The sequence below is a fragment of the Oculina patagonica genome, chromosome 3, assembly GCF_052425735.1.
Source record: "Oculina patagonica isolate OP01 chromosome 3, crgOcupat, whole genome shotgun sequence".
Classification (NCBI taxonomy): Eukaryota; Metazoa; Cnidaria; class Anthozoa; order Scleractinia; family Oculinidae; genus Oculina; species Oculina patagonica.
In genome coordinates, this window is record NC_135760.1 from 10,017,294 (window position 1) to 10,087,803 (window position 70,510).

Consider the following 70,510-nt stretch of genomic DNA (forward strand, 5'->3'; position numbering starts at 1 on the left):
AGCCGACAAAGGAGAGTCGGCTTATTTGAGGAACACAGAAAATTGAAAAAAAATAATGCCATACTTGAAGAGTCTTGTATTTGAAAACCACAGTGACACGGCGTTTCCAAGTAGCTCGTTCAGAATACCTTATTACTACCGCGAATAAACCGATCCTTAGTTGCACGAAAGATAAAAAAATACAAAACCGTAACAATTTGAGCGTCTGTGTCGAAACTCCTAAGGTGGCGCTGTGTGCTGTGGAAGAAATACTTTATTGTAAAAAGCGCAGATTCAATCAGATTGTACAAAAAACTGTGTTTGTTACTATTACCAGCTGCCTGCTCCTTTAACAACAAACGCTACTTGCCCGACGGTTAATTCTGAATCAGTAAATTGAGCAAGACGCCATTAAAACTGATTAAATTAATTGCTGTTTTTCATTGGACGCTATGGAGGCTCCAGTAATATTTGGAAAGATTTCTTGTCACGAACTCTAAAATTCCTGGGCAAACACAGATGGTTTGGTTTTTTCTTTTTTTAGTAAACTATCCATCAATACAAAGGATTAAAACCTGGCATGGACCCGGAAGAAGTTATATATCACGTAATTTCTACTCAAAGCGGGGAACGACTGCTTGTTCTTTCGCTGTTTTGGATTTTTTTTCCTGTAGGCACGAAAGCTTCCGCTATCACGAATGTAACATACGAACGTAGAAATGAAATAAATACTTAACCTAGAAAGTACCGGCTTAAAATAATAAAGGAAGGATAAAAGCGCAATCGCTTGAAAGACAATGTACATATGCATTGCAGTTGTGAAAAATGGGGCGGTCACCTGACGTTAAACGGAGAATTAAATGAGCGATGACAAGAACTTATCGCCGCTCAGTTGGCGGTAATTACAAATTCAAAATCGTTTTTTACCTCTATATCGGAGACCGAAAAAAGGCTTTTCTTTTGATTTTTTTTTTTTTTTTCAAAAGAAAGACCACACAATTTCCAGGCAAGAGATTTAAAAAAGAGAATTGGCATTTTGAGGGGGAAATTCAGGTATACTGATACCTTAAATGCAAGTGAGCTAACAATTGCAACAAGCGGTAAACGATGACATAACAGGTGGTCACCACGGTAATTATTTATCTCTCTCCACCTACAGTCTCCCTTCAAAGGTTTATGTATTTATTAACATTCGTCATAAATAGTTAAAATCATGTTGTTTTTTTATTCGCATCGACGGACTAAGTTCAGTTCGTAAAAACTTAAGTTGGTCCAATAATTAGAAAATATCGGACCGCTACGAATAAAACTCTCTGATTGGCTGATTTTGGGGTTTGGTCATCTCAGCTCTCTTAGCCGTGTAATAAACGAGAGTATTCCGTAAATATTATAATTTGGCACGAATAAATATGTCATGTGGCTTACTTTGGCTATACGCGTGAAAGACTATTGCCAAAAAGTTATGTCACCAAATTATTTTTCTGGCCAATTTTGCGCGGCTGGTTGCATCGCGCAAGGAAATTGCTTTAAGAAAACAGGGAAAACTGCGTATTATGCAAAGGTAAGTAAGTTTTTTGAATACATATTCACATTTTATGTTATTTCATTGACAATTCCAGTTTAGGATTATTTGAAGGTTTTGATGCATTTCGTTCTGTTGTAAATTATTGCCGGATGGCACAAAGCTGATGTAATGGGAAAACTTTTATTCTCTGCCTATTTTTTTGTTCGGTCTTTCATGAAAGTACGTCTTTTAGAGAAGGAAACATAAGCTGTGTTTCGATTTTTGTTTTAATTGCTCCATCTCTCACATGCTTCGTATTTGAGTGTCGGACGAGACCACTTCTATCTGCCATTTTGTCGTTGTACTAAACAGTTAATGAGTTAAGTCACTTTCTCACTTGAGCTCATTCTGCTGCTTAGCCGAGAAAGAAGAGTCGGCTCATTTGAAGAACATAAAATATTGGATACGATTAATGCCACTTTGAAAAAGAACAGTTTTTCCATTTAGTTCGTTCAGAATGCTTAATTACACCGATCGCTAGCTTTGCAAAAGTTAAAAATACAAACTGATTAGACCAATTCTAATGATCTGTGTCGAACTCCTAAACTGACGCTATGTGCTGAGGAAGGAATATGTTAATTGTTGTAAGAAGCGCAGCTTCAATCAGATTTACAAAAAAGGAAGTGTGTTTGTTATTTTTTCTAGTAAAATGGCCCAGCTCACAACGAGTCTCTCCTTGCTCAGTTGGTTAGAGCGCCCAACCGGTATCTGGGAGGCCATGGGTTCGATTCCCGTCGGGGACTCAGAATTTTTCTTTGTCCCACGCTCGTGTCATGCAGAACATCTCATCTTTATTTATTGTGCTTGTTATTGTTACCAGCTGCCCGCTCCTTTACGAGCTGGGCCGGGTAAAACCTGTTAGTAGTGCTGTTGTTCCCGCTTTGTAGCTAGAAAAATCTGTAAAATCTACGCCAAAACAAAATGCATTATTAAATTGCGAGTAGACTCCCTTTTTACTTAAAAATCCGTGGAACGAACGCAAAAATAGCTCGATCGCTTACTATTTTTGCGTTCGTTCCACGATTTTTAAAGCAAAAAGAGAGAGTGCTCGCGGTCCAAATGCATATCGCCAAGAGCAAGTATCTTGTGTAACCTCAAACCCTGCAGTTAACCCACGTAAGTATACCATTATGGTCGTTGGCGTAAATTTTGTTTCCATTTTCATGCATGGATAAAAAATTTTCTTTTAAGTTTCTCGATCACGCTTGAAAGCTGAATGTTTTCTGTATTGGAAAACAAGAAAATTAGACAATATAATTGCACTGTCGCCTTGACATACAAATATTACATCGAATAAACAACACAGCATGTCACCGACTATCATGACATAACCTGCCAAAATGCAAAATTTTGTTACGCTCCTCACCGTCTCCCACGAATGTGTTATAATGTCAGCTGTGAGAAGTTTCGGGCACATCATCTGCCTAGCTAATTGCTATAATAATCTTTATTTCCATTCTCACTCTCAATGTACTTATACGTGAAAAAAAATCATGCAAAAGGCGTTAAACGTTTTAACCACATAGTTTGGACATCTTGGGGGGAGGGGGGGGGGGTTTCCAGTCCATGTTCCCTTGTTACGTTCCCAACAAAATGGTCCTTGTGTTCCCATGCTCCCTAAAATAGTTTCTACAATATGCTTTTGTTCCCGTGTTCCTAGTTTTATTTTCGTTTTGTTCCCATATACCCAAAAAATTAATGGCCATGTTCCATAGTTCCTTAAAATCTCCGGTTTAGCCTCACCTTGGATTTTCAAGTTCGTTAACGAAACTGAAAAAAGGGGACTGATTTAATTATCAAATTATCACGGAATGGCACGTTCTTATTTTGCTGCCGCCATCGATCGCAGTTGATTCGATTCAGTTCGATATAAAAATCAGGACCATTTAAACTTAATACGAATAGTCTGGATAAAAGCAGACAAACTACTATTTTTAAAAAATGTACAACAACTTTTAGTTTGCAAGACATGTTTCGATCGTTCCAACGATCATCTTCAGTTGTGGGATCGTTTACAGTTGAAGTTGAATTTTTTACAAGCAATGGCGTAACATGCGTGATACATTTTAAATTTAACGTGCAGCATTTAAATGCGCGAGACATGAAACAATGCGCGCGAGTATAAATACAAGAAATTAAACAGTAAAAATAACTTAGTAAATTACAATTATTACACAAAATGATGCAAAAAAATTAAATTAAATTAAACGACACTTATTTATAAGAAAATAACATAATACTAAAATGAAAGAGTTAAGTCAGCATGTTTGAGCTGCTTATTTAACGTGGGGTTTTCCCAGCGGATGTGGACAGCCTCTTTTAAAATTAGCTGTAGTCTATTGGGTGCGGAATCTACAATAGAAAAGCAGTTCTTAGATGCAAGGTTAAGGTTAAGGTTTAGATGCAAGGTTAAGGTTCTTGGGCTTTCATGATGATATTAAGAACCTCACTCGTATCCTACATGTACGTAAAAACCTTTTCCCTGTTCATATTATAGATAAGGTTGTCAACCAATACGTAAGCAGAGCTCAAGTCCGCCCATCAGATAGCTCTCGGGTTCAACAACCCGTTTCATCTTATTATTTTAAGTTACCTTATGTAGGATCCTTTTCTGCAGAAGCTCAGAAGAGATTGCGTAAACTTGTCCACCGTTATTGTACTAACATTGAAATTAAGTTAGTTTTTTCGTCTTTTAAAGTGAGTAGTCTGTTCAGTGTGAAGGATCCTGTTCCTCTCGATCTCCGTTCGCGCGTTGTCTACAAATTTTCTTGTGCAGGATGTAATGCCTGTTACATCGGCGAAACTAGCCGTCATCTTTCAACGCGCATTCGTGAGCATCTGAGTAGGGACAGGAACTCACACATTTACCAACATCTGAAGCAGTCTGAGGCATGCCGTAGGCTTGCATCTAAGAACTGCTTTTCTATTGTAGATTCCGCACCCAATAGACTACAGCTAATTTTAAAAGAGGCTGTCCACATCCGCTGGGAAAACCCCACGTTAAATAAGCAGCTCAAACATGCTGACTTAACTCTTTCATTTTAGTATTATGTTATTTTCTTATAAATAAGTGTCGTTTAATTTAATTTAATTTTTTTTGCATCATTTTGTGTAATAATTGTAATTTACTAAGTTATTTTTACTGTTTAATTTCTTGTATTTATACTCGCGCGCATTGTTCCATGTCTCGCGCATTTAAATGCTGCACGTTAAATTTAAAATGTATCACGCATGTTACGCCATTGCTTGTAAAAAATTCAACTTCAACTGTAAACGATCCCACAACTGAAGATGATCGTTGGAACGATCGAAACATGTCTTGCAAACTAAAAGTTGTTGTACATTTTTTAAAATTAACACGAATACCAATTGATTAAAGAAATGCGTCAACGAGATGTATTAATGATGTCAACAGAACACGCAACTTGCCCAAGAGTTAACTGAGCAAGACGCCTAAAGGACTGATTGAATTAATTGTGGTTTTCAGTGGACGCCACGGAGTCATCAGTAATATCTGAGAAGTTTTCTTGTCTTGTCTTGTTTTGGCTTTTTTTTTTCACCGGGCAAGACACCTTCCGACGTCAAGAATATAACACGTAGAAACGCGGAAGAAAATATTAAAGAGAACCGGAGAATTCAAGCGCAATCGCGTGAAAGATAATGTACATATGCATTGCAGTTGTGAGGTGGAGCTGTCACGTGACGTTTAACGGTGATTACAAATTCAAATTCTTTTTTTTTACCTCTATATTGCAAACCGGAAAAAGCTTTTCTTTTCTATTTTTGGCAAAGGAAAGACCACAAATTTTACAGAAAAGATATTCAAAAAGAGAATTCGCATTTTTAGGTGAAATTGAGGTATACTGGTACCTTAATTGCATGTGAGTTAACAACAAACGTCAAATGGTGACATAACAGATGGGTACCACGGTTATTATTTATAAGACTCTCTCTCCACCAATAGTTTTCCTTGAAAGGTTTTTGCATTTATTAACCTTCGCCATATCCTGTTATTCCGCATCCACAAACTAAACTCAGAATCTCGAGCCTATGCCGTTGTTAGAGATCTTCTTTTTGTTTGCCTGTGATGTTCTTTAACTTCACTATACGGAACTGAACAGACTGCATGGTAAGTAAATATCTCAAAGAAGATATTTTTAATATCCGGCTACCAACGAGGTTTTATTTATAAATGTAAACATGGTAAACACGTTGTTGACTCGGGTAATCATTCTTTGAGGCATTGTCTTCCACCTTGTGTTTCTTGTTTTTGTTTGTACTATTTTATTCTAACGAAAAAGGAGAAACCTGAATTTTATTCTTTTAAGAATGTAAGCATCTCCGAAGCACAAACAACGGTCATGATGTACGTCGCTTTGTACAGACCACATCCACAGACTGGACTTCCTTTGAGCGCATGTATTATAGAACCTCATTCATTTTGTTACTGTCTTGTCAACATCTTTGAATGTGAGTGACAACTGTACACAAAGTACCTGTGCAACTGCCAAAACATTTAAGGTTTTTTCAAATAAAGGGAAAATACTGTATACATAGTTAAGTGGTGCTCAACCATGTTGACGCATCTGCAATGTTGGTTTAAATTTCGTGGGTCACTCGTCAGAGCAAATCATTCCGGGAGATTGAGTAAAATATAAATAAAAAGGTGTTCATTTTTTTTAGAAAAGTCTAGACTATACAGTTTTGAGTCAGATGACCCAGATCGAATAAACTCTTTCTGAAATGCTGAATTCGTAATGTATCTCTGCCAACGAGCCATTACATTAAAAAATTCATTTCCTTTCTTGCTTCTCAAATGTATACAGAAGGACAGCTACATGACATAACAGTCAGTTGAACTGTCCCAGTTTACTTTACTGATGCTAAACTCGTTCATTCTGCTTCAATAACAGTAAGAAGGTTCATTTCCGTTAAATTTATTTTAGCTCGTGGACCTTAGTTTTGCACACTGATCGTGTTAGGGAAACACATAAAAGCGTTAGGAAGAGTTTTTTAAAAGTTCGAGATAAAAGCGTTGCATTTCACCTGCTGTAAAAACAAAAGGTATGTTAAATTTAGGGTTTCAAAAAGCTAATATCGATATTTGCTTCGCATAATGACCTAACGAGGGAACGTTGGCGGACTTGTTAATGCTAGTAGTGCAATCACTCTATGTTAAAATAATTTCTAAACCCGCACTTAATTTTATAGGCAGACCTAATATCACCGCAGCTGTAATTAATCTCGGCCAGGACCCTCGGGCAGAAAAACAACTATATTTTAGACAATGTTTACAGTGTTTATATGAAACGTCCGTTAGTTTTCGGCTTCTCGGAATTAAGACCAAAGTTCTGACTAATTGCGCAGCGATAGCAATGGCAGGGTAAAAATTTAGATATTTCACCTTACCGGGGCTTAAGTTTACAAATCGATTTTAAGCAAGTGTTAAAAACAACCTGGCGGGATAACATCACGCCATGCAAATAAATACTCTTAAAAGCTCCTTTGAGGGCATAAATAAGTGGGTGTATTATAAGAAACCAACAGTACCAAACAATTAAATTAGTTCATCTATTTGTTTCAAAACCTATACTTGCATCCCTGAATTCAATGAATGGTTAGCAGAAGCGTAGCGGACAGCGGTCCTATCCATTTAGCCGATCTGATCTCCCATTTTTTTTGTTAATGTTCTCTGTAGGGAACTCTAGGGAAACGTTTTGCTATTTTATTTCAGTTCAAATAAAACTCATCGGAAATTGAATTTGCTATTTGACCAATACTAATAACAAACACCTACAAAGCAGTTGATTACGATACAAAGTATTACTCAAACTCAAATTCAACCAGTGATTGTATTTTTAAGTTAAAATTATATATATTTCCTTATACTGCACCACGTTCAAATTTACCAAGTCAATTCCCTAAATAACTAACACAACCGTATAACATAATCATTCATTTTACGAATTGTCTTTTAGAACTTTAATGCTTTCTTTCATCATTCATTTAAGAACTTTCATGTGCCTTAGGCCATAGGAGAAAATACGTCATGTTTGATAAGTAGACAATGATTCAAACCAATTATGAAAAGGTAAAAAATATTCGATAAAGTAACTTGAGCTAAGTTGCCATTAGTAAACTTTTTATAGTAACAGAGTGTGGCCCTGCTGACGCAATCAAAGAGAAGACAATAAAACGAGCTGACGTGAGTTAAGCCTGCCGGTTTGCAAGGACAAGCTAAAAATAGCCTGACGGACCCACATACCTACTTTGGGTCTTCATCAAGAAATTATCGAAACTTTCCAGCCAAAATTAATGATACTCAATAACAGTGGTATCATTAACCGACTTATTGACGAGTTGGGTCGGGTCATGATAACCGATAACGACAAGGTTAATGGTGTCCCTGTGGGTACATAAACAAAAACATTATTCCTTTTATGTTGGAACTGATATGAACTTGTTACCGAAATAATGATACTAGCCAATCTTAGGATAAGGCCCAGGGGCGTATCTAGCCTATAGGCCCGTAGGCCCGGGCCTACAAACTCTTTAGCCCACCCTTTTTTTTTTAAATGTGCTGTCAAAAGATTAATTGTGGCTGAAGCACTTTCAAGATGAAATAGAAAGAAATATGCATTATAAATATCGCAACTACTTTTCCTAGATTGATCAAGTCTCTAGCAAGGTTAAAACCTTGGCTGCGTGACACTTGTACTTTAAAGCATAAAGAGATAAAATAAAGTTCTCGTGTTCGAGTATAAAAGTGCCAATTTAACAAAATAGCTTTCCAGACGTTTCGGGCTTTTTTAATAGTACGACGTCTTCCTTCACACCACCGACAGTAGACAGCCTGTTCTTCACGTGGGAACTTTTCCATGCACGCACGTTCGCTTTGTTGCTGCCCTACGTGCCAATGGGCATAATGGGCAGTGAGTGAGTAAGTGAGTGACGCTCGCTGCCGCACCTGTGATAACATTCTCTAACCCCGCCATGCAGGATCTCAAATGCTTTATCGTTATCAAGTATACTTTCACCTGCAAAACAACTGACTCAGTGTATGGCATCTCTTGCCGCCGTTGTTCTGCGATCTACATTGCTGAAACTGGCCGCACACTACGGCAACGCTTCGTTGAGCACCTCGGCGATGAAATGCCAAAATTTAGATGCTGCCGAATTGCACTTTTGTGGGCCTTTATCTGGTACTTGCCGAAAACAGCTTTTAATTTTTTTTTGGAAATACAAGTACGCGCACAATTTTATAAGAATAAGGCAAAACGCTAAAAGCATGCCCAAATGAAAGTCTTAACTTCATATTGACTATTTTTACACTTGATTTATGTGATTGAAAATAAGAAACGCTCTAGGAACATTTACCGTTTCATGATCTGAAACTTATTAGTAGAAACTCAACCGTGTTCTATTGTAAATCCACGAATCTAATTGGTTCTCCCACTGTTTTCTATTTTAACAATAGAGTGTCTCTGTCGAGGAACTATCGGCTGATAGTTGCCCCGCGGAAATTTGATGTTCTTAAAACAAATATTAGCCCGAGAAGCGAAGCTTCGAGGGCTTATATGCTAGTTTTAAGAACATCAAATTTCCAAGGGGCAACTATCAGACCGATAGTTCCGAGACAGAAACACTCTATTGTCTTTATTGTTCACCACTAAATTTTCCTTCGCGCCCACATACAAAAACGAGCATCGTGAATTATTTTTACTTTGCAGGATAAAAAACTCAACTGAAAGCCGAAATTTAACAAACGAAACAAAACCAGACAAGAAACCCACTAAATGCAGTGAATTTGGCTGGGTTTTTTTTGTCTGCAGGCACGCTTGTTTACAAAAAAAGTCACGGGCGGGCACTATCGATCCGGGCATTTTTCTTCGGCGGGCACTATGGGCTGATAGTGCCCTCCGGCGGACGGGCACTATCGCGTCACGTGTTCAATTTAAACCAATCAGAATCGGAGAAAATTTAGTGGTGAACTATAATATTGCTGATAGAAAACGATCGCGCGCTCGTTTCAACGCTCGTTGCTCATTTAAAGATTAATTTTATTTTTATTTTTGGCTTAAATATAAGAACGTAAGTTTTTGGACTGCGGTCCTTTAAGAGTTTCTACTAGACTTATGTGATTGAAAATAAGAAACGCTCTAGGAACATTTACCGTTTCATAATCTAATACTCAATATAATAAGCATTGTGATAGGATAATTTTAGATATTGGCCTTCCCAGTCGACACCTGCATTACTTGAGCCCTGAAAACAGAATGTTCCTAATCTTCCTTAGTATCTTATGACTGTGCAGTACATTAACTATGTCACTCCAAGTCAAGTCCCGTAATAAGTTCAGTTATAGTTCTATTATATTACAAGAAGAAGAAGGAAAAGAAGCTTCACGTACAATTTAAGTTTCAAATAAACAACAGGTAAATATTCATGAAATTAAAAAAAGGAAAACAAAGAAGAAAGTGAAAGTGATAGATGATCATCGCAATGAATTTCCAATTTAAGCGATTGGAATAAAGAAGCCTAAAAAAAATCCAGGGCTTCGACGGCAATTTTTTTTTCAGGCTTCTTTATTCCAATTGCTTAAATTGGAACTTCACTGCGATGATCATTTATCACTTTCATACACATCTGCAATTCATATGTGAATCATTTCATATACATTACATCAAAGAAGAAAGTACTCATTTACTTTTCTTTTTCTGTATTATCATATCACCTTTTTTTAATTACGATCACGTTAATATTCTTTGATTGTATTATATCACCCTTTCACTGCGTTGTGATACCCTAAAAAAGCATTATTCATAATTAGGATTAGGCCATCAAGGCATATCAATGGATATTTTATTGTTTTAGTTGTGATTAGGTGTTACCAATAAGCATTGGGTTTCCCATACGCTAGATGATTCGACACCTAAATAAAGTTATTCATTTTCAAGTTATTCAAGAACGAAAACAAGATGAATATGAGCCATGTAACAAAAATACTCAGATACAAATTTTCAAAACAAGGTAAAAAGGAATCAGTTTAGTATGTTGTTACGTACGATTTAAGAACTAAAGCCTCTGTTTATAGCTTATCTTTGTTATTACATATATCAAGAAATACAGTTTAACTTATACCGTAGTAAATTGTTATTTTGTGTTTTTTTTTTATGTTTGAAGAAGTATTTCTCGTGTTTTGTTTCGAGGAGTCGTCAACAGGACACAGGTTTTTTCGTATAAGGGATTGGCCTCAAGTAATAAGCAACAAGAACCGTAAGGTTGTGAATGTCTTCTAAATTAAGCAGCGTTATTCAGTCGTTAATTAATGTTGGAGCGGGGACCGACATTTTTTTAAGTAGTTAAATACAAAAGAAAACAAGATAAATGAGTAATGTTTTGTTAAGAAGAAGTTAACATCACAATGGTGTAGTGTATTGTCCTTAGGCTAAGGATCATCAACAGTAAACATCAAGGATTTTGATATACAGTTTGTTTCATCTCTTTTAATTCGCTGCTTTCAAAAGTTCTCAACATCCGAGGTACTCATCAAACCACTTATCATCCTTTGTCATTTCAGTTGATGGCAACGGTATCCCAGCACTGAAACAGGATGTTTTCAATCTTCCTTGGTATCTTTTGGCTGGCTACTACATTCACTACGTCAATCCAAGCAAACTCAAAAGGTAAGTAAACTTAGAACGATTTCGATTTAGTCTCGTAAAACCAAAAACAAAGTTATCACTCTGGCCAATTACAATTACAAGACGTAGACAATCCGGTAAATTAATCGAAACTTGAAGCAATACGCTTACGAACGAATCTTATTGTTTGGGTTTTACTCATGATGTGGTTGAGATGTGGCGCGAGGTTTCTCAAACCGAACAGGCGACTTATTTATTTATTTGTTTATTTATTTATTTACTTATTGGTTTGTTTGTTGATGTATTGTTTTACATATTGATTGATTGATTGATTGATTGATTGATTGATTGATTGATTGATTGATTGATTGATTGACTGACTGACGGACTGACTGAATAAATAGTAACAGTAACAGTAACAGTAAATCTTTATTGTGCCTTACACTCCAAAGGGAGGTATTGGTCTAGTTACAATAAAGGTGTTATAGCAACTATGCTAACAAATTACTTAATAACAAACAATGAAATTACAATGCAAACGTTTACGGTAATTATTGGACTATTAATTATACAACTATTTATTGATATAACTTTCAATTTAAAATTTCTTTTCTTTTTTGAAACATTAGGAAGATATATTTAGCTATGATTCTAGAGGTAGCATAATTATCTAGTTTAAGAAGGTACTTTATTTTTTCATGATCAGTTAAATCTACAAAGCGAGGATCAGTTTGTGACACGATTGAATGAAGCTCTTTTCTAATATCATTATACCCTTTGCAATACATTAAAAAATGCTGTTCGTCCTCTATGTGGTTTTCCTTACATACCATTCACTTTCTTTCTTCAACTGGTATGGATGCTCCCGCATTTTCATATTTTCCAGTCTGTATGCGTAGGGAATGTACCCCTAATCTTAGTTAGTTAGTTGACTGATTCACTAACTGACTGATTAATTGATTGATTGATTTTAATTGATTGATTGATTGATTGATTTTAGAATGGGCTGGCATTTTAACCGGTGACGATAACCTCGCTGTTTACGCAGATGGGAATTTTGTCGGTAACAACGGCGGCGTTTGGAACGCTGCGAGGTGGTTTTCTTTCTCTAGCAATACTAAAATCATTGCTGTGTCCGTTATCAATGGACCAGGGTGGATCGGTGGATTCCTTGGCGTATTCAGTAACGGAGTGGTCACTGACAGCAGCTGGAAATGCAAAGAGACCAGTAGTCCAGAAAATGGATGGGAGCAAGCCAATTTCGACGACGATGGATGGCGATATGCTTACATTAGACAAAACAACAGTGGTCTGAGTGTTTCAATTCGAGTAGATGGAATTCCTCCAAATGTTCACTGGATTAGTCCGGCAAACAATTACGCAACCAGAATCATATGTAGACGTCGTTTTAGTACGGAAGAGAGAAAAAGTAACAGAAGTAAGTAACTTTGTTGTTTGATAACTTGGTTTGTCACGCCGCCTTACGGCTGTAACATGTTTTTCATATATATATAAATCTACATTCTCTGACTCTTAAACTAAGTCATAAAAGGTCAACGTGTATAGGTAGTCTGCTTCCACAAGCCTCATTGTAGGCTTTTGCATGTCTTCAGGATTTCCATAACCAACTTCACCTACGAGGTCAATGAAACTTACACTTTCTTTGAACGTTTATGCTACGCGTCCACGCACTGCAATTTTTCCTAATCTCTTCCTTCTCCAAGACTAAAAACGAAGAAAGGGGGATATCGAGCGTCTACTCTACCTTGTGCGTCAAAAAGAGCTCACAAGACTAGAGCAAGTTTCATTTCTTTGTCCTCCATTTTATCATGAAACTAAGGCATGTGTATACAAGATATCTAAAAGTTAAATAAAGAATTCTTTTCCTAGCTTTGATAGCCATCCTCGGCGATCGCACAACCCACACTATCAGGCTTTACCTTGATGGAGTTCTCACAGGGAAAGCAAACGGCAGCTTGACGGTTGTCAAAGAGAAGCACGCACTTCAAGCAATTCAGGTGGAGGACAGTTCTGTTAACGATGTTTCTTTTCTGGCCTCGTCCAGCAATGGCGGTAGGACCAACAAATTGTGGAGATGTACAAACGTTTACCACGATGGCTGGTTTCTTCCTAGTTACAACGACACTTCTTGGCCAAGTCCCTATCTTTTTAGCAGTAACCATGCCAATTATTTCATAGCGCCAGAAGCCAGGTGGATAGGACACGTAACCGAAAGTAATAAAGTCTACTGCCGGCGAAACATCACTACAGGTTAGAAAAAGTTTGTACACCCCCTCAAAATAGACGAATTATATCGAAAGAAACAACATAAAAGATGAGTCGTAACTCTCAGACACTAAATAATGCGACCTCCCGCACAGCAGTCCGGCGCTCTACCAACTGAGCTAACCAGGCGGATGTATGATGAATGTAGAGAAGGCGTTATAAATTGCTTAGCTGGAGTGGGCCAGACAGAAGAGTAGTAGAAGTAGCTATATTTTTATATTGAAAGAAAGAGCACGCGAATGACGTTAATTAATTGCTAGCCAAAGGGAAAGACGTGGTTACAGCAATCACAGAAATACTTTTAAAGGCCGGGTTGTCACGCTTCACTTTTAAAGTACGTGTTAATAAATTCGAATGCCCTTTCAATAATAAGGCAAACGATTGGACCAGATAAAGGCCCGTTTTGTCAAGATCGTTCTCTTTTGCTAATTGCTAAGTCAAAGACTTTAAATAGAATTACATTCAGAGAATGTAAATAACAACATTTACAACTGGTGGGCAGACACAAGGAGACGGTTGTGATAGCACTTTTTCACTTTTTTGGATACTTTTAATGATGTAGGATATTTTCAGCGGCATAATTAGACTTTCATTAAATACAAATTTTTTTTTATTTTACTCAGAGCCTTTCCCGGATAATCCCCACGACACGTCAAGTGCACAGCTTCAAACACCCGTTTCTTCTTCGGTACCACGAATGGCAACGTTTTCTGTGAACTTCATCGATTCGACGACAGTGGCAATCAAGGCCTCATCAGCAACTACCCACCCAAGAACAACATTAGCTTCTACAACAAGGTCACAAAATCTCACGAGTCCATCAAGAGTTCCCGGGACCGTTGATCGTATCAGTAAGGAAACGAATGGGTTGTCCACGTTAGTGATCGTAGTGATAGCTGTAAGCGGTGGTGTGACGGCTGTGATCGTTGGAGTAGCTGTTACTCGTTATATTTGGAGGTAATGCAGAAATACAAGGTTGACTACCTAAAAAAGCGCAATCTGGGCAACACTTGTTTCGCAGACTAAATATATAATGGGATATATGCCCTCTTGGTTACGGTCTCCTTCCTTAAGGTCGCGGGGGATATATACAGCATGAATAAATTCATGAAGCGAAATTTTGCTTGACCTGCATCTTTTAAAACGCTTATTCCTCGGCTGTTATGAATGCGATTAAGCTCAAATTTTAAAGAGACATAAAGAAATGATAAAAGATTATGTTTGTCATCTTTTATTTGGTAGATTGTACCTACGGCGATGTTATAGCCACGATACTGCCAAATTGGGAAGAACATGATTTCGTGGCAGAGTTTGTAGAACGAGTAGGAGACAGCACACTGTGATCTTGTCAAAAACTAATCAGTCAATATCTCTAGAGTGTCATAACAGAAGCGGATTTTTTTTAATTTAAAGTTTTCCAGCAAGTTATGGCGGTTTAAATGCGCAAATTTTAATTGAATGCCTTCTACCTCTTTCTAAAAGCGCTCTTTTAAAATTCCGCCTCTGTTATGACACACTACAGTATTCCTACTTTACCTCTTTGCAGTGGCAGCTCATGAAGTTCTATATCCGCGCTGAATTCTCTGCCACAAAATTGTCGGAAAAGTCCAAACTTTGAGATTTCCGAAGGTGTCCCGATCAAAAAACGGTTTCAAAATGGTAATTATGGTAATTATATTCCACGCTTTTATGATGAGAACAATGCGTTTTCAAAGAGATAAACAATTCCAGACGCAAACACATGAAATCACGCGCGCGTGCTCATATTTTTTATGCAAATATCTCGTCGTAAAGTTCTCGATGTAAATGCATAAATGCATAAATGCATAAATGCATAATGATGAGCCTAAGGTGTCCCCTGCGACCTTAACACACTATGCAAAACCGGCTAAAACTTACCTCAAACTCTCAAACACCCAACCCGAATAAAATTATATTGTACTTTATTAAAATCTAGCAATGGTAGATTGCAATTCCTGCATTTTGATTGGTTAAGAGGCAATGGTATATGAGCTCATAAACCATTGACCACAAATATGGTAGCCAAATATGGTAGTATTGCAATTCTTTGGGTGTTTTTAATAAAACAATTATTACACTCGCGCTTGTTGGATATGAGATCGTTAAAGCCAACTCGGCGCTACGCGCCTCATTGGCTATCTACCATCTCATATCCAACGCGCGCTTCTGGAATAAGAAGAAGCCGTCATACTTTCCTTAAGTGTGCTGTAGCTGTCTTTAATCATTTCGTGTTGACAAGTTTTCATACAGAACCTATCACGTCGTATTTGCAAAGACATTCCTCTTGCAGCTCTTTGGATAATAGCAAATTCGTTAGAGCCCGAATTGATTCGTTCAAAAATCAATTTTTCAGGAAAAAGAACAACGCATTTAAAAGGAAAAATCGGACGAATGATGGATGGGAATTGAGGAGGGATGACGTCGCTATAGGTGAAGAGCTCGGACATGGAGCCTTTGGTAAAGTGTTTAAAGGAAACATGGAAGACCCTTCATGTGTGACGCAAAGTTCATCTGTTCATAAAAAATCAAAGAAGATAGCAAAATCGACAACTATAAGTGTAGCAGTGAAGATGCTTCAAGGTGTGTTTCCGAAGTCTGTACGATATGACAAAAATTATACCATCAATTTGAATGTGTTCTTTGATCATTTGTGTTAAATATACGCCCTTACAGGCTATGCAAAGTTCTTCTTCTTTGATCAGTTAACCGTTAACCTAACATCAGAGGGTATGCTCGAAATTAGAAAAGTATTAATTTGTCAGATAAAAATAACAACTTCCCACTAAGGAAGGACACTACAAAATAACAATAGAATACTTTTTTAAACTATATACTTTGATTTCCACCTCCTCCGGTTCAACACTTTAGACTAGAAGTCTATACAAAAATTGACACAGTGGTAAAAGTTGTAACCATTTTCAAAATACTAAACAGATTTAAAAAAAATAAAATAATATATATAATTAAAAGGTACGTCCTTTTCCAACCTTTCCAGACAATGCTACTGCTGATCAGAAGAATGATTTCTTAGATGAGATTAATCTGATGAAAGCGGTTGGCTCACACAAGAACATCGTGAGTTTGATAGGCTGTTGTATCGAGTCCTCTCCAAATTTCCTCATAGTGGAGTTTGCATCGAAAGGGGACCTGCTCTCTTATCTGAGAGAGCGAAGAAAAAAGGTAATAGTTGCAGCAAGCATTGACTAGTCCAAGAGATAGGAATCTTTCGCAGTTAAAAATCATGCTTTACTAGGAATTTTAAATTGATATGGCTAGGCTTTCCTCTGAGAAATTATCGCATTGTAAGTAACGTAACTAATTTCCCTGTAAGTAATTGCTGTTTTTTGTGTGTTTCAATTAAAAAAAAAGAAAAAAAAAAAAAAGAAGTAGCTTTTCGTATGATGCCGAGGAATTACCAAAACCCATAGTATACTGTGAATCCAAGTTAAAGACGCGGCTTATTTTTTAAAATACCCAACAGCTAAAAACAAGTTTCACAAAAAATGGTTTTCTTTGGCTGCAGGTAGACATTCACTAGCCGGTCCCAGGCGCTTAGATTGTGGAGAACTGGCTATTTGGTTATATTAGCTGGTTACATATGCATTGATTGAACATTTAGTCGGGCCCGGCAAAGAAAATGCCGCCGCTGTAACGAGGCGGTCGCGTGGACGGGGCGGTAGTAAGGCAGGGCTCTTCTGTACGTACCCCCTTTTAAGTTTATCTTGCCCGGTTAAACTAGGTCTATGAATCAAGAAAGTGATACATAAAAGACATTGTATACATACATATATTTATTTTATAAGAGTATTGTTTTTCCGAACCCAGGCTGAATTTTCTCATTTTTCTGCCGATTTTAGGATGAAAATATTTTTATGAACATTCTTAGAAAATGCCGTTTGACAATTTCGTTTAAGCATGTATTGGGATATTAATTAATGTACCGTTCATCGATCTGTCATAAGCATCGAACATTTGGCTAGTGTAGGTTTTAATCGTTTAGAGAAATAAAGGATTTTATACGGTTCAGTTAATTAAAAAAATATTAATTGTATTGCATTGCATTTACAAATTTTCAACTCAAAACTATATTCTTTTCAAAATCTCAGCCTCGGGTTTATTTTTAAAAAATTCTTAAAAATTCGCAAATTTCAGCCTCGATATTCTTATAAACTATATTCTAAATAATAAAAAGAGTGTATGTGAATTAACCAATACTTAATAGGACTTATAATGTCTGGTCTCGTATTTCTAGGTGAAAGACACCAATATGGCATACGTGCGGGTGCGAGAAAGCCTGTATAACACACTTAAATCAGTGAAACAGAAAAGCTCTGGCACTGTAAGTTTTGTTTCACGCGGTACTACTCTTAAAGTACTGACTAAATTTAAGCAATTTATAATCGTAGCGATGAATTAATAAATTTTCTCGACAGGGTATGATTTGCTACTATTTAATATACCTCTCTGCCGAATAAGTCTTTTTAAGGTGGCTCTGTAGTTATTCCGGGCGTATTCGTCAGTGACATACTTTGCGTCAGAACGTTTTCGGCTTTAACGCGATGGCTTTGAAACTTTGGGAAAACGTTTATGTATCATTTAGCAATAACATGATAAAGTTTGATTGCAATCGAGAAATATATTTTGGATGCTATTGGCCTTTAAGTGGACCCATGTTTTTGAACAAAATTGAATCCAAAACAAAATTTTGCCGATATATTTTTGCTAAATTTCTGAAATAAGCTAATATTGACTTAACACATGAGACAGCCAAGTTTCAAGAAAATCGTTGGAGTAGAAATGGAGAAATACTGGGAAATATTAAACTCATCTAAATATAACTCTGAAAATTTACTGTAATTTTATACACTTGCCGCTTCTTCACGAAATAATCTACAAACCCAAGGTTGCGTTCTGCATTTATTTTCGAAAATTACAACGCATTTTTTTCTTAAACTCCTGTCACGTAAACTTCAGGGCACTACAAAACTTTTGCTGCTGTGCCGTGCTGTAATTTGGAGAATTGGCGTTGGGACTGTTAGCTACTCTGCAACTGTTCTCTGGCGAAGCGAACGAGCAGTTTTGTTTATAACATTATGAATACGAAATGAGCACGTGTGACATTCATGACAAGAATTTGCACCTTTAAAAGGGGGTGTCATTTATATGCACGCCGACCATCCTAGAAGGGGTGGGAAGATCAGATTTGTCGCATTGGAGTAACATGAGGTGCGTTGGTATTAAACATGGGGACTAGTCAATTCTGTGATTCCAGCTTTTTTATATTAATAATCGAAGTGGATTTACAATTTCTCAAACGTTCAAATTTACATTTTTTCTAACAGATTTTACAACTGTTGCACCGTTATAATCTGCTCAAACAAAAAATCGAAGACCTAAAATACTTTCTTTACAATGTCACACTGCTCCTCGATATCATCAGATACGCGGACACCCCCTCGGCCTGAATGTCACACGTGCTCATTTCGTATTCAAAATGTTATAAACAAAACTGCTCGTTCGCTTCGCCAGAGAACAGTTGCAGAGTAGCTTACAGTCCCAACGTCAATTCTCCAAATTACATCACGGCACAGCAGCAAAAGTCGATGCAAAAATTTTTGTAGTGCCCTGAAGTTTACGTGACAGGAGTTTGAGAAAAAATGCGGTGTAATTTTCGAAAATAAATGCAGAACGCAATCTTGGAGGTCCGCGAGGATTTTCGATCATTTTATAATGTTTACAGAGACCTACAGAACTGGCGAATACTTTTTAACGGTTAGCTCGATCGACAATCGGTTAGGCACTTCTATTTAGCAAGTATTGGGAAGGCTTTTCGCAAAAAGTTGGGTTTGTAGATTATTTCGTGAAGAAGCGGCAAGTGTATAAAATTACAGTAAATTTTCAGAGTTTTATTTAGATGAGTTTAATATTTCCCAGTATTTCTCCATTTCTACTCCAACGATTTTCTTGAAACTTGGCTGTCTCATGTGTTAAGTCAATATTAGCTTATTCCAGAAATTTAGCAAAAATATATCGGCCAATTTTTGTTTTGGATTCAATTTTGTTCAAAAACATGGGTCCACTTAAAGGCCAATAGCATTTAAAATATATTTCTCCATTGCAATCAAACTTTATCATGTTCTTGCTTAATGATACATAAAAGTTTTCCCAAAGTTTCAAAGCCATCGCGTTAAAGCTGAAAAAGTTCTGACGCAAAGTATGTCACTGACGAATACGCCCGGAATAACTACGGAGCCACCTTAAGTTATTGTTGTCCATAATACCTGCAGCATTATGAGAACCATGGTATCAATGACATTGGTGAAGTCAACGTCGCTTTCTCGAAGACGGACAGCAGCATTGACATAAGAATTAACAGCGCTCAGGCCTTGTATGACGAAGGCGAAGATCAAGAACAAGAAGATTCTTTGACGCCGCAGGATATGATGTCCTTCTCCTGGCAAATAGCACAAGGAATGGTTAGTGAAGAAAGTTTTGTCCGTTTTATTATAAATTGACCAAAGGTCGTAATGTAGTAAAGCTTAAGCGTCAAGTATCAATACCATAAGATCACTCATCTATTTCCTTCATTGTTTCCAGAGTTTTTGTTGAATTTTAAGCCGAAACTTTACGTTTCACATAAATGTTGTCCTCTTCCAGCCCTCTTAGAAGACAACAGCAAAGTTTTTGTTAGACTTGCTCCAAGTCGCTCGTTTGACTCGCAGTAGACAGCTGATTGCGGAGGGCAAATCGCGGAACTATTCGTGGATTAAGTGCGCTTCGCGCGCTAACACGCACAAATTAATTTCGGGCAGTCTTCAACGCGCGATTCTATATTACGTTTTTGTAAGCCATCTATCGAAAAAACTCTATCGTCACAATGAAAGAACGAGCGACTTGGAGTTAGTCTAAGTTAGTGTTTAAAACTTTAGTAGAAAAGGCATCATTCCTTTACCGTTGGTCCACAGTGATTAAGGTGATTCCCTTAAAATAGAACTGCTCATAGACTTCTAACCAAACTATGCCAGTTGGTTGTTTACTTTAAGGGAAGTTAAATTTTGAAATAAAAAAGGGGGGTCACCGTACTCGTTTAGGAGCAGGAAGACCTTGTATTTACCATATAATTCCATATATTTCCTTTGCGAGTACTGTCAAAGTACACGTTTTCGAAGATAATGTATTATTCTGCCATAGAAATTGATCTGTATTCATTTCATAGAAAGAATTTGATCGCTACTTTTGAACTCAGAGAAAAAAATGATAGGTCACCGAACTCATTTACGAGAAAACGATGATTTATCTTTCTCGCGAGCCAAGCCGCATAGGAAAAAGCCGCCATTTTGTTTATGTGCACTCGCTAATTACGTGTAAAATTCTGCGCAGTAAGGATGCGCAATACAACACTAGGGAATCACCTTAACATCATTTCTTTTGTTAGGAATACTTATCAGGAAAGGGTTTCGTTCATCGGGATCTTGCCGCCCGCAATGTGTTAGTCTGTGACAACAAACTTGTCAAAGTCGCTGATTTTGGTTTGGCGCGCAGCACACTGGGAGAGAATGTGTACCACGTGACAGGTCAGCACAATAAACTTCCGGTGAAGTGGATGTCACCTGAGGCCATAAATGATGGGGTTTTCACTACAAAAAGTGACGTGTAAGTAAGACAAGTTTTATATTGAGATACGTTTTATGATGAAATAATGATTTACTCAGATAGTCATTATCAGCATCCTTACAACGATGAATAAAGGTCGGTTAGCAGATTTGATACGTGTGTCTTTACATTGGCAGCTAATGTTTGTGAGAGGACGCGGAAGAGAGCTAAGTTGCGCTTGTGCACATTGTAATGACATGTGTTTGTCTGCAAAACGAAAACTTAACGTACTTTGAACGACCACCTTACGTAACACGTAAACATTGCCTTAGTACTTGGATAGTCCAGACAAAATATCAATAAGTGTTCAGTGAAGCTAAGAGATTTCCTTGATAGGAAATGCTTTTATTTTGTATTTAGGTGGGCATATGGCGTCCTACTCTGGGAGATTGCTACTCTCGGTAGGTTTTTTAAATTTACTTTTCAAAAATATTTCGTTACGATATTTCTGAATATTAATTATCTCAAAAAAATATTATCACTACGAGTGAAGTTGTTTGTCTTGTTTGGTACTGCACAATCAATTTTTAAACATTTAACTGGAGCCTTATTATAAGTTGAATGGAGATTAATGCCAATTGAAAGGATTATTTTCCAATAAAACAAGGAAAGGTAAAAAGATGGATGAAAGGTGATAACAAATTGTATAAATTTCACTTTTAGGAGGCTTCCCTTATCCCGGCGTCAAAAACAGAGAACTTATAAGATTGTTGAGAAGAGGATATAGAATGGAGAAACCAGATGTCTGCTCAGAGGAGTTGTAAGTAACATTTCTCCGGTGATAGCTGCAGAGTATTATTTACTTAGATAATTGCTCAAGGAAAAGATTAAGGTGATTAAAGTAGATGAAGTTTCTAATCTAGGAAATAAGCCTTAATTAATTATTTTATGTAGCTTATGAAATAATTATCTCGAGCACCCAGCTTCAATTAGGGAATTTCCTGACATCCGGGATATTGCTCCATAAGTTCTTACATGCATGTGAAGCAAGCGTGATTTCAATCTTCTTTCACTGATCATGAAGTCCTCAAAGTATTCAGATACATAAAATATCTCTTCTCTTCTCTTCTCCCTTAATGATAAATGTAAATAGAAAACTGTGAATCAATCAGCTTGGAATGGAATGTGTCGTAATTTATTGGAGCCTATTTCAGGGTTTCAAAGTATGTTACGAAGGTGCTCTTTACTATTTTTTCCATTACAAAGCTATCAATTGATGACGCGTTGCTGGGCAGACAATCCTGATGCGCGGCCAACATTCACCGAGCTGTGTCAAAATCTGGAGGACTGGATGCAAAGAGACACTCCTTATTTGGACATGGAGCAGCTTGATGAAGATCAACCTTACTATGATGCATCTGCAGTATCAGCATCCAGCGGTTCTCTTTGCGAGGAACCTGCTGCAGAGCGTTATGACTTAAACAACTCCGCAGAGAACCTGGCCTGCGATGACAACCTTGTTAAATCAGAATTTACGAGCTTTTAAACAAAATTCACAAACAAGAAAAGAAATACAGGCAAAATGAGGTCTTCTTTAAAAGCATGTTGTAACCTAGATTCATCTGGTTTTAGTAGCTCGACTAGGCCTCCGCCATTTCGATCAATGCCACCGAAATTGTAAAAATTGTATGGTGAGGGGAAATCTTATTACATTGCTGTAACAGTTTAACAGTGAACTCTTTCGTTTAGACACGCTCCGCATAAAATTCTATACCAAAACGCTCCTTTAACTTAAGCATTAGCGAGTTTAGGTAAACAACGACTGCGCTCATGGCAAAGTAAAAGTAAAAAAAAAACTAGAGACATGAAAAGACTAAAACATATATATTTATCATAAGAAAAATGTTTTTTATAAATACTTAGAGTTTTACAAGAAATAGAAGAAATAGAAAAATAAACGTAACAAAATAAAAATAAAAATCTCCAAGCTGCTCTTTTAATTAGATAATAAATAAATAATAACAACAACAGTAATAATCAGTTTTTATAGAGCAATTATTATATTCATATTTAAAAGCGCTTTACATGAAATAAAAAACTACCAAGCCTTATTTATGAAGATGCATAAGAACGTGAATAGAAAAATGGTAAATTAGAAATTAAAGGCAAGTAAAGCAAAGATCGAGTTACTATAGAAGTATATTTCCGAAGCAGTGAAGTGGGAATTGATTCTTGTATCATAATTAACAATTATTCCAAGAGCGCGCGTTGGATATGAGATGGTAGATAGCCAACGAGGCACGTAGCGCCAAGTTGGCTATAACGATCTTGTATCCAACAAACGCGAGTGGAATAACTGTTTTATTAAAAACGCCCGAAGAATTGCAATATTTGAGCTCCCCAGCTGTTTTCGTTGACGCGTATCGGCTATCATATTAATTTTTGTGGTTAATGGTATATGAGCTCATATACCATTGCCTGTTAACCAATCAAACCATTGCTAGTTTTTAATACTGTAAATTATTGCAGGTTTCCTAATTTATTACGGAAAAAAATGTTTTGCTTTCTTCTTGTTTAGCTTTTTTTTATAATCTGTGCAGTGCTCCTCTGTAGCTCATTCAAAATTTAGACTAAACGTAAAGTATTAAACCATGCGAAATTTATAAGCACAAAGCAGGATCGGTTAAATTCGACAGCGCTTCTTGTAGCCGTTCATAATAATCATGCAATAATAATAATAATAATAATAATAACAATGAGAAATATACTGAGAGATGGACTAAATATATACAACCTGAGAATCAAACTCATTCTTTGTCTAATTGTCAAAAAGAAGACAGTTCATATCCGGCTAATAACAAAATTTTACTTAATAAATTGTAAACACGAGAAACCTTGTTGACACACAATGAGCCACTGAAGGGACAAACGTAACCATCGTTGTAGACATCCAAGTGTTTCCTAGTCTTCTCTTTCCTTTATTTTACTCTACCTCAAACAGGAGAACCCATAAGCTAAGCAGAAGAAACGGTCATGATATGTGTACCTTAACAAAAACCAGTTCTGCAAAACCTGGACTTCCTCTGAGTGCTAGTAATAAAGAAATTGGTTTAGTTTGACACGTTAACTTCTTTCAATAAAAGTAAACATCTGCACATAAAGTAAACTTTACAGAAAGTGTGCAACTGTCACAATCTTAATGGCTTTAATTTATTTGTCAAGCAAAGGAAAGAAACTTCGGTTATAAAGCAACGCCTAACCTTTTATATGTGCAGCTGCCGTGTTGTTGTTGTCTTTTTTTTTTTTTCAATTTTCGTGACTCACACGGCAAAGCGAAACATTCAGTGAAAGTAAAACCAAAATAAAAATGTGTTCCTTATTTTTAAAAAAATCTAGACAGTACAGTTGTAAGACAGAAGATTTCCCAGACCGGCTAAAACGTACTCCGTAATACTCTCCAGCCAGCTACCTCAGTTTCACTCACCGAGTTGTTACACTGGAAAGATATTTCATTTCACTTTGTTTGTTTTCAAATGTACACAGAGCGGAGAGTTATATGACATTACGGTCAGTTAACTTGTCCCTTAGCCAACTTCACTTTTTATTAAACCTCCTTAACTCCTTTTCGGATTTCATTTCGATTTATTTTGCTGCGTGTATCTCAGTGCAATGATCTTGTAAAAACAACACAAAGAAATAAATCTGAAAGAATAAAAGAGTGAAAACGTTCGCGAGGATAAAAGTTCAGGAAAAACACATAGCAGTACCCATGGTGTAATCAGAACTTTTTTAAAAGGTATGTAAAATTTTGGAGCCCTAAAAACCAATTTTGACATGTAATTGGGCATTGCATAATTTACTGTATTTGCGTGGGGACGTTGGCGGACTAATTGAAAGACAGGATATATATATGTATTATCTAAAGCTGTTCAGGGTACGAAAAACTTGAAGGTGTATTCTTGCTTATGGATTAGGTACTGTTGCCCGGCTGTGGTTTTCTCTTTACATGATCTCGAAACCTGCTATTTTCCTGATGAAATTTGATTGACCGGAAAATATCGGGCAGCCATATTTTAGCTCGACCAATCACAAAAAAGTAAAACCTATTGTCAAATCTGTAAAGTCACCCTCGTACAGAAAAAAAAAAGATTTGACAAAAAGAAACAACAGCGTGTTAGAGCGCAGTAACAATGGACATTTCGAATGAAACTGTACGCCAGTTTTCAGTTTATCTTGAATATGGTCACCGTTAACGTTCTGACTTCTTCGACACTTGTACGCACTTCTTAGTTCCACGACCTTAAATAACCCTGAAGGAATAACATCAGTTTATGTCAATGAATATTTTTAAAAGCCCCTTTGGACACATGTTTTTTTGGAAATCAACAATGCCAAACAAATAAGATTAGTTGCCCTATTTGTTCCGAAACTGAAACTTTTCAAAACGCTAAAAACAGACGTAGATCTAAACACTTTTGAAAATGTTAAGCAAAAGAGATAAACAGCTTTCCAGAATCTACCTACTCAATCTTTTTATTCATGTCCCATCGATGAACATAATTAAAACAGAATGTTATTCTGTTTCTCTTCAGATATAACTCATCCGAAATTGACCATGTCCTAAACGAGCAGGGGACTGGATACGTACATATTTTTTCTTGGTACGAATATTCAGTATCGATTGAATTGAAAATTGGGCACGTCATCTGAAAGAGCATCCAAAAATTAGTAAATTTACTGAATTTGATGGTTATTGGTTTTAACGCAAAGGCATGGTACACTTTTAAAATAAGAGTGCTTAGTATGGATTGGAGGACGCCTGTCCCTCCAATCCAAACTAAGTATACCATGCCTTTGGGTTTGAACCAATAACCGTCAAATTTGGTAAATTTACTATTTTGTAGATGCACCTTCAGATGACGTGCCCCATTTTTCAATTCAATCGATATTGAATGTTTGTAACGAAGAGAAAATATGTTCGTGCCCAGTTCCCCGCTCGTTTTGAACATGGCTAATTGGTTTGCTAGTTTTCCACAACTTATTCATAACAACCACTTATAAATTCCTTGTTCCAGTGTTGAATAGAATATAAATTATAAGTACCGCAAAGTTAACCAATCCGTCCGTTTTTAATTATAACCGTTTTTCTCAGTGCATTTGCTGTACCATGCTGAACCATGCATAAAGTATTTTAAATAATCTTCTCTTACATTACTGAAATGACTGTGTAAATTATTCATCTTAAGTTTACAAAATGTTCTTATTATATTCACTGCTTTTCATCAAAATATAAAGTGTCCCCAGGCTAGGGGGAAATGTACCTTGTTAGAGCAGATGATAATGATACAAACTAATATTATGAAAAAGTGAAAAATAAAATATTCGATAACCTTGGCACTACCCACCTACTGCTTTTAAAACCGGAATACCGTAAATTGCTGACGCAATCCCATGAAACATTACTAGAACTGACGTAGGTAAGGGAAGGGCTATTTCAAAAATAGCCCTCCAGACCAACGCAGACTTAAAGCATACTAGTCAGCCTCCGCCATTTTCTCTGCCATCTAAATTCGGACATTTCGCATGTTGAAAAGAAACCCCCGTCCATCCTTGTGCGTTTGCTTTACTGAGGTCTTAAACTGACACAAGTTCTTTTTAAAATTATCGGTGCTTATTTTTGACTAGTTATTCTATCATTCTTTTTGTTTGTTTAGAGTGAAATTTATCAGTTAACCTTAAATGATCCTATTCAGCCCCGCCATTTTCGATGTCAACGAAATTATGAAAACTGTATGGTGAAGCGAAATCTTATTGCACCAGAAGTCTGTTTAATTACTTTCAGCAGTTTCACGGTGATTTCTTTCCTTTAGACACGCTCCGCGAAAAAATATTATACCGAAATTCTCGCATGTAAACAAAAACAAAGGCGTGGCTGACTAGGGTCCTTTAATTTGCTTTCATGATGATATTTTCAGAACTCTCCTACCAAACAATGATCAAGATATGTGGCATGATAAAGTACTTATTTAGTAGTTCGGTTGGGCCGGTGCAGGGATGCTCTAAGGCATGTTTCCCCTGCGGTTGTAAAGAAATGACAATATTTACGCTTTTGTTGAGCTGTAATTAACCAATAAAGTAAGGGAAAATTTAGATTACGTGGCACGAACAGCGTCGCCATTAGTAACAGTAATTACAACATTGAGTGAATATGACCCTGCTGACTCTATTCGACAGAAAACAATAGAGCTGTACTGAGGGAGAGCGCAGCAAGGTTCGTACAGGAATACACTCTTCAAGGAGGGGGACTTTGGGGTTTTCGGTTTCTCGGTTTTGGCCATTTTTTAGATCGGTTTTTCGGTTTTTGCAACAAAAAAACCGCGGTTTTTCGGTTTTGGTGTCTGTTCCGGTTTTCGGGTTTTCCTTCTATTAGCATTTGGTTTTCGGTTTCCGGCAAAAATACTAGCGGTTTTTCGGATTTGGTATTTGCTGTGGTTTACGGTTTTTCCAATTTGGTTTACATTTTCTCTGAGATCAAACTGGTAGAAAGAAAACCTGCTTTTATGTTTACAATGAAAGTTAGAGCAGTGTAATTTAAGCATGTTAATGAACAAAAATGTCAAGACTTTAAAAAATTATTTTCTTCCTTCTTTCAAAATCTTGAGGTACCAATAAAGGTTACAGCTTCGGAATTTGGAATGTTATGTTCGGTTTTCGGTTTTGATCGAAATTCACGGTTTTTCGATTTTGCATGATTTTTTTGTGCGGTTTTTCGGTTTCTTACAGGCCCCAATGCCCCCCCCCCCCCCCCCCCTTTTCAAGTACGTATACGGTCTCTGGCAACTTTACCCATCTCAAAATAGGTACAGCCACAGCGATCAGATCACTGTTTTCTTGGGATCTTTGCTTTTGAGCCTTACGTAAGGTATGGTGAAACTCAAGTTAACATTATTTCGCCTTCTTATCATGGAATATTAAAGATGATTTCCAGTCCCTACTGCGCAATCTCCGCCTGCAATGTTTGTGAGTCTCACAAACAGAAGAATGTTTACTAGCAAAAATAAAAATTCCGGGACAAAACTTACCTTTTTCTTCATTATTAACGCCAGATATCCTTGCAAAACAATAATAACGAGTAAAAAGAAGCTCGACGGTATTTCAAACGGACGTTTCAGCTCATCGTGAATTCTTGAACGAAACGATCCGTAATGGCGAACTAAAAAACTTCATGTACGCTATCACCGAAATGTAATGTTTCAACGAATTCAAAACAAAAATGAAAACAAACCCTGAGTCTGCGCAGTACGGACTGGAAATCTTCTTTAAGGCTGATTTTCAAAACATCCTTAGCTTTTTGCTTTAAGAGAACGTCAAGGAATATAGCAAATTCTAAAGAAAAATTCGGTGCGCGCAGCATGTCGAGTTCCAAGCACAAATTCCAATTAGCGCCAGCGATCACTTGGAGACAAGTTTTGTCGGAAAGGCAAAATTATCAACTTCCTTTATGGGTTCATATGTTTTGCAAGAAAGCTTTTATGCTGTTCCTATATATAAACATGTCAATAGCCTAATAAGGAACACTATTGTTTGGGCTTGAACTGATTGCTGGGAAATGTGAAAGACAACATATAGACAAGCTTTTTGTGGCTTACTACCATTTTCGAGCTACCGTGAACGGTCAACGTTTTTCCACATTTTTTCACGCGTAAAACATTTATGTTTGTCTAGACAAACCGTCACGTTTTTCACTGAACCAATTAACGTTTAGAGCGTCATGATCAACATGTCAAGTTTGACAGCTCCGATCCGCCTGTGTGTTTCTGCACATGAAACAATGGTTTTGAAAACTTTTGCGTCGCCTTTTTATATTTCTTCAATGAATGTCGACAGCAAAGGGCGGCTTTACATTTCTGGTAAATGCTGACAGCGATCTCGATGGATTATTTATATTTTGAAGGGATTTTTTTAAGGCTATGCTTTGTTTAAAGCTTTGGTTTACTTGTAAAACGCGACAGTTTGTCTAGGTTTTATACAAGAGAAAATGAAGAAACAAGGAAGCCGTTCACGGTAGCTCAAAAATGTAAGTAACTTTGGTAATGTGGCTGCATGGCCAGAAAGCTGCTTAAAAACAACTGCAATCCAATCCCAAATAAAATAGGTGAAAAAGACCCTACCTATAAAAACACATGGCTAAGATAAGGGTGGGGGTGTGGGTAGAGTGAAGAGAGCTCGCTTGACTACTTCTGCTTGTATGGTTACGATTACAATAACCACGTGACAGAGATGATTTGATCACCTCTTATAAAGTTCTTATAATGTCACAACAACAACTGTAAATCACAAGAATAAAGATACAAGAAGAAGAATGAATTACAAAAGATAAGTTACAAGCATGAAGATACAAATAATTAAACGACTTAATTTTTTTTCTAGTTCCAGTCACTGAAAACGGCGTCGGAGCACTGAAAACAGAATGTTCCTTGGTATCTTATGGCTGTGTACACGGATCACTTTGTCAAACCAATCGAATCCAACAGGTAAAAAAAACTCGATTTCTCCTCGATATATGGTCATTCTTGTACTGCGTAGATGACATAACTTCTCTGTCAGCGATTTAATCTTGAGCTGTGAATGAGTTCAATCATGTTTAAACAAATGTGTATCACGCATTTGACATGTTTGACCATCCATACCACGGTGCATGCGCAGTTTTAGATGCGTTCAGGCAGCTGATACAGTTTAGGAAAGGTAATAGACAAGATATAATCAAGTTTTTTTGTGTGGGAAAACTCTGTTTGACAAATGCATATGCGTGAATTGATGAAATTGTTCTGCAAATTCTAAATACTGATGCCTTTGGGTTCCCAGGTTTCTTAACTCTAGAACTGCCGTAAACATGAGTTCGAACTTGCGCACTAGACCGTCTATGCAACCTTGCAAGCTTGCCTTACTCTTTTTATTTATTTGCAGATTTTGTTGGCGTTTTAACTGGTGACGATAACCTCACTGTTTTCGCAGACGGCCGTCTTGTCGGCTACAACAGCGGCTCCTGGAGAGCCGCAAGGTGGTTTTCCTTTTCCGGCACAACAAAAACCATTACCGTGTCAGTTCACAACAATCACCAGGGCTACGGTGGATTCCTTGGCATATTTAGTAACGGTGTGGTCACGGATAGCAGCTGGAAATGCAAAGAGACCAATACCACAGAAAATGGATGGCAGGACACAAATTTCACCGACGATGCATGGCCATATGCGTACGTTAGATACAATAACACTGGTTCGTATGGAGTGATGGGGATTCCTCCATATATTAGATGGATTAGTTCAGCAAATCATAAGGCAAGCAGATTTATCTGCAGACGGCGCTTTAGTACGGAGGAGACAGCTAGTAACAGAAGTAAGTGCCGCTGAAACACTATCATGTTCACTTTCTCGACGCCGGCCACTTCGGCTTTCAGTTTGTTAACGGGTTCTTCCTCAAAGTCTGATCTTATCATAATTTTATCTGCATTTTCTCACTCTTAAGCCATTCTTAAGTTCGATTTCTGTGCCTTCATTCTATGTTTTTCATTTGGGATGTCTCTCTAGCAACCATGCCACACTGAGGAAGTCAGTAAAAAAAGGAGCCTATTTTTTTGTTTGTTTATGATTTGTAGATAGTCATATTTTTTTCCGGACAGAAAATTCGAGCTACTCTAGCCGCTTCACTCACCTACCAAAATTAACAAATTTTGAAAGGCGAAAAAGTGTAAAAAGCACCTCAAAAAATCCGTTCCATTGTTGCCATAACCTTGTTACAACTTTGTTGAAGTTATTTCGTTCAATTTCAACTCCTTTGACTGTTAACGCAGTCTTCGACGCGGGACTAATGACAGGGTATTGTAAACAATTCCTTTTATAGCTTTAATATCTATCCTCGGAGATACGGCAACCCACATCATCAGGCTTTATCTTGATGGAGTCTTCATAGCAGAAGCAGTCGACATCTTGACGATTTTGAGCGACCAACACGAACTTCAAGCGGTACAAGTGGAAGACAGTTCTGTTATCGATGTTTTCTTTTTGGCCTCGTCCAGCAATGGCGGCAGGACCAACAAATGGTGGAGATGTACAAACGTTTACCACGAGGGCTGGTTTCTTCCCAGCTATGACGACTCCTCTTGGCCAAGAGTCTTCATTCTTAACAATAATACAAAGTTTTCTTATATAGCACAAGATGCCATGTGCATAGGACATACAACCGAAAGTAACAAAATCTACTGCCGGAGAAACATCACTAAAGGTAAGAAACATTTCTTATTCGCCGTCAAAATAGACAACTTATGTCGAAGGAAACAGCATAAAAGATGAGTGGTCTAGCCAACGTGAAGTAACAGCAAAAAAGGAATGTATGTTACATATCCTTCCGAAGCATCGGTTCAACGCAAACTCTGACCCAAAATGAAATGCGATACTGTCCGATCCAAAGACAATAATACGGTAAAAATTGGGTAACCAAAGGTCCACTTGGTCAAGATCAGTTTCTCTTTTGAATGAGTTTGAATGAAATCATAATCGGGAACGGCTTAAATAATAGGGACCTAAGTCGGAGTTCGACTACGACTTTCAAACCTAGTGCTTATGCTTTTGATTATCACATTTCACACGAATCTCATACCGATAGTCTCCTTACCAACTGGCCAGCAACAGGGCGGATAGACTTGCCCCAAGTCGCTCGTTTTATCTTTGCATCTATAGTTACTTAAATAAAATCGCTTTGAAATTAAGCGAGAAAGACCATTTGAGTGAAATCACCTTTGTTATCGCGCGGGATTTATTTCTGTGAACGCGCGCGCGACACTTGCTGAGGAATGGCTCGGAACGAGCGTCGCTCGTTCCGCAACGCTCCGCCATTTTGTTTCTCATGCCCACGCGCGCCCTCCGTTTCCGTATCCAGCGGTTTCCTGCTTACGAGCGACTTGGAGCAAGTCTACAGGGCGGAGTGAGGGCTTTGGGAACGTAACTGGATGGACATTCTAAATTCGTACTCGTACTCTGATCTGAAGGTCGCTTATGATTTTTCAGCAAACAACAGGTGGGCCATACAACTGAAAGAAGAATTGTAAAAGTATTCTCAACGTTAGTAGATAATTTAAACTGATGTTAAGTGTTTGTAAGGGTATGAAAACCTTTCTCCTTTTTTTTCTGACTTAGATTCTGTCATCCATATTCCCAACCATACACCAACAGCAGGCCTTCAAACAGCAGCCAGCATGCACACAACAGTACCAACTGCTTCTATAGTTACCACATCACCGCAAAATGTTACCAGTCCGTCAAGAGCACCCGGTATAAATAGTCCTAGCAGCACCGATGCGAGCAGGTTATCTACGTTAGTGATCGTGGTGATAGCTGTCAGTGGTGGTGTGACGGCTTGGGTCATTGGACTCGCTGTTCCTTGTTGCATTTGGAGGAAAAGGAGGAATAAAAGGTTTACGCAATTTGTTTTGAATATTTGTATACTTACCTTCACTTATTTCTAAATAAGCTGCAGCAGGCTTGAATCATTTCTTGTTTATAGGTTTAAATAAACACCATCTTCTCATGTGGAAATTACAACGCTATAGGTTTCTGTTCTTAACCATTACATCACTCTGTGCCACTCGGGAATTTTTTTTGGTTTCAGCCACTAAAACCCAAGGGTTAATTCAATGAATTTTTATGTTGCAGGGAAAATAACGGCAAAGGAGAGATAGAATTGAAAAATCCGACGAATGATAAGTGGGAAATTAAGAGTGATGACGTCATTATATGTGAAGAGCTCGGTCATGGTGCCTTTGGTAAAGTGTGCAAAGGAATTATGAAAACCCCTTCGTGTATGACACATGGTTCGTCTGTTCATAAAACATCAAAGAAGATAGCAAAATCAACAACTATAACTGTAGCGGTGAAGATGCTACAAGGTATGTTACCAAGGACTGTGTGGCAGGGAAAAAAAATTATGATAAATTTGCATGGAATATTTGGAATATTTTTTTCATACCTACAGGGGCCGCAAACTATGTGTTATTTTTTTTTGAAGTGACAATCTTGTTTCAAAACAATAAATAATATAAACACAGCTGCAAAGCCAAACTAGTGGACATGGGCGTTTCAAACTTAAGCTAAATTAAAACACAAACCTTGTTTAAGGGATAGCGTTACGAGAAGTCCTCTACGTTTCTGTGTGAATGATGCTAGAATTAATAGGGAGCACTCACTGATCAACAAAGTAACCTTTGAACAACAAAAAAAGGCAATAAATTCATTTTTAAAGATGTGACTAAACCGTGATCAAAGATTTTTTAAGAATTTTTTTTTCCAAGTAAACTGTCAATCTTGAAAACATCGGCCCGCCCTTCTCAAGTTTTAGGCAACTTCCTTAATACCAGCCCGTAACTACACTTCTGGGCCGGGTTGTTCGAAAGGCGATTAACGCTAACCCAGGATTAAAAGACGATCGAGGTTTTAATTTCTCTTGTTAAGAAGGGTTTTCCATAGCTAATGTTTTGTGAAGTTTGAGATTGGTCCACGTCAAAACTGGGGGAGAGATAATATAAACAGAAATCCTCAAAGAAATGTTAAAAAATTGAAACCAAATTTCACGCTAATCCTGGATTAGCTTAATCGTGCATTAAACAACCGGGCCCAGTTTAACAATTTTCACGACTTGTACAGTACATGTTAGCAAGGCCAGGCCACTATTAGTTGTTTTCCAATTAATACCAACACCTCAATTGGATTTTCAAGTAGCACTAAATGTTAGTGACACTGCTACTTTGAAGCAAAGTTACTTTACCCTAAGTTTATGGAGTAGCGTTCCATGCCTTAAGATCTTCACGAAATAAGTTCTCAGTTAAGATAACCTCTAACTGCGCCCCACAAGTACTTTGCCCGCAGCTTATGAGTATACATTACCCATTTCATGTCCGGATGCTATTTCATTGCAAGCTTTTCATGCTTAAACTTCACAGAGAATGCCACTCCTGATCAGAAGAACGATTTCTTAGATGAGATTAATCTGATGAAAGCGGTTGGTTCACACAAGAACATCGTGAGTTTGATTGGCTGTTGCATCAAGTCCTCGCCAAATTTTCTCATTGTGGAGTTTGCGTCGAAAGGAGATTTGCTTTCTTATTTGAGGGAGCGGAGAAAAAAGGTAAAAGTTGTAGCATACAATAAATCCAGTTAACAAGAGCCTCACATTTCTGACTAGTCATTCCATGTTATTTTAAAGTAAGTTGTTAAACAGAAAGATAAGTGTTTTTTTCTATATTTTCACTGTCCCAAGGTCATTGAATTGAGTAAAACTAAGGAAATGTGGCGTGTTACCACCTTTTCCCCTTTTCTCGCTGGGCGTGTATATTGCCCCATCCTCAGCAATCTGAGGTCCTGGAACAAGATACATAAAAACGGTTTACAAATGTCAATTAATATATGATCTGCGGTCCCTGATTTCCAGATGAAAGACACCAATATGACATACGTGCAGGTACGAGAGAGCCCGCTTAGCACACCAAGATCACTGCATCAGGAAAGTGCCGGCATTGTAAGTTATGTTTCACTTGGTATTACACCTAATACACCAAATAAACTTTAGCAATGCAATGATGGCAGCCAGGCTTTTTTTACTGAAGTAATGTAATAAAGGCATAACATCACAAAGTAGACCTAAGTACTTTTTAGTTGTATATCACGGCTACCAATTAACTTCTTCTTACCGTACTCACTGCAGAATTATGAGTTTGGCATTAATGACCTTGGTGAAGTCAACGTCGCTTTCTCGAAGGCAGACAGCAGCACTGACTTAAGGATTAACAGCGCTCAGTCCTTGTGTGACGAAGAACAAGGTGGAGACGATTCATTAACCCCGCAGGACATGATGTCCTTTTCCTGGCAAATTTCACAGGGAATGGTTAGTGAAACATTTTTGTTCTTTAATTTTTTTTATGATAAATCGAACGAAGTAAATACCCTATGATAGCATTTTCTAAAACCCCAAAATATCTTTTGAGTCTTGGAAGATTTGAATGTTTGCCCTAGGTATCCGGTATATTTTCCTTTGGAGACTCGAATGTACGGAAATTTCCATGCCGTTTGCACGTCGTTTCAATTGACAATGTAATTGATAAGCGCGTTGGTTGATCTTGGTTAGTTGATTTTATCCAAAGAACCCGAAGCCGTTTCCCTTTAGATGTCTTTTGATTGCAACTATCCGCACAGACTAACGATATTTTTGTCTTAGCAATACTTATCAGGAAAGGGTATTGTTCATCGGGACCTCGCTGCTCGCAATGTCTTAGTCTGCGAAAAGAAGCTTGTCAAAGTCGCTGATTTTGGTTTGGCGCGAAGTACGCTGGGAGAGAATGTGTATCACATGACAGGTCAACACATAAAACTTCCTGTAAAGTGGATGTCGCCTGAAGCCATAAATGACGGTCTTTTCAATACAAAAAGTGACGTGTAAGTATAACTTGCATTTAATGTCTCTACTTTGACGACACTTTTGCCAGGCTTCGCTAGAAGAGTTTCGGGTCGTCCAAACTATGTTGTACCCAGTTTTCAAGTCAATAGTCTTTTTTGAAGTGTCATTATAACGAGAAAAACAGGTATATCGGCAAATTCGATATTATCTTTCTACACTGCATTGGCGGCTAATGTAGCTGAGAGAGAAAATTATGGTCTGCGCGCATCATAATGACACTTCTGCTTAAATGTGATCCTGATGGTCACGAAAAAACCAAAACCAATCGTCGCTTGACGGCCATGTTTACATCACTTGGTAAAAAGGAAAATATATCAAACTGAGATTTTTAATGAGAAGTCAGTACGTTACGTTCTAAGGAATTGTATATACTTTTTCCATTGTAAAGGCTTTTATTTTGTGTGTACAATAGGTGGTCATATGGCGTTCTGCTTTGGGAAATTGCGACACTTGGTAAGTTTTTTAATTTACTCGTAACATATGGCTCAAGGCTATATCATTTTATTGGAAGGAGTTTGTAACGAAATAGCATCGAGATTTAACCAAACCAAAGCCTAACTTAAGTCGTTTTAGAGTGCATTTTGGCCTGTCCCTTTTCTCTGTTTGTATGGAGGAGGCTGTTCCACTGAGGTTAAAAGCTACATAAAAAAGGTGATATAAAATTGAAAGAATTTCTTTATTAGGAGGTAACCCTTACCCTGGCATCAAAAACAGAGAACTTATGAGATTGCTAAGAAGAGGATATAGAATGGAAAAACCAGATGTCTGCTCAGAGGAGTTGTAAGTAACTTTTCTTTTGTTATCCTAGGGGGAAGGACGCGATTTTTCAGTTACATAATTTTTTCGTGAAAGGTGCCGGGTCGATATTTGTATGAGCTCTTGGTTTCTAAGGTGCTAATATGTCTCATTTCTCCTTCAACGCAGCTATCAATTAATGACGCGGTGCTGGGCAGACGATCCTGATGCGCGGCCAACATTCACCGAGCTGTGTCAAGATCTAGAGGACTGGATGCAAAGGGACTCACCTTATTTGGACATAAACCAGGTGGATGAAGATCAGCCCTACTATGATGCAACTGCAGTATCAGCGTCCAGCGGATCGTCCTGCGAGGAACATGCTTCAGAGAGTCACGACTTAAACAACTCCGCAGACAATTTGGCCTGTGACGACAACCTAATTAAAAACGAATTTACAAGCTTTTAGACTAACTTTGTAAAATAGACGTTAATAGAACTACAGGCAAAACGAAGTTTTTAGAAACATGTTCTGTGTGAGGCGCCGCAGTCTAGTAGTAGGAGTAGTAAGTGAGCTGGATTCCCGATGGAGAGGTGATTCCTGGTCAAGCTAGTTTATTTCCAAAGTGCCTCTCTTTGCGTAGACGAATAAATGGTTACCAGCATAAAAATGCAGGGGGAAGAAGTAACCCTGCGAAGTTCTAGCATCGCATCCAGGCGGAGAAAAAAATGCTATTAAACGCTTCACGCTAAGGAATCAGTAAGAAGGGCCGGCTGGGTGGGACCGTGGGAGACGACCTATAGAAACACGTTATAGCAAAGATACACCTAGCTTCACTTTACCGACTTAGAATAGAAGAATAGTCATAGCATTACTAAACTTAAGCAGGCAATGACCGCGTTTATGACATACAACAATGGTTTTGCGCATCTGATTTAAAATCTAGTACATGCAGTTCTCAGCTATCCTTTGCAAAGCAACAATGCTAGATGACCTAAAAAAGATAACGGCAAAAGACTAGATAAGGCTACAGAAAAGCTGACACAATAATAATAAAGGCCTGTCTACATATGCGATTTTTCAGACGGTTTATTAGCCGGCGGTGATTTTATCGGGGGTGAAGGGGGGGGGGGGGGGGGGGATTGTGCAACCGTTGCTTATTGGTTAGCTAAAAGCACGTGCGATGTTAACAAAAACCACGACAACTCCATGTTTCAGTTCAGTTTGTTACTTTGTTGTAAATAAAAAACGTAACGCAGAATAGTCATAAAGGCAACTAAAATAGCTGAAGCGTAAAACAACGTCGACAGAAAACAATTTGGATTGAGCCATAGATTTCTACAAGGAAATAGACAGACTTTCCCAAATACTGACAAGTCCCTCTCCTTTCCCCGTTTTCCAGAACATATATGCAGTTTAACAATCCATGCATCTGTTCAGTTGTAGATCACAGATGTCGTCAAAATGAGGTAACTTAGAACAAAAAAGTGGCCCACGAGCCTAGTAAGTCTAGTAGCTTAACGCAAAATTTGGGCCGGATCGTGACACACTGGACAAAAGTGCCAAACTTTGTATACAGTTTCCTTGGGATATAAGTATTTAATCTAGGATGGGTGCTCAAGAAAAAAACTTTCCGTTATCGTATAAAATGGAAAATACTTTTCATCATTTCCCTGCTGTGCTTGGTAACCAGGCTTTTTCTTAAACTTGTATTTGCGACAGTTTTGAAGGGTAAAATAACTCCAAATAAATGCAAGGATTTTGTGCACATGAAGCTTAGGACTAGTTAATCAATTCCTGATAGGTTCCCATCATATTAAGCCCAAATATTAATACTCTTTATAAATTCTGACGCTGACTTATTTGAGCGTAAACAACGCTCATAATGTGCTCAAGACGTTTCGACCGAGAATCTTCGGTCTTCTTCGGTTGTTATCATGGCATAAAACGGCTTTTTAACGGTTTCACATTGTACGCGCGCGCGAGTGACTAATACAAATACACGCGAACGCTGCGCGAGACTATGAACATTATGTAAGTGACTTATATACATCAGGGATGTCTATGTGTTCATTTCCCGCATTCTGGTCCCTCTTCGAATGCCACGCTTCTAGGAAAAGCCTCTTGTGGTAATCGCCTGACTTGTCCACCACCGCTGCATGATTGAAATCCATATCATGGCCAAACGTGTTCGCGTGTTGCGCGATCTTAGAGTTTTTGTCGCAAACACGGACTGCTCTTTGATGTTCTTTAATTCGAGTAGCTAACGTTCTGTCCGTTTGTCCATAATAGGTAAAATTGCAGTCAAAGCAGTTAACTCTGTAAACTACACATCTAGACTGGAATGCTGTGAGTTTGTCCTTCGGTCTGGGGAAGCGTGTGCGTAACGTGTTAAGTGGTTTAAAGCCAACTTTGACTCCGTTGTTGCGTAGAACTTTTGAGATTCTTTCAGTTACGCCTTTCACGTAGGGTAGAACAACAAACGATTTTGCGGCATCATTTGGAGTGTCGCTGCTGTCTGAGACACGACGCGCGCGCGTACAATGTGAAACCGTTAAAAAGCCGTTTTATGCCATGATAACAACCGAAGAAGACCGAAGATTCTCGGTCGAAACGTCTTGAGCACATTATGAGCGTTGTTTACGCTCAAATAAGTCAGCGTCAGAATTTATAAAGAGTATTAATGTCAACTCCTGACTGTAATTTTGGTATTTTTCGTTTAAGCCCAAATATTACTGTGATAACTAGATCATAACCCAATTAAGCTACAATGGGATTGTAAAATTTCAAAAATTTTAAAAAAGAACAATTAGTTATAAAGGGTTTACGTAGTTTCAGAAGATTTGAAGTGTCCATTCCCCCTCGGTCATCCATATGCTTCAAGATGTTACAAAATTGACATGCCAAACACGACTCCTATTGGTCACGAGAAAAAGCAACGAAGAAAAAAAATGAACAAGGCACCTTTTTTGCGTACTTAGCGTGTTGTGCTATTTCGCACGCAGCTTTTGTTTTTTAGCTTTGTATGTTTCTTTGTTCTGCTGCGCACGCTTTATTGTGTTAGCGTGTCCTGTGAAACAAAAAAAATCAGTAATGAGGCAAGTTTCTGAACACGCTTAAATCGTGCAAAAATCGAGATATTTTGTTTTAAAGTGGAAGCGTGTTGTGAGCATGCTTTCACCTTTGTCCCTGTTTTCCCGTGGAGGGTCACATGTATAGCAAATTCATTGTTAGTTAGGACTCGGTTTGCAGTATTAACCATTTGTCGTATTTACTAAGTGCGGCTATGTTATGTATCATTGAAATTCAAATGTCAGCAAAAGCTTTCTGAACTGCTTGCAATCGTGAAACAGTTTCCTAGTTTCCAAATAGTAGGTTTCATTTCAAAAAATTTATTACTCGCTAAACCCGGTTTCGTTAGAAAAACAACATTGATCGCCTTCTCATTTCGTGATCTGTAATGGTGAACAATTAGCGCCATGTCATGCATGTGAGACCGTTCAGCTAAATGCTTCGTCTGTTTACGAGAAAGTATTTTCTCGAAAAGTCACGTTAGGTTGTCATTTACTGTCCTTCTCATTTACTAAGTGCTTTTAAACAGTCACGTTATTTTTCCTTGAAACTCGAATGTCAACATTAACAAAAGCTTTCCCTGAACTTAACAGTAGTATGGTAAGGACCGAATTAGCCGTTTCTTTGTGGAATTAATTAAGTAGTGACGTCATAGGGGCGTACGTGACATCATAAAAAATGGGGCGTAAGTGACGTCATCAAAAATGGGGCGTAATCTAAAACTAGAAAAATGACATCATCTCGGGGCGTAAGAGCGTTGGGGTGTAATCTAAAAATAAAAAAATCACATCATTGTGGCGTAATCTAAAAATAGAATAGTGACGTCACAATACCCCAGGGGTAAACGTTTTTATGCAACAAGAAGTTTGCATAATTACAATGCTAAAAACTTTGACCGAAACAAATACTCATGCCTGTACTGAGGAAATGATGAAAAAACCGCTACCGCCATGGAGTAGAAAGTTAAATTATGACATCATGGATCTTCACAAACGTAATTCCGTTAAACAACAATGTGCGAGTGAACTGTTGAGTCCCGTATATTTAGCCCTAATTAGTTTAAGTTGATTCGCATTTGCGTACAATATATCTATCTTGGCGTTAGTCGATTAAGGATTTCTAGTTTGGACATAAAGCAAAAACTTAGCAGAGATGATCCAAATATGCGGGGAATATGAAAATGCGACTTTGGTCTATCACAGCAAAACATTGCGCCAACCTGCATACATTAGTATATTCGAACTATTGCCCGAGTTAGAATGGAAACGAGAAATAATCGCTCCCATGACTTTTCGGTCGGCTGCTCCACAAAGCTTTAATATACCGATAATTTTGCCTTTAAAAAGACTTCTGAATGCAGATTAATATTCTTTAACCTATATCAAACTATTATTTAATTTTGCGACAATAAACAAGATGAAGGCAATACTGTCCCTATTCTATTTTAAAATTATGATCTCATCATTTTTATGACGTTTACCCCTGGGGTATTGTGACGTCACTATTCTATTTTTAGATTACGCCACAATGATGTATTTCTTTTTATTTTTAGATTACACCCCAACCCTCTTACGCCCCGAGATGATGTCATTTTTCTAGTTTTAGATTACGCCTCATTTTTGATGACGTCACTTACGCCCCATTTTTGATGACGTCACTTAATTAATTCCACAAAAAATAATTAATTCCACAAAGAAACGGCTAATTCGGTCCTTACCATACTACTCTTAACCAATTATCTTTAAATGTAACCATAAACAAACCTCCTTCGTTATCCCTACTTGGAACCCAAAAGCAAACAAAGCACTGGATCAATTACAGACCTTTTAAATTTTGTAAAATGGGAATATGTTGCTATGGGAAAAAATCAGCTTATCCGAAATTCGCCAAAATAATGCATCGACTCAAAACCAATATCGCCACCCTCCAAAAATTGTGATTTGCAATCGTGAAACAGTTTCCTAGTTTCAAAATAGTAGGTTTCATTTCAAATAATTTATTACTCGCTAAACCCGGTTTCGTTAGAAAAAACAACATTGATCGCCTTCTCATTTCGTGATCTGTAATGGTGAACAATTAGCGCCATGTCATGTGAGACAATTCAGATAAACGTTTCGTCTGCTGAGGAAAACGTATTTTCCTTAAAATTCAGTTTAGTTGACATAAACTGTCCTTTTCATTTACTATGTGCTTTTAAACAGTCACTTTATGTATCCTTGAATTTAAGATGTCAACAAAAGCCTTCTGAACTTAACTAATGATATTCGTAGGTAACAACTGGCACCCCTGCTTCGTCATCATTACTTCGTAGTGTTTGTTAATTTATTTTAAGAAAATTTTTTGAGCGTTAATTTCGCCTTGTTTTAGCCTTAAATTTGAGTTTTAAAATACAAAAATAACTGCTAGTATTCACTCTCTCTATGGCTGCTTATACTTTTGTTGAAGACTATATGATAAGTGAGAGTTTGAAGTTTTTTTTTAACTCGGCGAAAATTCTATATTTATGGGAAGGTGCAACTAAGCAGGCCCAACTGGCGCCAGTTAGTCTAGATAGCTGAAACCAGCAATTAAACACAATTTTCGTTCTTGACATATGCCAATTTTATATTTGATCGATACGTATACTATCGAGGGCCACGTAAAGCACAGAAAGCCACCGATTGCATTCAGTTCTTCACAGTGAGCTAACCAGTAACGAAGGTTTATCACAGAAGAAGAAAACACCTGAACGAGAAAATCCCACTGCGGTGAGTCATGTTTGTGGCAAGTTTTGCAATATTAACACTGATCTAGTAAGTATGGTTGCTCGCGTTTTTGTGCTCTAAAGCCATGCCAAACGAGTTCATGAGGATAGTTCTCACTCAAAACCGTTCCTGTTCATTTTGCAAATTACAAGGCTCCAAAACATATTATACTCTTGCAAAGGCGACCGCAAATAAAAAAAATATAGCAAAATCGTACATCTACAAAGTCAAAGAAAAATACTGTTCATGCTAGAATTTCTTCTTTTTGGATTCTGTTAGTGAGGAAACCTATGGATGTTTTTAGCCTAATGATTTATTAGGCAAGATATGTCCTGACCGATCCTAAGAAGATCGATCGTTTTTAGCCCTGTTAAGCTTCGAAGAAATCCTTAAAAAAAGTAAAATTCATATGTGATATTTTTATATTTATGTGTTTATTTGAATGGCTGCGGATATTTTACTTGTAAATATAGTAGTCAAGGATGCTAAATTTTATGCACCGTTTTAGCGCACTGTGCCTTTACGCCGACACTCGGATTAATTAGTTCTTTTAGTAAAAAAGGTTAAGCAAGGTTTCGTGTTCAAAGCGATGATTCGCGTCTTCACAAAGTTTCATCAAACGATAAGCAAGGTTTCATGTTCAAAGCGTTGGTTCGCGTCTTTACAAGTATCAATAAAAAGTTAAAATTTGGTGTTCATGGCGTTGGTTTGGGTCTTCACAAATGCAAGTAACAATAAACAGTAGATCAAAGTTTCGTGTTTAAAGCGTGGGTTCGGGTCCTCAAAAAAAGTTAAGCGTGGTTTCAATTAAGTTCAAAGCGTTGTTTCGCGCCTTCACAAGTATGAATAAACAGTTTGGCGTGGTTGTTTTCGTACTTCGAGTAATACCAGGCGTTTTTTATTCAGACTTAGGTGGTCTGAATGAGACACATAGGGGTTATTTTTTTGGACTCTCGTCTTCTTAATCAGTCCGACGGGCACACCGACAGTCAAATTTTCCCTAGGGTACACCTATGAAAATTGACCTGACTAGTGCAAATTTACGCTACCCACTCCCCCAATGAAGCAAAATTGTCATACCGAAAATTTTCCGGTTAGTCACGAGCTTTTCCGCTTAGCTTCGGCCAAAGTTCCTCAGCGCTACCAAGAACAAAAGAACTATTGTTTAATGCTTAATGAGAGAAGTTGAGCCGGAACAATAAACCATTTCTTAATACGAATATACACCAGGACCTCGATCAAACGCCTCCGGTGTTTATTTAAAAATAAGCAGTTTCTACACGGCGTTTATACGAGACCGGCGTTTAAGATTCCGGAGTTTAATCAAGAAAATACGGTATTTTCTTAAAAAAATAACAAAAGCTTAGTAGCCAGGCAACGTATTTCATGATATATGCAAGAAAATCAAGAATCAAGAGAGGCTTGGACTGGGCACCGATCAGGAATTCATTAACTAGTCCTAGGCTTCATGTGTACAAAATCCTTGCATTGATTTGGAGTCATTTTACCCTTCAAAACTGTCGCAAATACAAGTTTAAGAAAAAGCCTGGTTACCAAGCACAGCAGGGAAATGATGAAAAGTATTTTCCATTTTATACGATAACGGAAAGTTTTTTTCTTGAGCACCCATCCTAGATTAAATACTTATATCCCAAGGAAACTGGATACAAAGTTTGGCACTTTTGTCCAGTGTGTCACGATCATTTCGCTAAGCCACTAGACTATATGTTTTCAAAGGTGAACAATTCTTGTTTTTTACTGTAGATTTATAATTAAGCTGAACTTTTTTGTTTTGTTGTGACCCGCCAGTTTTGAAAAACTTTGCCGACAAAACTGATTTGGACACTGAGCTCTGATCATGCACGTGAGTCACACCACGCAGTGACGTCTTCTGTGGTAGCCATTTTGTAAGATGACACTCGCCTCGATTTTTCTTCACCGACTTCCAAATTACAGCAATCAAATGCAACGCCTGTACAAATTCACTAGTTCGATTATTCAAGTTCTCGTCAATGCTCGTCAACTCTGTCGTCTCTCCTTCACGCTTTATTAACGTTCAATAACACTCGAACTTTGAACAGTTGAAGTTCAAAATTGGAACAAACGTTCCGTTAAATGTTACCGCCAATCACAATTGCAGCGGAAATCGACTTAAACCCAGTAAAAGCTCTGTGTGTGATTTTTTTTTCAGCAGACTGCATCAAGATTCATCCTCTCTTGATTGCACATATCATTAGGAAATGTTAACTTCGCTTCAGCTGGTCAATAGTGAGGGTCTGAATTTCCTCTTGGTTCCACTGATAGCTGAGAATTGGTCAAAATTTTAACTGTAAAAATTTTAAATATTCGAGTTAGTTAAATGAAAATTTTCAAACAGAAAATGACATTTTAAGGACGAATTGTAAAACATTTTTTGGCATAACCTAACAGTATGTCTTTTTTAGTAATACAACGTTCGCTTAATGTATATTTATATCTGAATTTATATGTTATGGCATTATGCAGAAAATGTTTTATAAACTAAAAAATGTCGTTTTGTTTTTGAAAACGACATTTGACCATTTTTCAAACCATAAATTGCAATATCAGGAAAGCGTTACGGATGTCGAGTAATATCCAACCGACGAAACATTTTCGCCGAAGGTAATTGTACTCTAACCTTTGAATGAAAAAAGAAATTTGATCAAACTCAAATTATGATTGAATAGCACATAATTGGAGCGGGCTGTTCAACAGGCAATTTCCTTGTGAGAGAGATGTTAAACTTTATTAAAGAAAACATCTTTCGTGAATCTTATTTAGATTCTTAACCTTAATCTTAATCTTATTCTCTTTTCTCTTATTCTTGGTTTTAAAACCAAGTAAATAATCGAGAGTTTTAATTTTAAAACTCAAACTAAGCTAATCCGGTAGATAATATTAAAATCGTTTAATTTGTTGATATCAGCAACATTAGTTCAAATATCAATAAAAGAATTAAGTGGAACCATTGTTGAAGACCTAACACCATTTTATGTTTAATTTCCGATTGCAATAGCAAAGTCATAAATGAAATCTTTTAAGTTGTAATTTAAAGTTGTAACTTACAAAATTACACCTGGATAATGTAAACAAGGCAGAGAAAAGTCAAATTCTAAGCATAAAGAAATGGATATAAACTCAAAAATTAAGTCAGCAAAACACTTTTCACTTGAAGACTTGGCCTTGCTTGGAAAACACTCAGACAATTTAAAGGTTCGTTGACAGAGATATGTCTCCTAGCGCTTTAAAGGGACTATGTCTCGGGGATATCGCATACTTTTGGTCTAAACTGTTCTGAATTAAGTGGTAGGCAACTTTACCCGTGAAAAACATTATCTATGAACATTTTACTCAAAATATAACCTTTATTTGGAGATAGAAATCAAACTTCGGCTATTAATATCGACTTTTTTTAAAGGCGCCTGGAAACAACTTGAAAACGTTGGCTAACGTTTTCAAATTGCAATCGATATCCATTTCCATCCAAACTTTCCGCAGCTAAACGCACTTTAAAACAGTTTTAGTGCTCTACAATAGCAATTGTTAATAAAAATGGGCCGTTTTTAAAGTTTCCTACGACACAAATATAAATTTTGGCTATTCAAATATCTATTAAAATCCGAGACATAGTCCTTCTAATAACGGCCTGAACGTAATCTGAATTAATATCTGACATGTCTGATAGGTGCCAACGCCAATTTATAATTTCTATGTGTGTTTTTGACAGTTTTACTTTATTCAGTTAGATTTTAGAGAGTTCAAAATGGTAGACGCAAAGAAACAAGCTTCTTTTCTCGTTATCTTTGTTTTGTGTACATTGATGGCCAGTGAAGTAGTATTTGGGCACTTCACTCTTGGAAGAGAAGTCAAACTGCCCGTCAGGGAAGGCCCAATAAACTCACTACAGATGAGAAACTTTGAAAGACAGTCCCACCTTAGAAAAAATCAACTGAGGACAGGTAATGTGCAATTAGATATGTTTTTCCCAATTTTACGTAAATTGCCGTAAAAGTTATTGCCAACATGTTTGACTTCAAATTTAAATTGCCAGCCGATCTAGAGAAGTCAGTCTTTTATCTAGAAACTTAAAGATGAATTCCAGTCCGTACTGCGCAATCTCGGCTGCAATGTTTATGTGAGCCCACCACGAGGAAATGTTTACAAGCAAAACTAAAAATTCCGCGACAAACTTACCTTTTTCTTCATTATTAACGCCAGATATCCTTGCAGAACAAATAATAACGAGTAGAAGAACCTTGACGCTATTTCAAACCGACGTTTCAGCTCATCGGAAAATCTGGAACGAAACGAACTGTAATGGCGGACTAAAAAACTTCATGTATGCTGTCACCGAAGTGTAACGTTTCAACGAATTCAAAACAAAAACGAAAACAAACCCCGAGTCTGCGCAGTACGGACTGGAAATCAGCTTTAAGTTATTTTGGATTTTTTTATACGCTTAAAAAATGCTTAAAGTAAAGCATAATGTTCATGTATTTTGTTCAACCTCTTTGTTTCGTCTTTTCAAATTTTCTTTGGAATCGCTAGCCCCATGCAGACACGGGGTTAGCGAGGTTAGAGGGCGTCCAGGTTATAGGTTTTGGGAAGTGCCACATTTCTCGCCTTTCCTTTCCTTTTTCAGGAATAACTTTCATGAACTCGAATATTTCTTAAAAGTAAATCGTTTCCCTCAAAATCGAGTTTCACTCCGATCGAAAATGGCAAGCAAGAGAAAGCGATTGTCTTGAGTTCTTCCCACTTTTCATTCATAAAAATGTGTTGGAGATTTTTGTAAAGTTTAAAAAAATCCTCACTGACTTTACTCATTTTATGTAAAAGCTTTCGCCAGACTCCCTTTGCCGGGAAGATGTTAAGGTCTGTTAACATGTTGACTTTTTGTTTCCCTGTTATAGGTGAACAAACAGCCAGAACATACAAACAAAACGGATATGAATAGTCGTGTCCTAAAAACAGAGATTTCTCAAGCTGTAACAGTATTTATAATTGTTAAACAGACTTATGTGACAACTTGGTAAATGTCGTGCTTGCTCATCAATCAAAAATTAAGCTTTAAAGTATATCGAAATTAATTAGTGTAGTTTAACAAGATGGTTCATCGTCATCATCATTTTATTAGCCACTTCAAAATTACTAATATTAATACAATTTTAACAGTAAGGTTGGCGAGGAGACCGCCAGGAAACCACCAGGCTTATAGATGAGGCCACCTCGGTTACTAAGGGGTCTAAGTAACGGCATTTTCTATTTAATAAATGTATAGAAGGAATGCACAATAAAAGTTACCGCGTGATGCATACATGTAAGTTGTTAGATCACTGTTTTGGGCATTTTCCTATACATTTTTTTCTGTGACTCTATCCCGTAAAATTTGATAATACTCGCACAAGAACTGCGTGACTTATCATCAGCAAAAATTACATCGATGGTTGGCGTTTATTACTTTGTATATCGATAAGGATCATTTACTGTGGTCATGATCAAATAAAACAATAGCTGGGGAAGCAGGGATGGCGCAGTGGTGAGAGCGCTTGCCTCCCACCAGTGTGGCCCGGGTTCGATTTCCAAACTTGGCGTCATATGTGGGTCGAGTTTGTTGTTGGTTCTCGTCCTTGCTCCTAGGATTTTCCTCCGGGTTCTCCGGTTTTCCTCCCTTTACAAAAACCAAAATTTCCAAATTCCTTTTCGATCTGGAATAAGCGGCCCACAAGCTTTCAGCTTAAAAAAAAAAACACAACCGTGTATAAATTAAGGTAGTTCATTTTTAGTTTTTATTATTTTTATAGCGAATAGCGAAAAAAATCTCGCCCTTTTTTTTGTATACATACTTAAATGAAGAATTAGTCAAGCTATCAAAATAAACAATTTTGATTTGCTGCAAGCATGCAGATACATTTGAAAACAAATGTCGACTCCGCGGACTTCCAGACAGATACATAGCTATTCATGATTCATGAAGATTATCATCCAAAGGCCATCTGACCTTTCCGATTTCATCTGAAGATCTACGATTAGGATATATAGAGATTACTCCATGGAAAATGCGCGCGTACGATTTTTATTCACGAGTTGAGTCGTAGTATCATCAGAAAACGAACGAGTGAGCGTAGCGAACGAGTGAGTTTTCTGATACAACTCAACTAGTGAATTAAAATCGTGCAAAGCATTTTTCATGGTGTAATTTGTTTATTTTATAGATACTGAGATCTTTTGTGCCATGATTTATACAAACAAGCGAAAATACACAAAACGGCGTTGAGGCGAAAAGTGATTCAAAACTGAAAATGGTTAAAAGTATTTTAAATTCTAAATTGGCTTAAACACTACAAGTTTAAAGTTTGGATTTCTCAACGTTCTTAACGTCAACTGTCTGCTAACATTGGCAGAGGTCACTAACTGCTGAATCAAGTCGCTGCCCGAGTCATTTCCATCTTGGCAGTGTGCGACTCGCGATCGATTTGTTGACCAGATTTATTGTAATCATATAAATGGCAAAAAGTTTCCCCCATCAATGAATATACCGTTAAACAAATGCCATAGCCTTCTTACCAGTATTCTAGTAAACTTTGAACAAAGGTGGGCTCGTATTCATTGCAATCTTTAAGGTTCTTTAGCTTGAACAGAGGTAAGAATAATTACTGCAACAGCGGAGTTATCTTCGATTTTCTTCGCCTTCCCAAGTCTTCTCGAGTAGTGTTTACGTCTTGTTGAGTTTTGTTAAGAGCGGTTATTGCTTTCTTGACGTGAAATGAAGTGAACTCTTCAATAGAACACAAGTTAGAAGCAAACCTTTCTTCTGTTTAATTTTTCAAAGCCCGCATTTTGTGTGAACGGTCCGTAACCCTTTTTTCATCGTTCGCGTTGCTAATTGGACGAACGATGTTTTTTTTTTTTTTTTTTTCCATTGCGTCAAGCTGAGGTTGCATAGCAACATGACGTATCCTTATTAAGTCATTCTGGCGTTGCTTAGCAAAATGACGCCATTCCATCGCGTCATTCTGGTGCTGGTTTATGATTCCATAATAAGAATCGGGAATTCCTCGTGTTCGTAAACAAAGTGTACCAAAACGGCACTTGATCAACCGACTAGACTTGGCTTTTGCTGCGAAAACAAATAAATTATATTTTAAAACGAACTTTATAATGTGAAAATAAAGTAGGGGCGGCGCGTTTTTGGCGAATTCTCTTTTGCGCCCTGGCGATGCTGATGATTTGCGTTCACTTTGGTCTTGATCAAATTTTTACGCAAATCGGTGCAATTTTTTCACCGTTAAGCCACCCGACGCAAGTCGACGAAGTTTTGCTGTTTACTTCAAGTACTGAATTGCAGCGCGCATTAAAATGGCTTTTTTGACATCTTGCGTGCACTTGTGAGTAAACGCACGAGTCCGTCTGGCCAGGCATCGCACGCCTGTATAATTATACAAGTTGAACTTGCGACTACTTGCACCTCCATTTCATTAGGGCTTTAAAATACCCGGCGCTTTCTCCATGGAGTAGCTGAAGGATGGGGCAAAATGCTACAATTGTGGTTTCCTTTAGAAAATTACTTAAGTCAGCAAATGACGGAAACATTGAGACGAAAAAGAAATGACAATGGCTTACAAAAAAAGGAATTGCAAATAAAAGGATCTCATTAGGAAGTGATTTGCGCAAGGTTCGCTGAATTAAAGTTGGCTAGAACACATTTAAATATTAAAAACATCAGCGTGTCGCAGCACAGAATAATCTTTCTACCGTTTAATTACTTTCAAGAGATCATTAAATAGATAACGTTTCTGTAAAACTGAGCAACAACAATTAATTAAATCTCAATTTTTTTCCGCGAAACAGTCATTAGTAGTTTTAAAAAATTTATGTCACAGATGACACGTAATCATTAAATGCAAAATCACGCGTCACTTTGCTTTTATCCTCATTTAAAAATCATACTTATATCTCCGCGACAACAATGCTAACATTGATGTGCCAAATGAAAACAGAATAAATCTATCAGTTCATTATTCAAGCCAGTTTTTACAAAGTAGAATTTCTGCTGTGGACATTTGTCTGTGTCACCGATTGAGCAAAGGAACTTAAGTGGTGAGTCACTAAAGTTTAAGGACATCTTACAGTGCCCAGTTGTATAAAATTAATTCGAGAAAGACTGTTTTATTTTGATAAGCTGTAAATATTCAATAGAGCATACAATGAAACGATTTCCTATAGTTCAAGATAACAAAACATGAGTAGTTTCTAAACGCTTCCATGCCAGTATAAATGTTTCAAGATAATTCTGATACGGAAATTGAAAAATTTACTGAGTTAGAAAGAAATGATCGTAAATAGCGAAACAAAATTCATTACTGAAATTACGATATTTAACTCTTATATTTCCTACGATATTATTTAATACTCGTCATTTTCGCCGTTTTCGGGTATAGACAGAAAAATGTTCTTCTAGCTGCAACAAATACAGAGTTGTAATTATAATTTATCAGTTACAAACATTCATTGCTACTCATGACAATTTATTATTAAAATAATGGTGTTCCTTTCCCTGCTTGCAGAACACACCACTGAAATTACATTGAGGGTTTCTCCTGACAAAGGCCCGAAATACGATCGAGGTAAACGTTTCATTATCTGAAACTGGGAGCTTTAGGTTTAAATTAAAATTTTATGACAAATATCAGCTTTCGGGAGTGCCAAACATAATTTTCGCGGTTATGCATGTCTTAGAAAATGGCAGACTCCGGTTTCAAAATAAATACACTTATTATTAAAATTAAAATTTTGTTCAAACACTGCATGCCTTCAGGAACATCGGTAATTGCTTGTAGAATTTTTTTCGTTTTATTTCTACAGGTTTTATACAACAGATTTCGTAGCCTTTTTCCTAATTAAAACCATGGCCATTTCTAAGGTTGTTGGAAAATTAATTCATGATGATGTTTAGACCTTAAAATTTCGTCTCACTTCTTGGCATTCTCTTTGTGACCTACAAGTCAGCGATAACGCATAAATAATTAACACCTGCGTGTAATACGTGGATAGGTTTTATAAAATTAAAATGTCGGTTGCATTGCTTGCCCTTAAATCGAGATTAAAACGACTTCATTTGTCGATCTTCTGGTTTTGCCATCAGACAGTCGAGATCAGAATAACACCCAAAGCCCAAACACTCATATTTCTTACGGTGGAGAAAACTCTTCTGCGCAAAGCAGATACAAGTCCACATGGAAACTACAAAGATATATCGTGCGTGATGTAGAGTAAAATGCATTAGCTGACATATACTGTATTCGTGTTATAAATATTAAAAAAAATGATTTTTTTTTAATTGTAAACGTGCGTTGAATCACAAAGCAAAAGATTGCACGCAAGGCGAAAATGATATAAAATGGGTAATATTCATAATTCCCTGAAACTATATCAAGCCTACACCGTTTCAGGACCAGATTAATTCACAATCATTTCGAAGTAGATTTGACATTTTTTCAATCTATTTGATTTTGGTTCAAAAATGGTGGGAAATACAGTGTTTGTATTGTATGTTTGATGGACTCCACGAGTCCTCAGCTCCTACGTTTTATAAATCAACTTTGCAGCTAAGATAGAATGAGTTTGGCACGTATAAATGATCAGCAATAAGTGATTATACTTTTTGGCTCAGTTACGCTGTAATTAGAAAAATTGCTGACTGCAGGTCGATCGTGGTCTTGACAAAAAGGTAATCATATATATTATATCTCAGAAAGGTTTGTTTTGCAGTAAAACCGTTTAAGTAAACAATACACCAGACATTTCAAGTCGAGGTTATTTTTGAAATAGATCACGTGAAAAGGTGTAAAGAAACACCAGAGTAAACTGACATGCAGGGTAAAGACGCAGTTTTTAAGGCATCCTACGCGATTTATTGCGCTAATAGCACGTCTACCCGATATCATCATTTGACTACAACTACCGCAATTTTCTTTTATTATATTTTCACTTTTGAAACCTGCATGACAGTGGGGTTTAAATACCATTGCCCCAAATTGCGTGAGGAAAATCATCGTAACGGTCGTGGTCAAATCAAGTCCAGATAAGTTTTATTAACTTCAAAAATGGCTTTAAATAATATTTTACCATTTAGTCACCTAGACGATGAGGAATTTGCGTTGATGCTGTATGAATTCCAAAATGGCCCTGCTCACTATGATTATGATCGTTTATCCCAATTGCTTTTTAATCCTTTAACTTCCAATCTTAACCGCTATCTCATACGCTCAGAAGATATAGACCCTGGCGCTCATGTTAATATTGAAAATCGCTGTGATTATTACGTTGAAGATAAATTTAATGAAGCGCTACAAAGCCAATTCATAAATGAAAATTATTTCTCCATTTTTCATCTCAACATTAGAAGTCTTCAAAATAAATTAGACGATCTAACAGCCTTGCTAGCCAACCTAGAAGTTAAATTTTCTATCGTTGGAATAACTGAAACTTGGCTACAAAATCCAGCCCATAACGTGGATATCAATGGGTACGATTTTGTTTTTAAAAATCGCTTATTCAAATCAGGCGGTGGTGTTGGACTGTACGTGTCAAATGATCTCAACTTTAAAATCCGCGAAGACATAAGAGTGCCTAATGAGGAGGTGATGGAACCATTGTTTATTGAGATTTCAAGACCTCAAGGGAAAAATATTATTGTGGGCATAATTTACAGACCACCAAACCAAAGTGTCGATATCTTCGTTGACGACTTTAATGAAATTTTAGTTAAAATCTCAAGAGAAAACAAGATATGTTACTTAATGGGCGATTTCAACCTGAACCTGTTGAACCACCAAAATCATGATGCCACTGGCCAATTTCTAGACGGGCTTCAGTCCTGTATGTTCTCGCCGTTAATTACGTTGCCATCCAGAATAACATCTCACAGTGCAACGCTCATCGACAATATCTTTACCAACTACTTTGAACATCATTACCGAACAGCTGGGTTATTGTTGGCTGAAATCTCGGACCATTTACCGATATTTTCCGTTTGTTCCGATGACATTCCCTCTCTCAGGCCTAAAGAAAATGTATTTGTGCGTAATAAGAATGAAGCGAACACTTTGAACTTTCTCCAACATTTTACTTTCAGGGTGCTCACTTGTCATTGAGGAATCACCCCAGAACATGATTTGTGCGTTTCTGATGGCTTTCTGAATCCTAGAGTTTAAGACCAGCTTTAAGTTCATTAAAAGCTTTAAAAAAATTAAAATGGAAATGGACAACTACATGAAAACAAATACGATCCCATCACGAGACAATGAGGAAGAGAGCGATCAGACAACCAATGAAGTTGGGACAAAAAAATTGATCAAGACCTTTGGATCCTACACAACTCTGCATGGCTTCCACTTCCTCTCTGACTCTAACTCAGCTATCCGTCGCATCGTGTGGCTGCTATTAATGATCATCTGCCTGGCTATAATGGCTGTCAATGTCAAGGAAAATTACGCAAAGCTACAGCGACACGATAGCTTGGTGACAAAGGACGTTGAACAATCAAAAAGGCTGCTATTCCCAGCGGTCAGCATTTGTAATCAGAACATGCTACTAAAAACGAAAATACGCGACACGGATGCCCAGTTTTACCTAGACAGTATCGATGACCTCAAGGCCGAGTATATGGGAAATGTTACCACAGAACAGGCGCTGCATCGGGCTAGAGCTTCGTTTGATATAGAGAAGACCGTGAGAGAAGCTGGACATAACCTTTCAACTATGATGAAGCTTTGTATGTGGAGAGGACAAAAATGTGGAGTGGAGAATTTTACCACCTTTGTATCTTTTTACGTAAGTAGACAGTACAGTTAAGGTTTCTGTGTTGCTGTAGTGAAATTATCGAGCACGTGCCAATATAACCTTAACAAAAAAAGTAATTTTTTATACAAGGTATACCCCATGGGAAAGGGTGCGCAATAAAGCAATGTACATGTACCGTTTGTTTAGAAAAGTCAATTGTCCAGCTCTTAGAATGACGTATTACCCACAGCTAGGGGTTGCAGTGCAAACTACAGCGGCATGCGGGTTTATTTTATAGTCACCTGGCGAAAAACGTTTGGTGATTAATTAGAGTGATGTCTTAAAGACGGTAAATAATTTCATTAAAATATATATATATTTAATTTTATTGTTATTGTTTCTTACACCTTTTTCAATTTGTTTAATCCTTGTCTAATCTTGACAATTCCAGCTTAACACTTACACCTTTTAGTAAATGTTTCTTTCTGTGAGACAGAATCTTTACATTCGCTTGACATCAACTAATCAGCAAACACTGGCAAATGCCATGTCTACCGTTAAAAGCTCGCAACAAGCTAAAGAACCATAGACAAGACGGATGAGCATGTCGCATGCGACGGCAAGTATAAGCAAACATCGCCCGCCCAAATCGGCCTTCATCTTTTTATGCTCTGCCCGAAATGTTACATGTTTGCTAATTACAGCGTGGTCTATGCTACACTTTCAACTCTGGCGCTCCAGGACATCCTCTTCTTGACGTCACATCATCCGGGATATCACAGGCGTTGAATCTAATAATAGATGTTCAACCTGAGGAGTATTATGGTCCTTTTAGCTACGAAGGAACTGGACTCAAAGTGTTGCTTCATGAGCAAAAAGAGTGGCCAGAAATGGAAAACCTTGGAGTAGACGTCACACCGGGATACAACACAAATATAAGGATACAAAGAAGTAAGGTAGGGTAAGAAGTAAGTCAGTAGATATGACTTCACGTGGCTGTGATGTGCCAAAAAAACAATGTGCCGTTCTGTTTTTATGACGGAAATTATAGACGGCAAACTGATCCTGACTGCTAAACCGCTGCCTCGTCCCCAGTCGCTCGCGATCGCTGGGGGAAAATGCTAGTTTCAAAATCTTCTCTCACCATCCGCGCTCAATCGGCCTTGGAAAAGCCTGTGGAGGAGGCAGGCTAAATCGGTCAAAAATGAAACAAAGTGGATGAAAAAACCAAAATATATTGAAAAAACTTTGCCCAAATTTTTTCTAATAAATTTTAGTTTTTTATCCACTTTGTTTATTTTTGACCGCTTTAGCCTTCAGGATCAGTTTGCCGTCTACATTTTCCATTTTAGCTAAGTTACTGATGCAGGTCTTCAAGAGATCCGGCACCACTCATCGGTTTGTCGCTGTGACATTGCAGATTTTGGTAATATTTTTTTATGATGTAGCCTAAAAGAAACGGAGCAACAAAATCTTGGTCACAAAGGACACACGTGTCACAAATTAGGGTCCCAAAGGGCTTGGGTGAGATAGAAGTCGGAGCCCAGGAACCTTTTAAATTTTGCCGTGGAGCCTGAAGCCCCAAAGTTGTGCTAATGTTATTTTGCTGTAGCTCGTTCAATTACAAGTTAACCCAGATTCTATTCTCTTTCTTTAAAACTGATTTTCGCTGCAAATTCAGTTAACTTAGCCACACTCCAAAATGCTGGGGCTTCCGGCCTTCAATGGACCTCCATCCCATCCAGAAGGAATAGCATTACAGTTATACTCCGGACCGCTTTAATAGGCCATTTCCGATATATTAATATTCTAACTTGGCTCCGAGGCTTGGGGAATAAAACAAAAGAAATGATTTATTCATCAATCAACGTCGACGTGATATCTTTTGTTTTATTCCCCCAAGCCTCGGAGCCAAGTTAAAATTTTAATATATCAGAAATGGCCTATTTGTGCTACAGTTATTCATGCAAGCTAATTCAAGAGAAGTTGGAGATAGACGGGCAGTCTCTTGAGTCTGATGGCTCCAAAAAGGCGTTAAACCTGTTGAATTGACAAGTGACCTAAAATATTACGGTTAATTATTCTATATTATTTCTAAATTATTTTATATTACGGTGATTTCAGTAACAGTGAGTGAATGCTCTTTTGCAGGTGATCAATCTTGAGCCACCTTACAAACCGCCGTGTGGCACAAGGAAGTTGGTGACCACCAAAACATACTCAACAAGCACATGTTTCCACGAATGTTTCCAAAAGCAATTGATGGACGCTTGCAATTGCCGATTTCTTGGCATGCCTGTTGAAGGTATGAAAAACATTTGCTTTCACTTATCTCATCATGTAATATAATTGTAGTTAATTGTATGTTGAAAGTAATTTTTCTTCCCATTGTTGATGACAACGGTTGATATCCACCCATATTGACTTCCCAATAGTGACTGAAATAGCCAAACACCTGTTCATTAGCACCTCCCTTAGCAACCGAACGAAAGAACGAACGAGCGCGCGAACAAACGAACGAATATCAGTAAAAAAAAAGTTTAATAATTTTGCTTTTCAGGCGAGTTCAATGTTTCAAATTTTTGCAACACGGAGGAGATGAGAAACTGCATTTTGCCCACAACTGGTACGTCATAAAATATGTGGTCTTCCGTGTTTACGGCTTTGCAGCTTTAGTTTATCACTTCGCCGTCATTGTAATATATTTTAGTATAGAGTGGCTTTACTTAAGATCATTGCCCTGCATTGTACATCCTCACTGCGCAGAATTTTACGCGTAATAAGCGCGCGCACGTAAACAAAATAGCGGCCTTTTTTCTATGCGTTTCTCCTAAACGGGTATGGTGACCTAAACATTTTGTCTCATATTTTGGGTGTAAGGTAATCAATCAGTAGGAAATGTTTGGTTGAAAATCTATGTTCAGTTCTTTTTCGGGGCAATGACCTTAACCCGTGAAATAGATAGTGGGATAGTACATGCTACTTCTTCGAATGAGTTCTTATTATTCTGATATAATTAGTAATTCTTTTGTTGTTTTTTTACACTTTGCTTTCTGTTAACCATATACTAAAACTTAGCACTATTACACTCTATCTATCAGTTTTTGTTTCACGGGTTAATGCACCTGTCAATGTTAAGCCCCGGTGGGGGGCAGACCCAGGGGATTTTGACATTTTCATGGAAGCCAGAGTCAAATTCTCCACCCCTGGGCGCCTAGTGAATGTCAAATTACACATATCTCCACTTAAATTTCTAGCCCAGCAGACCATTTTAGATTTAGATTTCTCCCTACCCTGGGAGAGCTTCACAATGTCAATTCCCGTGGGTTGTAATAAAATTGTTATAAATTTGCTTTAATTTTTGGCACTAGACAAACTAAATCCAAGTGAATGTAACTGTCCGGTACAATGTGAGAAGATCAAGTATGGCTTGCAACTCTCCTCTGCGTATTTCCCGTCACCTCATTTCTGGGACACTGTTTACCAGCTGTTGAATGAAAGTGCTAACGAGACCACATCAGATACACTGCAGGGGATAATCAGGTTAGTCCCTCACTTGTTTTGTCCTCCACGCGCGTCGCGTCTCCTCGCGCGAAGTGATTTTTCTCGCGCCCTCGTGTGCGAGAAAAAAGAGAGGGAAAGAAGAAAGAGAGGGGTCACTCATAGTCTAAATTCCTTTACAGAAAACGAGCTACTTTTACTCGTCTGTCAGTTTAAATGAATCCAAAATGTAGAAGAAAAGAAAAATCCTCCGTCTCTGTTTTGTCGAATAGCTCGACGTATACATTTGTGGTGTTTGTGAAAGTAGAATCAAAACTATTCACCATGCATATATAAACACCACTGACATATTTAAAGGGGCTATGTCTCGGCATTTTAGTTAATTCTGTTTTTTTTTTTTCGTTAATTATAAGCTCCTAGTTTGAAATTGGTAGAGCAAAAGTCTACCATTGGCAAAATCTTGGCCTCGCAAGGATGGTTTTTGAGCATTATAATTTGCCACATTTTCATATAAACTTCTGAAAAAAACTTCCATCCACGCCCCTTCTTAGCTTTTATGTGCTTTTTTGAGTTCTTCTACAGCTTTGCTCCGTTATTGTGTAGCGGAATACAGATCCAAAGAGTACCAAGTCGTGCCCAGTCTATGCTGCGAGTGCTAAATGAAATGTGGAACACTTAGAGACCTAATGGTTACTACCACATTTACAAGTTTGGATATAATGAGCAATCCATAAATCGATTAATCAATCGTTCAGCGTATACAGCTATTTCGAGAAACGTTGTCGAAAAAAAAACATCAAAGTGCACGCGACAAGACCGAAAGGTGGTCTGGGTATTCACTGTAATTTTGCATATTGGCCAAGAGGAAATTTACAAGTTTGTATTTTTGCACGTGGAGAATTTGTTTTTCTTCTCAGGAGGCCTATATCTGTAGCTTTACATTTACTGTCGCAAATCTTTGAGTGAGGAAAAATTCTTCTGAACTTCAGAGGGTCTAAACGTACCTTGTTTCTACATGTCTGAAAAGAAAGAAAACCTGAAAATTGCGCTTATTTTGTTGTTATATCTCATTAGTATTCAACACGTGCAGTAGCTCAATACGTCTACCCATACCACCTTTAGGGATTGGCTTGTGCAGTTTTGTGCTTTTTTCCGACAACGTTTCTCGAAATAGCTGTACACCTAATTGAAGAAACGTAAACACTTTGGTCGCATTGTTCACGGTTTATTCCTTTTATACACGGATGCAGAGTTTCAGACTTCCGGTCCAAATTCAAAGGAAAAGTGAGCACTCATTAAGTCAGACCATTGTTAAACATCGCAAAACACAATAGCCTGACTTAATGAGTCTCACTTTTCTTTTGAATTTGGACCGGAAGTCTGAAACTCTGGATCCGTGTATTAGTCAACGATTCTTCAATCAGGTGTATGTCTGTCTGAAGAACAACTTTAATTCTGCATCAGTACTAAAATATCAGCTGACAAATTTGTTTTACAAGAAGTTATGTGAACTACTTGTCCAGGCCAAATTGAACTTAAATTACTTAAATAAAAATTAGCAAACTCCATTAATCATGCATGATCAAGGAATTATACTTACGTTCTTATTTTCTTAATAGAAGACGTTTATTGAAGCTGAACATTTTCTACGAAAGTTTGTCAACGGAGGTAACAAAGGAAAGGCCAGCCTACGATATCCACGACTTTGGATGTAAGTAAAAGAACGCCCTCCTAAACTCAAGATGTCAATTCTCTTTAATCCCTGGTATACATTTCCTTTAATTTTGTTCTGAGAATTTTGACCTACATCACAACGTGCATAAACAGCATTATCACTGCTATGACTGTTTAAAAATTTCTCAATTGTAATACAATACAATACATACTTTATTGACTTTCCCCCTAGAGGCTTTTCAAAGACAATGAAATAAATACAATAATAATTTAAAACTACTTAAAAACTCTAAGATGATATTCATACTTAAAATTAATTAACTAGGATTAAGAATCTATAAAACCTGTCTTCTTGAAAGTGTGTTGTTATTGTAAGGGAAGTTTTACCTTGATCACTCTTGAAGTTAAAATAACTAAGGTTTTCTTTGTTAGTCCTCATTGGCGCGATCTACGATTGAGTGTCGTGAAACCAAAACCAGAGTAATCACTCTGGCCAATCACAATGGACACAGATAATCCAGTGAACCAATCAAAACGATCAAAACTCGATGCAAATACATGTAGGCGGCACAAAGCGCGGGAAAATTAACGTGTGCGAGCGAGACACGATTGGTTTTGACTTCTGATTGGTTGAGAAGGTGGTGCGAGTTTTTTCAACCAATCACTAAGCGTAGTAATGCAAAATCAAAGCAAATGCGAATTACTTTCGATACTCTCAAGTGAAAACCATAAACTAGAATAATGAGACATCATTTTGTATGTTATAAAATAAACGTGAAAAGACAACCCTCGTTCCCAGGATCTTTGCTTACTTCGAGTCTGGAGGCGAGTAGGCTTGGTGTTGATTTTTCTAAGAGCTGGATATAGGCCATTACCGATATTTTAAAATTCTAACTTAGCTCCGAGGCTTCGGGGGAATAAAGCAAAAGAAATGATTTATTCATCAATCGACCTCGACGTGATATCTTTTGTTTTATTACCCCCAAGCCTCGGAGCCATGTTAGAATTTTTAATATATCGGAAATGGCCTATTGCCTGATATTTGGTATTGTTTGCTTTTCAGCGGATATGGGTGGAAGCATGGGATTGTTCCTCGGCTGCAGTGTTTTAACAATGTGCGAGTTCTTAGATCTGATAATAATGGCTTTTGTCGGCTGTTACACAGCAACGAAACGTCCTTCAAAGAAGATCAACCACGAGCCAGTGGCAACTCGTGATTCTGTGTGATACGACTCTACAAATTGAGAAAGATCACAAAGTTCACTTCAGACTATATATATAGCTACTCGCTTCGTTTTAGATCTCTTCTTGATTCTTTATGGATCAGTTTATTAAAAGGATAAACATTCTCACAATTAAACACCCCTCTGTAACAGACCTGGTGACACCTGATTTTCCACCAGGTTTTCAACACAAAATCGACCAGGGCAGTCAAAAATCCACCAGGTTGATTACTTTTTTTCACCAGGGAGGGTGATGATATATTAAATCTAACCAATTATTGATGCAAACTCTGTGAGCCAGTATGCAATAAACTTAGCGGGGTTATCGTGCACAATTTTCCGCACCGATGTCGTCTAAGAGCTTTAGATGACACCGTCGTTTTTTTTTTTTCGCATTGTACGCAAACAACTGAAGTAACATACTCTTTGTATCCTGCTCTTACACGGAGAAAAGTGGCGAAGGAGAAACGGCAAACGGGCCGTTTTGAGATCCCCGTGAGTTCTTTGTATCGAACAGTGAATTACCGCCACTAGATCCGCAATGGGTCAAATTTAGCAAATAATTGTCGCAATGAGCCAACGAGTCGCCCTACTATTGACATGGTTAGTTCACCCTTGGACTAGACTTGCCTACAAGTCGAGCTCAGCAAGCGCAAAGAGAGAAGAGCACACAGAGCGCGGAAACGAGAAACGAGAAGCGAACGACTTTTAAAAAGTCTACCCTTGGTCTTGAAGCAGTCGCCGGGGTTACATTCCTTAAATCCTCTGAAATTCTCGCATGCACGTTTTTGTCCATCAGGGTATCAAACAAGGCACGCAATGCACGCAGAAGCGATGACGAACAGAAGAACAAATTCCGCCAATAAACTTATGATATAAGGTGATGGACTGACATCATCGCCTGAAAATGATTACACTTCCTTTTGATGCATGTTACTTTTCCAGTTCTTAGCAGGACTGCAGGCAGGATTTGAAACGACGGTTCTGAAAGATGCAAACGACGAAACGACGGATCTGAAAGATGCAATCGTGTGAACGCCGAAGATGTAAGCTACTCGGGAACTCTTCCGCTCACTTCGCTCGCGTAATCCTTCTCGCGAGCCTATTCACAGGCTAGCTACTCGGGTTTCAGGAGACATGCCTCCCCGGGAAATTTTGAAAAAAATAGACAGGCTGAAATCACATTTCGTGCGTTTTAAAGGGAGTTTCATATGCAAATAGGCACCTAAAAGTAAACTTAAAAAACCACGATTATTTCTAGACCTTTTCAGTTAAAATCAAAGCGTCTTATTTTTGGAAGGGAAACTGGACGCGCTTCACCAGGCAATCAACCTTACACTCGACGAATTACACCTGCCAAACATTCATTAACGACTAAAAATTCCTAAACTGCGCGTCGAAGGACTTTGAGAAAGTCTAGGTAAGCGTTAATTCAACCAGATATTTGATAGTTTTTCAAAGAAATTGGGAGATTTTTTCGTGGGATTATAATTATTTTCTCGACTCAATCTCAATACAAGTTAAATTACTTTTCCAGAAAGTAAATGGCATAAATATTTATTATCAAAAGAGCCTAGCATCAAGAGACAGAATCAGCACCTCTCCATTCGCGAGTGCACCAAGATATATTCGCGCGTGCCCCAAGGTGAGCCTGCTCGCAGGCTAAAGACAGATCCAGACGCTGCCTAGCACGTGCGCACCTAAATTTAAACTGTGTCATCCGTTTACTTTTAAAGTTGAAAAATGTTCAATATGCCGGCCCTTATTCGTTGATCCATTTTAAGAAGGTCAAGCATAAAAAAATCTAAATAAGAGAGCCGTTTGCTCATACTTTTTGCGGGCCCAAGAGAGGCCCGCAACCCTAATCTTGACAGTGACCAGCGGATTGCGTATTACGCGTACGCGCCACGTTTATAAAGGCTATCTGCAAACCGGAAGTTGAAAATTTTGTTCTTCCACTAAGAACGATCGGAATGCAAAAAATGTGTCAATCACGACAGTTTGTCGTAACACCGGAAGAGAAAAATCTTGTCCCCAAGAGCGATAAGAATGCGAAAAATCAACAGTTTGATTAGATCGAGGCTTCTGTCTTGCAGACATTACGTTTTGCAGACGTTGTTTTATAGGTGTTGATTTTGAGAAGATCTGCTGTGATTGTATCACAGATAAACTACGGCAAAGCGAATGATTCCAACAACGGTTATTCTCGAGAAACCTTTAACAATGACAACAAAGCGAGTTTGCCGATGCCACATCTCAATTCACACCGCGTGCTCGACTACACTTCGCAAAACTGTCAATCAAAAAAACAACTTTGATTGGTTCGCGGCAATAGGAAACGATAAAAAACATTCGTGACTTAAGCGTGACGCGTTACTCGACCTTACTCGGAATAATTTTCTTTTGTCCAGTGATTTAAAAACACTTCCCTTCAGTACCTTCTCTTAACTGCATCGAGGCCCGCACTTTCTAACCTGTGGTTACCACTAGTTACATGTCGAATAAATTATCTCTTTTTTGGATTTAGCGAGCAACGAAAAATATGTGTTAATTAATGACTGCTGTCCCCCAGCCCCGGGCTCCAGCCGTAGGCATAGTTTCATGTAGGTGAAAGCTACACAAAGTTCTATTTAGACAGTACTTACAATTTGAGGCAGCTTAATTAAAATTTACCGTAATACGCCACTTGAACGTATATTTTACATCACATTGTGCCGGCGGGCTGCAAAGTTAAACATGATATTTTATACATCAAGCGCCTCTCAAACTGCTCGAGGCTGCTTAATCGAAGGGAAAAAGCCGCTTAATACTCACCAAGAATTATGTGGGCCAAGCTGATTATCCTCTGCGTAGTTATTCGATAAATCGCTGTAAAAAGCCGGGTCAAAAATACTTTCACACATTTATCTTGGGCCGCGCGCGCTGTTCAAATCGCTCAGCTCTGAATCATTCACAAGCTCGTAATACATACAGTAAAGGAAACATATCTGTTTTGTCTCTTCAGTGACGTGCATGACAGCAGAACAAGTGACGAAAACAATAGTAAAGTAACAATTACTTTTTGCTATATTTACATCGAGTTATAGGCAATTATTAAATTATCTTTTTGCTGCGCGTCGTTTTTTTTTTTTGTTTATTTAAGCCAGCAGAAAGATTTTGGTTGATTTTTCCTGACCAGGTAAACAAAATTCTTCACCGGGGAGAAAAAAATCGACCAGGGATTTTTCAGATAATCACCAGGTACCAGGGAGGTCAAATTTCCACCAGGGAGGGCAAAATAACTCACCAGGTCGGGTTCCACCAGGTCTGTTACAGAGGGGTGTAATTAAAAACAAACTAATAATTTGTCAATCCTTTAATTGATCGTGACTTATTTCCTGAGAGTCGAGTGTTGGAGCTAAACTCAAACAAGTGCATGCTAGATTTAAAAACATGTTTTAAAAAGTTGTATCTTAATAACTCCTAAAAACGAATATAAAGCATGATCAAAATTAACTTAACTGCGCGCTGCATTTGCTAGAGAAACGCATCGGTATCTCGGAGGTCATTGGTTCCAATCCCGTTGTGGAAGACAGAGCGTCAGAGGGCGGTGTTACGGGCATGCACCCTCTCTGCTACAGCCTTGATGCAGAGAGGGACTGGTACTTGTACTCTTCTCCGCTATTGGCCCGCTGTTTTGTGTGTTGTGGAAAATGGCGGGTGACAGCTGATATAAATTCATAATATTATTTAACGCTTTATATAATGAAATCGCTGTAATGCATAAACAAATTTAAAATCTGGTACTATTCTAAGGAACACACAGACAATATCTAGCCCATGGTTTATATTTGATCTTCTCCGTGTCTGTCTTGAAATCGAATCGGTGGAAAACAGACCGTCGAGAAATGTGATGCAGAGGTCGTATCATAGCATGCCAGTCAAAAGGAAATGATAATAAACGCCTGAAATACCTATTGAAAGACACTTTTATTCGAATTATGTATGCAAATTTAAAGAATGATCTTTTGTGAACCTTTACGTTTTATGGTCGTCTGAAGTGACAGCTTACAACGGCGATCGAAAGATCTCGCATGGACGTCCTACTCTTACCGCTCTTGTGGAAGTAGTTTACTGACGTCGAGCAAAACAGCTGATTGCGGGAAAAATATTACCGTTCACTTTAATTATTCCCACTCGAACGCGGTTTAGTATGTTACCTGAAAATAGCCCAAAACATAATATACGTCAGTTTAATGCTAATACAAAGGTAATGGCAAGCAAGCATGCATCGCAAGCGCTTTTGTTGTCACGAGGGAAAAACGAGAGGCAAAATCAAGAAGTGGGACCGTGGAAACAACGACACGAAAAACATTTAAGTAACCTAGAACTACAGTACTTACAACCAATTACTATCACGTTTAACATTTAGAGCAGTTTTTAACTGAGTGTCGTAAAACCAAAACCAAAGTAATTACTCTAGCCAATCACAAAGGACACAGACAATCCAGAAAACCAATCAGAACTCGAAGCAAATACACGTAGCTGGCACGAAGCGCGGGAAAACGTGCGCGAGCGAGTCACGATTGGTTTTGGTTTTACTTCTGATTGGCTGAGAAAGTGGCGCGAGATTTTTAAGCCAAACACTAAGCGAAGTGAACGCAAAACCAAAGCAAACGCAATTGTACTTTCGACACTCAAGTGAAAACCGCTCTACTCGTGTAACAGAATAACGATTTTTCAGCTTGTTTCCGAGGCGACCTCAAAGCTCAGAATTTTTGTTTTACATGTATGTAGCTTGAGTTCCATGACATTCTGTAAGCCTGGAAAGTTTCACGCTTAGGGACGGACCATTATTTTCTTGGAGGGGCGGGGATGAAAAATGTTCCGCTGCAAACTTTTTTTTTTAGTTTATGCACCTCTGCAATCATTTTTTTCGAAATCCAAACTATTTTTGTTCTACACATCGTGTTTGCAAACAGTTTATTTTGTCTTTATAGACTATGCAAACAATTATTTTCAATATTTTTTATACCCCCTCCAAAAAACTAATGGTCGGTCCCTTAAGGATTATGCGAAGGGAGAGGAAACTGACCGCGGAAACAAAAAAGGAAGTTTCGAAACGGAACCGAGGAGCTAATCCTCATACCAGCTTTTTAGGAGGGTCCCCAATAGGTTTTTCGGGATCCGGGATTTGGCTTATTCGAAGGCCGGGATTCGGGATTTTGGAGAAAACGGGGAGCGTGATTCGGGATTGTAATTTTGAACGGGACACGGGAATTGACGATTTTAGGAAGCGGGACTCGGGAAATGTCAATTTCAAGAGCCGAGATTCGGGAAGACGGGAATTCCGTGGAATAAAACGTACGAAGCAAATCAAGCTGTCATCTCCACAAATGTCGGAAATTCAAATGTTAAGTGGCGGGCTTGAAAAGCTTCATCAAGTCTTAGATTCGCATGCATACACCGCTCTTAATCTACTGAGTTGTATGATACTAGATGTGGAAAACATTCACTCGGTTCACTTTACACATGTTTACATAGTCTTAGATTATGCACGCAACTTTGGAAATGCAGCTAAAGAAGGCATTAAGAGAACGACCCATTGGGCGGTGTACTACTTTACCAATCCAAAGTCGTGGTATCCTGTGCCGGAACGTTCCATGGTTCTTTCGGACATGCCAGTCATGCAACCGTTGCCACCGGTTCCGATGACACCACAATGCGTCCAAAACATGAGGGACTGGGCGCAAACGTTTGGTGCTGCAGTACGTCAACGATCTGTTAGACAAGAGACCACGATGGCACGAGCTGGAACCCTGCCTTCATACCTCTACCAGAGAGAGGTGCAACCAGGTGAATCAGTTTCCCTTGAAGACCTTGAACATTCTATCTCTGAGGAACAACAGGGAATTCAAGTGGACGAAACAGAAGACGAAGATTGCGTTCTAGAATACGATTCGAGCAGTGATGAAGAGGCGGAAGAAGAGACATCAGCGAGTAACAGTAACGTGGCCGACGATGATATTGGATCACTCGATCGCGAGGCGAATTTTCTTCTTGGAACGGTTTCCCGGTTCGGTAGAACTATTCGGTTCAATAACAGAATTGTTTATTGATTTCTGTAATATATTGTAAAAGTTAGTACATTGCAGCGATCGTTATAAAATTTTCGTATTAATTTTGGTTATCGTTTTAAGCCAAAACGGCACAAGTAGAGTTTAGTAAAACCCGAGTCGAAAAAAAATACTAGTGTCAGCCTATCAGGTACAGTCATGATGAATTTCAGCTTCTAGAGCATGGTTGTCGATGGTTTCGATCGGTAAAAGAGGAATGTGAATGGAAAAGTAATCATAACTATCGTTGAACGGACTATGGGATTGTTTAGACGCGAGCCATGATTGCCACTTGTGAACTTTTTCTCCGATCGCTACTATCCCCGAATAACGGTTTCCAATTAACTTAACTGATCGGAGAGGCATGCGTTACCACGAAATAGAGGTAAAAATTAAACCAAAAATAGGACACGAAAAATAAAGGTAGATTAACGGCCCGAATTAAATAATGACTGAGCGAACTAATTCATTTGAAAGTGAAAACCGCCAGAAGAACAAAGTCCAAACTATCGTAGAAAGAGCTAGTTTCATCCTTTTCAGTACTTGAATATTCTGTGGGGGAAATCTGGCCCCCTGAAAAGGCCTTGTTCCATTGAGGTAAGAAACTTAAAAGTAACGTTCATCACCGGGATCGGGATTGGCCGATTAAAACCTTCGGGATAACGGGATTGTGGAAAAATTTAGGTCGGGATAGCGGGATTGAAGAACCCTATTGGGGACCCTCTTTTAGCTCACTTATGCACTCTATTGCATTTTCCATTATGCTTTCTTTTTCATTTGCTCGTCTCCCACAATTAAGGAGCCTGAAACAGACTTTCAGTGACAAAAGAACCACACAAGACAAGAATTGTAATTTTTAATTTTATTTACCTTACAAATGCGCCAACTGTTGTTACACAACTAAGCTGATATATGTAGAGCAAACTTTCGAACGTTCATACCAAAGAAAACTCTGAAGTTTAAACTCTTATTCCTAATTCGAAAAACATGCAGTAAAAATGTCATGCCTATTCGAATTCAGTAAAACTTGATGCATCTTTCTACGGTATTTGAAACAAAAAGGTAAATAAGTGCAGCTTAGCGGCGAGTTTTCACGGCACCTTCAAGTTTGCGTAATAAAATAGTTTTCATTTAATTAGGCTTTTAATTTTTTGTAGTGTCGTTCTTTTCTATCATTTCCGTATACCATGTTTCCGTTCGTTTTTTTTTTTTTTTTTTTTTTTGGGGGGGGGGGGGTTCATTATGTCTTCATTGTCATTTTTCATGTCTTAATTGTAGGCATGCTTTAATATCAATGTCAGTGATATCATATTCAATATTTCGTCTTCTTACTTCAGGCGATAAAAAACGTCTTCGTGAGATTTTTGTTTTCCCTTTATTTGTAGTAGTATAATAATTATTTAAACACAAACGCGTACCAGATTAAAGTTTCAATTAAAGTTATTCAACCATATCTTTGTAAACATCTCGGGATAGCTAGGGTGTTCATCTTCTGTTTCTTATTTTACGATACCATGCCTATGTCATCCTTATACAGTATTTCATCGCGTCTACCGTGTCTTTTAATCTAGAATTTCGCTATGAGACTATATTGGGCGACAAATGTACAAATTAAAAAAATAAACTTTCCATTTCAAAATTATTTGAAACCATGTTCGTCAAAAATCTCTTATTTCAACAAATACAGTAGGACTTACAAAATTTTGAAACCATGTATTCGAAATTTAGAATCGTGATTAAAACAATGTTCACCCAATGTATGCCATGTCATTATATCAGTTAGTTCAGTTATATTTATTAATTTGAGTCTAAATTTTAGTATTTTTATATTTTAATCTTTTTAACTTTTATTTTAGGTATACTGTAAGTGTTATGTGATTTCTTAATGTTAAATTTTTAAGAGGGTCTCTATCGATAACAGTTTTAATTGTAAATTAATATGTTTAATATATCATATAATTAATAATAAAATATAATTCATTATGTCATTTTTCGTTCATACAATTGATTATGTGATAATTATAATGAATCATATGTTGTAACCCGATATATCATACACTAATGATATATCGATTAGTAACATGTAATTTATTATATCATAAAATGAATTGTATGATATAACAAATGTTATCATAAAATTCATCATCTCATATAATACATTGTATGATTAACGAATTATGATATAAAAAATTATATGATATAATTAATCATATAATATAATTAATTGTGCGAAAGTAATAACATACCATAGTATAAAGGGAAAATTGTTAAAATCAGAAATCTACAGCTTTTGAATACATGGTTTCAAACAATTTTGCAAGCCCTACTGCATTATTTGAAATACAAGTTTTTTAAGGAATGTGATTTCACATAATTTGAAAAAGATGTTATTCGATTTCTTTCATATACCGAGTGGCTTATCACCGAGCTTATGATTATATAAAATTATATATCAGACACAACGTTTTAGGAGTACGTTTTCTTAACCCGTGAAGCAAAAAGTAAATTAAAGGGAAATGTCAATTCTTTGACCCAAACAGAATGTTTAAAAAACGAGTCGAGTAATTAAACTTCACTATTACTTCTCAAGGATCTTTTTCACGGATTAAGAAACACCACTCTTGATTACCTTATGTAACTTATGCAGGAGCATTGGGCTCCTGACTTATGCCATTTGTAGGAGCAGGGAATGGGCCTACTAGAATGGGATCCTGTCCTTAAACCTGACTAGAGTGATCAAGAGCTGGTTTCTCCTTACTATAAATAAAATGTCAAACAACCAGTTACTATATTCTCTCAAATAGCAGTGTTTTCTTGATATAGTATCAAATTCTCACAACGTGCCTTTAACATTCACTATCCCTATTTCTATAAAAAATATTCATCAACTGAGCCAAAAGATTGTTTTTACGGTGGTTATACTGGTGTTTCCATAATCAGTATAAAAAACGTTTCCGTTGAATAGCCAGTCAGAACTCATTAATCAAAGAAGACTGAAAATATCAGGTTTAGAAAAATCAATATGGCCGCCGTGACGTCATGGGAAATGCCTCTTTGTAGACGATCGATCCTTACGCATGCGTTGTTCACTGGCAGACGCAAACTGTTTATAATTGAAAGCGATGGTTGAGCACCTTGGACAGTTTACCTGACGTCCTTGAGCATCAGTAATGTTTCCGTTGGATAAACATCGGTCTGAAAACTATCTGGACTAAAGGTAGGCTGCAATGGAACTGCAATTGTCTTGAGAACGAAGTTGTAGGCTGCATAGGTCCGTGGTAGATCTGCTGTTCTGTGGCAGCTCTCAGAAGACGGCTGATTGACTAGGAATGTTCTAAGTCAGGATCACTGCGCCGCCCGCCCACTCGTGATGAAGTGGTCACGCCGAAGATTTTAACCGGTATCATTGGTGACTTGGCACGCCGTGTCATTGCTGAAAATAAAGGTGAAGGGATCGTTTTTTAGAGAGAATTTGCTAACATCTTTTAAAAGTGAAATGTTGCTTAACAATATAAGCAGTTTCAAATTCACCTCTCTTAACCGTACGTTCCTGTTTCCGAGTTGCAGATCCTGAAAGCTGAAGCAGCAGGAAGTATTAGCCGGCCTCTCTGGTGGCGGGAAGATGATCGTCAGAGCCCGTAGTCTGAACGATGTAGGATTGTTCAAATGGTGGAATCGGCAGGCCTGTCTGGTGAAAGGGAAATGATGATCAGATTCCGAGGCAGCAGTAAGAATATCGGCACTGTCTTGTGGCGGAGACGATCATCCACAGAGCCTGAAGTTTGCAGTATACAGCTTGCTAAAGCAGCAGGAAAAATCAGCATGGTTTTCTGATGACGGGAAGGATGATCCGCAGAGCCCGTAGTCTGTAGAATATTTGATACTGAAGCAACAAGAAGAATCGGCATGCCTGTACTGTGGGGGAAGATGATCCTCAGAGCACGAATCTGCAGGGCATTATTACTGCTGAATAGCTGAACTGATGGTTGTCTGATGAAAGATAATGATTGGCCTACACGAGTACGGGTGTCCAAACAGCGTACCGTTGAGATGCCATAAACTGCACTGGAG

The 70,510-nt window shown here is 37.8% G+C and overlaps 3 protein-coding genes and 1 long non-coding RNA gene across 6 annotated transcripts; all 4 read left to right on the top strand.

Moving 5' to 3' along the window:
* The first annotated feature begins 5,567 nt into the window (after positions 1 to 5,567).
* LOC144646400 (uncharacterized) lies at positions 5,568 to 23,183 on the top strand. Its single transcript, XM_078505970.1, has 13 exons — positions 5,568 to 5,672; positions 11,124 to 11,229; positions 12,188 to 12,625; positions 13,078 to 13,458; positions 14,097 to 14,430; positions 15,848 to 16,074; positions 16,490 to 16,674; positions 17,747 to 17,833; positions 19,782 to 19,970; positions 20,930 to 21,147; positions 21,508 to 21,548; positions 21,811 to 21,907; positions 22,354 to 23,183. Exons 2-13 carry the CDS (start codon positions 11,157 to 11,159, stop codon positions 22,631 to 22,633), a joined length of 2,550 nt encoding a protein of 849 aa, XP_078362096.1. The 5' UTR covers positions 5,568 to 5,672; positions 11,124 to 11,156; the 3' UTR covers positions 22,634 to 23,183.
* A 1,563-nt stretch (positions 23,184 to 24,746) lies between these two features.
* On the top strand, positions 24,747 to 37,401 carry LOC144646407 (uncharacterized). Of its 2 annotated transcripts, none has more exons than XM_078505987.1 (13): positions 24,747 to 24,883; positions 29,518 to 29,621; positions 30,055 to 30,483; positions 30,988 to 31,368; positions 32,280 to 32,556; positions 32,796 to 33,028; positions 34,079 to 34,263; positions 34,567 to 34,653; positions 34,840 to 35,019; positions 35,350 to 35,567; positions 36,002 to 36,042; positions 36,273 to 36,369; positions 36,514 to 37,401. In XM_078505987.1, exons 2-13 carry the CDS (start codon positions 29,558 to 29,560, stop codon positions 36,791 to 36,793), a joined length of 2,472 nt encoding a protein of 823 aa, XP_078362113.1. In that variant the 5' UTR covers positions 24,747 to 24,883; positions 29,518 to 29,557; the 3' UTR covers positions 36,794 to 37,401. The 2 variants fall into 2 exon arrangements, with proteins under 2 accessions (XP_078362113.1, XP_078362114.1); XM_078505988.1 differs by having other exon boundaries at positions 32,316 to 32,556.
* A 4,642-nt stretch (positions 37,402 to 42,043) lies between these two features.
* On the top strand, positions 42,044 to 47,472 carry LOC144646471 (uncharacterized). Its single transcript, XR_013569412.1, has 3 exons — positions 42,044 to 42,144; positions 45,905 to 46,121; positions 47,076 to 47,472. It is a non-coding gene; the product is annotated as an uncharacterized LOC144646471 (long non-coding RNA).
* Positions 47,473 to 50,178: 2,706 nt separating this feature from the next.
* On the top strand, positions 50,179 to 60,475 carry LOC144646379 (acid-sensing ion channel 3-like). 2 transcript variants are annotated; one of them, XM_078505935.1, is made up of 9 exons: positions 50,179 to 50,262; positions 50,730 to 50,789; positions 53,300 to 53,997; positions 54,651 to 54,902; positions 56,098 to 56,251; positions 56,507 to 56,572; positions 57,318 to 57,489; positions 59,067 to 59,158; positions 60,185 to 60,475. In XM_078505935.1, exons 3-9 carry the CDS (start codon positions 53,419 to 53,421, stop codon positions 60,346 to 60,348), a joined length of 1,479 nt encoding a protein of 492 aa, XP_078362061.1. In that variant the 5' UTR covers positions 50,179 to 50,262; positions 50,730 to 50,789; positions 53,300 to 53,418; the 3' UTR covers positions 60,349 to 60,475. The 2 variants fall into 2 exon arrangements, with proteins under 2 accessions (XP_078362061.1, XP_078362062.1); XM_078505936.1 differs by having other exon boundaries at positions 59,070 to 59,158.
* The last annotated feature ends 10,035 nt before the right edge of the window (positions 60,476 to 70,510 follow it).

What these genes read in the sequence shown, in the direction of transcription:
- LOC144646400 (XM_078505970.1), top strand. Translation starts at nt 11,157, where the DNA reads ATGTTTTCAATCTTCCTTGGTATCTTTTGGCTGGCTACTACATTCACT. An exon ending in GGCAAATAGCACAAGGAATG is followed by an intron (nt 19,971 to 20,929) that starts GTTAGTGAAGAA and finishes TTCTTTTGTTAG; the next exon opens with GAATACTTATCAGGAAAGGG. An exon ending in GATGTCTGCTCAGAGGAGTT is followed by an intron (nt 21,908 to 22,353) that starts GTAAGTAACATT and finishes TCCATTACAAAG; the next exon opens with CTATCAATTGATGACGCGTT.
- LOC144646407 (XM_078505987.1), top strand. Translation starts at nt 29,558, where the DNA reads ATGTTCCTTGGTATCTTATGGCTGTGTACACGGATCACTTTGTCAAAC. An exon ending in TTGGGAAATTGCGACACTTG is followed by an intron (nt 36,043 to 36,272) that starts GTAAGTTTTTTA and finishes TTTCTTTATTAG; the next exon opens with GAGGTAACCCTTACCCTGGC. An exon ending in GATGTCTGCTCAGAGGAGTT is followed by an intron (nt 36,370 to 36,513) that starts GTAAGTAACTTT and finishes CCTTCAACGCAG; the next exon opens with CTATCAATTAATGACGCGGT.
- LOC144646379 (XM_078505935.1), top strand. Translation starts at nt 53,419, where the DNA reads ATGGAAATGGACAACTACATGAAAACAAATACGATCCCATCACGAGAC. An exon ending in CCACCTTTGTATCTTTTTAC is followed by an intron (nt 53,998 to 54,650) that starts GTAAGTAGACAG and finishes TGCTAATTACAG; the next exon opens with CGTGGTCTATGCTACACTTT. An exon ending in CGATATCCACGACTTTGGAT is followed by an intron (nt 59,159 to 60,184) that starts GTAAGTAAAAGA and finishes TTTGCTTTTCAG; the next exon opens with CGGATATGGGTGGAAGCATG.